General features: G+C 35.8%; 6 protein-coding genes across 8 annotated transcripts; 2 read left to right on the forward strand and 4 right to left on the reverse strand.

Moving 5' to 3' along the window:
* Positions 1-11,373: 11,373 nt before the first annotated feature.
* On the forward strand, positions 11,374-18,409 carry LOC136206188 (uncharacterized). 2 transcript variants are annotated; one of them, XM_065997149.1, is made up of 6 exons: positions 11,374-11,553; positions 11,653-11,736; positions 11,810-11,897; positions 14,019-14,107; positions 17,762-17,873; positions 18,061-18,409. In XM_065997149.1, the coding sequence occupies exons 1-6, from the start codon at positions 11,518-11,520 to the stop codon at positions 18,291-18,293; spliced, it is 642 nt and encodes a 213-aa protein (XP_065853221.1). In that variant the 5' UTR covers positions 11,374-11,517; the 3' UTR covers positions 18,294-18,409. The 2 variants fall into 2 exon arrangements, with proteins under 2 accessions (XP_065853221.1, XP_065853230.1); XM_065997158.1 differs by having other exon boundaries at positions 14,028-14,107.
* A 1,903-nt stretch (positions 18,410-20,312) lies between these two features.
* Positions 20,313-21,751, reverse strand: LOC136206172 (GDP-mannose 4,6 dehydratase 1). Its single transcript, XM_065997125.1, has one exon. The coding sequence runs from the start codon at positions 21,646-21,648 to the stop codon at positions 20,527-20,529; it is 1,122 nt and encodes a 373-aa protein (XP_065853197.1). The 5' UTR covers positions 21,649-21,751; the 3' UTR covers positions 20,313-20,526.
* Positions 21,752-28,170: 6,419 nt separating this feature from the next.
* LOC136206179 (GDP-mannose 4,6 dehydratase 1-like) lies at positions 28,171-29,490 on the reverse strand. Its single transcript, XM_065997137.1, has one exon. It carries the CDS (start codon positions 29,467-29,469, stop codon positions 28,366-28,368), a length of 1,104 nt encoding a protein of 367 aa, XP_065853209.1. The 5' UTR covers positions 29,470-29,490; the 3' UTR covers positions 28,171-28,365.
* Positions 29,491-34,210: 4,720 nt separating this feature from the next.
* Positions 34,211-36,851, reverse strand: LOC136206203 (peptidyl-prolyl cis-trans isomerase Pin1). The gene is made up of 2 exons (XM_065997169.1): positions 36,380-36,851; positions 34,211-34,631 (listed from the first exon to the last, which is right to left on the reverse strand). The coding sequence occupies exons 1-2, from the start codon at positions 36,612-36,614 to the stop codon at positions 34,507-34,509; spliced, it is 360 nt and encodes a 119-aa protein (XP_065853241.1). The 5' UTR covers positions 36,615-36,851; the 3' UTR covers positions 34,211-34,506.
* Positions 36,852-41,933: 5,082 nt separating this feature from the next.
* Positions 41,934-48,458, forward strand: LOC136206213 (peptide methionine sulfoxide reductase A5). Of its 2 annotated transcripts, none has more exons than XM_065997180.1 (5): positions 41,934-42,091; positions 42,525-42,929; positions 43,033-43,145; positions 43,233-43,377; positions 47,904-48,458. In XM_065997180.1, exons 2-5 carry the CDS (start codon positions 42,645-42,647, stop codon positions 48,099-48,101), a joined length of 741 nt encoding a protein of 246 aa, XP_065853252.1. In that variant the 5' UTR covers positions 41,934-42,091; positions 42,525-42,644; the 3' UTR covers positions 48,102-48,458. The 2 variants fall into 2 exon arrangements, with proteins under 2 accessions (XP_065853252.1, XP_065853260.1); XM_065997188.1 differs by having other exon boundaries at positions 42,595-42,929.
* A 1,636-nt stretch (positions 48,459-50,094) lies between these two features.
* On the reverse strand, positions 50,095-50,672 carry LOC136206227 (protein SMALL AUXIN UP-REGULATED RNA 9-like). Its single transcript, XM_065997199.1, has one exon. The coding sequence runs from the start codon at positions 50,469-50,471 to the stop codon at positions 50,187-50,189; it is 285 nt and encodes a 94-aa protein (XP_065853271.1). The 5' UTR covers positions 50,472-50,672; the 3' UTR covers positions 50,095-50,186.
* Positions 50,673-72,089: the final 21,417 nt, after the last annotated feature.

The raw sequence follows: 72,089 nt of genomic DNA on the forward strand, positions 1-72,089 counted from the left end.
CGTCGAGTTCAATCATGCTTCCCTTTTGTGTTTCTTCGAGAAACTCTTTCTCTAAGAAGGTTGCGTGCTTGGATACGATTACTTTCTGATCATCTGGATGATAGAAGTAATTGTTGAAACACCTTTCCACATAATTTTGATTTGACAAAATTGTTTAAGTATAAATTAGAATACATATTCTAAACACACTAAGTTTAAATGCTTTGATTTATTCTACTAATGTGTTTGTTCAATGTTGAGTATAAATGTTATAAGTCATAAGGATTGGAAGGCCCAAGCCCAATACGGAAGCCAAGGCCCAAGTCAAACAACTCAGTACACTCGGCCCGCGTATGTCAAGACGTTGTCGTTTTGGACAAAAACGCAACTCAGCAAACGGAAGGATCTAGAAGACCTTCGGGAACAACTTCACAATGAAGCTGCTGAGTAGTCTCGACAAAGCGTACAAGACAGCAGACTGGCAAAGGAAAACTTCCAGACAAAGTGTTTCCTCTTTTGGCAAAGTTCAGACGACACAGTATGCTGTCCAGTTGACTTTACCATAAAAGGAGAGACCATCTGCTGTGCTGACCGAGGACAGAAGATACACGATTGTGATTGGCCGAGAGCTCTGTGCAAGTCAGGATGACAACGACACATAGCCGTTTCCCTCCAACGGTTATTTCGAAATTCGAAATGACCGAATGACCAGACGTCTCTATAAATAGTGCCATCACAAGCTTCACAAAACACAGAACTTGATCAAGCCATTACGCTGTCCAAATCTCTACAAGTTCTGCAAGCAAGAAGCAAAGCAAAATTCTTACACTACATTTTCATATCTGTGTAAAAGTCTAGAGTGATTGTAAATCATCTAAAGTGTCTTAGCACATCTTTGTATTAGGACAAAAACACTTATCATTTCTAGAGATAGAAAGGAGAGGCTGAGTACTCGGTTTTAAGTACTCAGCGGAGAGATTAGGATTGAGTAGAAGTATAGAGGAAGGTACTCTTGTCATACTCAATTGCTGATATTGTAAAAGGTTTGAGGCTCTACCTTTAAAGAGCTCAGTAGAGGATTTGAAATCTCGGAAGTGTTCCGGGGACAGGACGTAGGCTTAGAAGAAGCCGAACCTGGATAAATCTGCTGAGTGAAGTATTTCTAAACCTTAACTCCTTATTTATATTGCTTGCTTAAAACAAACTAAAACTGACCAAGTAAAAGAGGTCAAGCTGAGTTGTGCGCTGCCGATGAATTAGTTCAAGAATAGACTTTAAGTGCTACTTCCTGACCTAAGCAACGAAACTGACCTAGTCACTAGTTGACTAAGCCAGTGTGTTGTCGATTGATCAGCGCCGCTGTCATATAATCTTTTCTTAAGAAAAGAGAAATTTGCCCTAATCGTTTTAAAAGGTAGAATAGTTCCTAACCCCCCCTTGGAACTATACTTGCAACCTTACAAGGGACTAATAGTAATATCCCATAGTTTCCTTAGGGTATCCAATGAAGAAACATTTATCAGATTTCGAATCTAGTTTGTCGGACGCAATGCGTTTGACAAACACTGAACAACCCCATATTCTCATGAATGAGAACACGGGTTTCCTACCAACGAACAATTCATATGGTGTGGAACCAGCGGATTTAGTTGGTACTCGATTTAGGGTGAAGAGGGCAGTTTCTAAGGCATAGCCCCAGAATGACTTTGGAAGTAAGGCCATGCTCATCATGGATCGTACCATATCTAGTAGGGTACGGTTTCTCCTCTCGGATACACCATTGTGTTGTGGTGTATAGGGAGGTGTCCATTGTGAGCATATCCCACATTCAGTTAGATAATTCAGGAAATCATCTGAAAGATATTCGCCACCTCGATCAGATCGAAGCGTCTTTATTTTCCTTTCTAATTGATTTTCCACTTCATTCTTGAAGCATTTGAATTTCTCAAAAGCTTCTGATTTGTGCTTCATCAAATAGACGTAACCATATCGGGTATGGTCATCTATGAAGCTTATGAAGTATCTGAATCCTCCTCTTGCTTGGACTGACATAGGACCGCATACATCTGAATGAATAAGTCCTAGAGTGTCTGATACACGCTCACCTTTATTGCTAAAGGGTGTCTTTGTCATTTTACCTTTTAAACATGATTCGCATGTTTCCAATGATTCATGATCGATTGGATCTATAAGCCCATCTGAATGTAGCTTTAGCATGCGTCTCTTGTTTATATGGCCTAAACGACAATGCCACAAGTAAGTTGAATTATCTATCTTATGTCTTTTGGTATCAATTGCAAAAACAAGAGTTTTATCATCTAACACATAAATCCCATTTTGTGATATTCCTGAAAAATAAAAGATCGAATCTTTATAAAAATTGCAACTATTGTTCTTTATTGAAATATGAAAACCGTCGTCAACAAGACGGCTAATAGAAATAATGTTACGAGACATCTCAGGAACGTCTAAACAATTCCTTAATTCTATTACAAGCCCAGAGGGCAAAGGTAAAACATAATCTCCAATTGCGAGGGCGGCAACTCTTGCTCCATTTCCAACTCGCAAGTTTATGTTTCCTTTCTTTAGTTCCTTAGTCTGATTTAGCTCCTGCATATTTGTACAAATATGAGATCCACATCCGGTATCAAGTACCCAAGATTCAGACAGCGAAACTGTATTTATTTCAATATAAAACATACCAGATGCTGAAGCACCATTATTTTCCTTCTCGTGGAAGGTTAGGTACTCCATGCAATCCCTCTTCCAATGCCCTAAGTCACCACAATAGTAGCACTTTCCTTTGGGCTTCTTTGGTTCCTTTCCCTTCATTTCGGTGAGCACAGCCCCCTTGCATTTATCAAGATGGTTTGAATTGGGAGCGACCCCTTTCCTTTTTCTCGATCCTTCAATAGCAAGGGCTAGTATCTCCTCGTTTTCTTTTATAATGGGCTCGACTGACTCAAGCATATGCGCAAGCTCTACAAGAGAGGTTTGCAAGCCACTCATTTGGTAGTTCATTATGAACTGTGAGTAACTCTCGGGGAGGGACTGAAGAAGTAAGTTTTCACTTAGTTCACGGTCCATCGCATCTCCAATACTAGAAAACTTGGTGATAAGGCTGATCATCTTTGCACAATGTGCCATTATAGATGTGCCCACCTGCATCTTGCTTTTATATAACTCCTTGGTTATTTCGAAGCGTTCGCACCGAGTTTCATTCACAAATAACTCTTTGAGGTGCTTGACCATGGAATAGGCATCCATATCTGAATGTAGTTGCCTTTTGACTTTCGGTGTCAGAGATGCAAGTATGATGTCCCCCGTTTGATCATCATCAAATTTATGCTTCAAGTAAGCATAAAATTCTTGGTAGGGAGCATCATCAGTTGGGTAAGGGGGTATCGGTGTATCAAGTACATACCCTTTCCTTTCAAACTTCAAAACAATTTTGAGGTTAGGAAACCAGTCGGTGAAGTTTGAACCATTCAATTTGTTATCGGTAATGATGTAACGCAGATCGGTGTTAGTCATGATTTTAAGAGTGTGTGTTTAAACAAAACCTGAGAGTGAGAAAGAGTAAACGTAAGTCATTCATTTGCCAAATTAATAGCCCTCCATATTAATTCGAAGAATTTCACAAATCCTTTAGTGAGCTAGGATCCTAACTCCTGAGATTTCGCCTTGAGTTTACTCAACAAGCTAGTCTCATTCATTAGGTAGATACATATGATCAATCACATCTCTAATGTGATTCCTAGGTTATTGGGTTACTAACCACATTAGTAACTAATATGCTATTCATATTAATCCCAACCATCTTGCCCATTAGTTTATGATAACATGAGTTTACTCATCCAATTATCATAATCTAATTTAAGTATTACCCCATATTCATGAAAGAACGATTTTCGATAATTCAGGTGTTACCATAAGACCCCGAGCTTGAGTTTACTCAACAACCCAAAGGCCCCCAGTACTGCCGGCTGAATTATAATATTAGGGAGGGGCAACCGATTTTAATAACTTGCTTATTTACTTAACTTTTTAACGAGGGATTTTATTTTAGGTCTCATAATCTAACTTAGTCTTGATTTGCTTTAGCATACATCAGACACATACATTGGCGTTATGGACATATCATCTAAATTATTCCGTCGAGCCAGAGACGGAATAAAAGGGCCAACCTAAGGAAGTACTAACTATTACATATTTCTCTTTAGGTCCTCCGTCTTCTCCATGGCGCCTTGAAATTACATATTAATTTCTATACTACTAAAGAAAACTTCAACTGAATTGAAGGGAATTAGATGAGAGGAGAAATTACAATAGATAGTAGATAGGCAGGACTCGCAGGCCCTATTTCAAAAATACCAAAAGACTAAAAGAGGGTCCAAATATGTCCATAACTCCAAACATGCATAGACTCAATTAAATAAATTTAATTGGTTGATTACATAACTATCTTATGTAATATTTATGTTAATCACATTAACTTAACAAATTAACTTTCATCCAATTTTACTTCTAATAGTTTCGTATCCTTTTATATTAAACTTTTAGGTTAATATAACTATACAAAACTTTAATTATGCATGTTCCAATTATTTAGATTTTAATTCATTTAACATTTTGATTTACAAATTGGTACAACAAACTTTTAAACAAATTTTCATTCGATAATCAAGAACAGAAAACTATCAATTTCTGAAATATATATATATATTCAAATATAAAACGATTTTAAACCATTTAAAATCAAGTGGGTATCGGGCCAGGCCCGAGAGTGGGCCGCTGCCGATTGGCAGCGGCCCTCAGGGCGTGCGGGACGCCGCTACCTTGCGGCAGTGGCGCCCCAGCGCCGCACGCAGCTGCTGCCGCGAGGCAGCAGCCGCGCGCGACAGTGGCCAGTCGCGCCGCGAGGCGCGACTTGGGCTGCTGTCGCGTTTTTTTTTATATAAATATATATATATATCAGGTTTTTAAAACGGTTTTAAAAACGATTTTCAGAAATAGGAAAAACTACAATAGGCTTCCGTTTTATCTTTAGTATTAATAAAACTGATTTTATTAACCTAACTATAAAACTAATAGATTTTGTTATAATGATTATCAACCGAAATAATTAGGAACATACGCATAATCAATTTTAATTAACAATTAATTAAAACTTATTTATCCTTAGGATTAATTAATCAAAACTATTTGTTAATTAATCCTAACCATAAATATTTATTCAATCTTATTGAAAAACTTCTAAATTTTCATATATGAAATAACGGATTTAACGATGGCTCTGATACCACTGAAGGAAATTAAGGCTAAGGTATAGCAGCGGAAATATAAAAATTTTAGCCTACTTCCTTTTAACCATAGGATCTGTTAATCGTTATTTCATATAAAGAGGGATAAGAAGGAATACCTTTTGAAGAACAATCTACCGTTGTTAAAGAAGCGCCCACAATTCTTCTCCGAGTTCCCAAGCACGAAGTATAACACGGTGAGGTTAAGTTAGAATTAACCCTTATGAGATGCAACCAAAATAGATTGCCTCTAATTAACCAACACAAGGTCAAAGAGAAAAGGAGATGAATGAAAATTAATCAATCGACGGAAGCCGTATGAATTCTTGTCCACGAACTAGGGGATCCGAATTCACTTTCTCTCTCTATTGTATGTTTCGAAAATCACAATAAGGGGAAGGGTTAGGCTTAGTCGAAATTCACTTATTAGGGGGGTATATATAATAACTTGTATCTAAACCCTAGTTAGATAGGAATAGGTTACTTAATAGGAATTCAATTCGGAATAGGATTCCCAATTATTATCTTATAATATATCTAATATATTTAGGATAATAATAAATAACCTAATTGGATAATAATAGGAGTATATTAATCTAATTAAAACTCCTAACTTAATTATCTCTTAATTAATTTAATTCACAAACCTAATCAAATTAGGATTAATGGAATTAAAATATTTCCTAACTTATTATATATAAATTTCGGCCTACCCTAATTAAATGGGCCTTACTGGGCTTATTTGGAGTTCCATCTATTAATGACATCCATCTCTCTTTTGGTTCCAAGTCTTATGTGTGATCCATTAGGTTCTTACTACTTCTGGCCGTATGCAACTATTAAATTAATTTCTTCAAGAATTATATTTAATCATTGCATAACGGAATGATGTACTGAGTATGTTATTGGCAAGTCTGTAATCATTCCCCCAGAGTCCGTTAAGAAGATAGGTTGATTCTGTCGTTAACCCTTCCGTATTAGTTACAGTATAATTCGATCCTTTATCAACTACATCCTTGAACTGAATCTTATGACTATGGGTGATGTCAAGTCACATATAGCGAGACGTTCGTTTTACTTGTATAGGCCGAGTCAACTCAAATAGATGGGTTAAGTGAAATCTGTATTTCTTACTCTTAAGCTATCACCTTGCAAGGATTTAGAGTCGAGTCTTCCACAAGCGATCCTTGGATGTATCTCCCATTAATCGGGAGTGATAAATGCTCAATCCAATGTATAACTACCCTGACATTACCTCCTGTGACACCCAACCTTTGCAGTTCACACCCCAGAGTCATCTCTGTTAAGGATCGTGGGACCGCAGGATCAAAGTCTCACATTCAGTAATTCAGGATGACCAATTAACATTCCTTTGAGTCTGAGGATTAGTTATACCTATTAATACCAATGAACAGGTGACAAGGATGAATCTACCCATCCTGTTATCTCAAATCGGATCCCCAATCCTAATGAACGACGTTTCATCGGATCTATGTAACTGTCCAGATATCTATATATATGAAGCTTGTGAGATCAGCTTTCTGTCGGACAGAAGACATTGTTACATACAAGTCTCAACAGTGATATATCAATCCTAAACATATCACTTGACTTGGGGTGGTTTTAAGTTTATTAGTTTATTATAAAGTTTTGTCTCACTTCATGCTTGTATGAACACTTTATAATCACTTTAAACAAACTTACGGATTTCCTTTTATTTAGACTTTATTTAGTGCTTAAAAGGGATTGCCTTTATATAGTTATAAAACATACATCTTATTAAAACAAATGATATAAATAACAATTCATTTACATTAAGTTTGTATCCTGCAACAATTGTCTATAGGACACTAAACCCCAACATGTTTGTTTACTCAATTTCCAACGATTGTTTGCCGTTTTATATTGAAACAAAAGAGAGTTTTAGGTGTTTGGTTAGAAGCTATTGTTTGTTTTTTCATATATAAAAAGTAACATTTTACAGAAGCATCAAACAGCATACCAAAACAGCAAACAACAAGTAAACCAAACAGACCCTTATAGTATATTTTTAAAAAGGATAAGGTATCAAAATATTTGTTTAAGAGTTTGGAGGTTAATGAATGTTAGAGTTAAATGAGGTAATGGAAATGAGAGAGAAATGATGGAAAGAAAAGTTAAAAAATTAAACTTATTTGAGAGTTATAAAATGTAATTGAGGTTAAAAGTTTAATTTCGTTCTAGAATTTAAATATGGAGGGGAATGAAAGTTAATTTTACTCTGCATAGGTAAACTTTTTTAATGAAGTTTACAGCTTCCATTAACCAACAATTTGGAGGTTAGAGTTTGAAAGTTAAAGGAAGTAAACATTTAACTTACATTAACCTTCGTTTACTCTCTAAAAACAACTCCCAAACAACACAACAAACAACAACGATAACAAAGCCTTAGTCCTGAAATGATTCGGGGTCGGCTAACATGAATCATCGTATAAAACCGTGAAATCAAGTCGTGTCAGCGACACAGATTCTCTCCCTCCACTATTTCCTATCCACTACCATATTTTCCGCAATCCCCAATAAACTCATATCACTCTCGATCACCCTCCTCCAAGTTTGCTTAGGTCTTCCCCCACCCCTCACCACTACATCCCTTTGCCACTCTTCAGTCCTCCTAACCGGCGCATCAAACGCTCTTCGTCTTACATGGCCAAACCACCTTAGTCGGGTTTCCCTCATTTTATTCTCAATTGATGTAACCCCTACTTGTGTCCTAATTATTTCATTACTCACCCGATCCTTTCTCGTATGACCACACATCCATCTCAACATACGCATCTCCGCCACCGACATCTTATGAGTGTGATAGTGTTTCACTGCCCAACACTCCGTACCATATAATAGTGCTGGTCTGATTGCCGTGCGGTAGAATTTTCCCTTCAATCTATTTGGCATGCCGGGGTCACAAAGGAAACCCGTAGCACTCTTCCACTTCGCCCAACCAGATTTAATCCTATAAGCAACATCTCCATCTACTTCTCCATCCGTTTGGATAATAGATCCTAAATACCGAAAGCAATTCGATGCTTGAACAACTCTCCCATCTAGTGTGATTGTCCCTGCCTCCCTACTCCTATCGCTGCTAACTTACACTCCAAATATTCTGTCTTACTTCGGCTCAGCTTAAAGCCTCTAGATTCTAAAGTTTGTCTCCATAGTTCCAACTTCCTCTCCATGCCTTCTTTCGTCTCATCGACCAACACAATATCATCTGCAAACAACATGCACCATGGTATGCCATCTTGAAGTGAACTCGTTAGTTCATCCATAACGATGGCAAAAAGAAAAGGGCTTAGTGCAGAACCTTGATGCACTCCAATCGTAATAGGGAACTCTTCAGTCTTCCCAACGCTGGTGCGTACACTCGTGCATGCTCCCTCATACATGTCCTTTATGATGTCAACATATTTCCGCGAAATGCCTTTCCTTATTAGGGCCCACCAAAGTACTTCCCTTGGTACCTTATCATATGCCTTCTCCAAGTCAATAAAAACCATATGCAAGTCTTTCTTCTTATTTCGATAGTGCTCCATTAATTGTTTCATTAGGTGGATGGCTTCCATAGTTGATCTTCCCGGCATAAAGCCAAACTGGTTTTCCGAGATCTTCACCGTCCTCCTTAGCCTTTGTTCGATCACTCGCTATTACAGTTTCATAGTGTGACTCATTAATTTGATTCCTCGATAGTTGGCACAATCTTGGACATCGCCTTTGTTCTTCTACAACGGGATTAGAATACTTTTCCTCCATTCGGATGTCATCTTATTGTTTCTCCAAATTTTGTTGAAGAACGTCATCAACCATTCGATTCCTCTATCTCCCAAACATCTCCAAATCTCAATAGGGATGCCATCAGGTCCTATTGCTTTCTTCAATCTCATCTTATTTAATGCCATTTTGACTTCACCCTTTTGAATTCTCCTTATGCATTCACGATTTATCATATCGTGAGGGATACTTATATCTCCAACCTCTTGTCCGCGATCTCCATTAAATAAGTTATCAAAATAGGACCTCCATCGTTCCTTGATATCCTTATCTCCGACTAGGACTTTTTGGTCCACATCCTTCACACATTTAACTTTTCCGAGATCTCGCGTCTTCCTATCTCTCATCCGAGCAATTCTATATATGTCTCTTTCTCCTTCTTTCGTGTCCAATCTTGTGTACAGATCCCGATTCACCTTTGCTCTAGCATCTCGTATGACCTTCTTTACTTCCCTTTTAGCCTCTTTGTACTTTTCTTAGTTCTCATCACTCCTGCACTTCCCTAATATTTTATAGGATTCTCGCTTACTCTTTACTGTTTGTCGTACTTCTTCTGTCCACCAAGATGTGTCCTTACCCGGTGGCATGCTACATTTAGATTCCCTTAGAACTTCCTTCGCTACTTCCCTTATACTATGTTCCATCTTAGTCCATATCGAATCTATATCTAAATCCATATTACAAGTCCAAATATATTTTTTGGCCATCTCATCCACAAATTTTTGTTGATTCTCCCCTTGCAGTTTCCACCACTTAATCTTAGTCTCCACTTGTGGTGTTCGTTTTCTCATACATCTCTTACTTCGAAAATCAAGCACCACTACTCTATGTTGGGTTGTCGTACTCTCACCAGGGATCACCTTACAATAAATATAACTCTTTCTCCAAGCACTCCTTACTATGAAGAAGTCAATTTGGCTCGCATTACCGCCACTCCGATAAGTCACTATGTGGGATGTTCTTTTTATAAACCATATGTTCATGATACTCAAGTCATAGGCTGATGCGAATTCCAAGATATCATTTCCTGCTTCATTTTTATCTCCAAAACCATACCCTCCATGAACACTCTCAAACCCATCTCGCCTAGAACCTACGTGTCCATTGAGATCACCACCTAGTACCATCTTTTCATCGCTAGGAATCTGTTGCACCACTTCCTCCAAGTCCTCCCAAAAAGCTTGTCTTATAGAGACATCTAATCCTATTTGTGGCGCATATGCACTTATGACATTCACAACCTCATCTCCTATCACAAGCTTAACACTCATAATTCTATTGCTCTTCCTAGACACCGCTACTACATCATCAATATACTCCCTATCAATAAGAATACCTACTCCATTTCTACCCTTATCCTTTCCTGAGTACCACAGTTTATAACCCCAAGGAGCTATCTCTCTAGCATTGGCTCCAACCCACTTGGTTTCTTGTAGGCATATTATATTTATTCTCCTCCTCTTCATAACATCTACAATTTCAGCTAATTTTCCTGTCAAAGAGCCTATACTCCATGTCCCAAAGCATAACATATTACCCCTACCCCTACCCTTACCATGGACTAGCTTATTTACCCGCAATCCTTGCATATTTGACACCACCCCCGGGTCCTGGGGTGGCGCGCCGCTTCGGGACGACGACCTAGCAACCCTTGCATATTTTTCACTACACTCGGGCCTAGGAAGTACAACGCGTCGCTGAGTAGGGAACGCCCCCACGATATTCATAGTATGGTTCATGTCATAAGATGTGGCTAAGTTTTACGGTAGCCGCCACAAACCTACCGCAACCCTCCTCCTTTGTCCGGGCTTGGGACCAGCTGTAAATGCCACCAAGTGACCCTCACAGGCGGAGTTAAAAACAACTCCCAAACAATGTTATGTGATATTTATCCTTCCATTACCCTCCTTTACTTCCATTAACCTCATCCCAAACTAAGGGTTAAGGTTTTTGTGAATACGAATTTAAGCTCTATGTATAAAGTATAATCAATATAGGATTATAGTTTATAAAAGAGTACAAATTTAAGCATCGATAACTTAATGTGACACATTATTTATATTACTTTGTTAACCTCTCCCAACTGTACGCGGGAGAGAAATCAAAACTTAACGAAATAATAGAATGACGTGTCCCGTTTTGTTATCGAGATCTAAATTAATACGGTTTTGTAAAGGTTAAGCCCTATTTAAAAGATTGATTAGTGTAAAAAAAAAAAAAATACTAGTTACCCAATAAATATTGGTAATAGATTTTATAGAAAAAGAATAAAAATAACAGAGATGTGCCTTCTGCGGGAGAATCCGTATCCGGTAGTTCAGTTTATTCAGTTCTCTGTTGCTTCTATCACTCAGAAGAATCCGAGTTCATATCGTTCTGTTCGAGTTCAACTTTACTTTGATAAGTAGTATCAGAAGGTAGCAATTTTATGGGCGCTTCAGAATCCGCTCTCTCTAATTCACAGGTTTTAATTTAATAATTGATTACAATTTTCGTAAATATTAATTACTTGTTCGTTAATCCTATTAACACTTCTCTTAATTTCTCTATCCCCGGCGTTAAGGGTGTGGCAGATGAGATCACCACCGTCTCCGAGCGGTCATATAGCACCGATCCCATTTTGGAGAGGCTCAAATCCCTTAGGATTGTATGTCCATTCCTTGTAACTCATGATTACCTTTTATGGAATTCTTCATTTTGACTGTTTTAACTGTCTGTAGTCAAGGCCAATTCTGACATCCGCTCCGCCGGAGGAGAGTAGCCTGACTGACATTTTGGTTAGGAAGCGAACATCTTCATCTGCAACGTGTAAGTCAAACGTCTATTTCGTTTCCTTTAGTTGGAATTTAGGGTTCTGAAATTAGAGGTCTGCTTCTCTTCTGATACGATGCTGGTTTTTAAAGGCAAATTGTTTTGTTGGGCTGAATACTGCTTCACATGATTATCATATTAATTTGGAATTCATCAATCCCTGGATTTTTTGTTTTGTTTTTGGCAACTTTGAAATGACGTCGCTTTTTCAACCAGCTGTTTCCTTGTTTATAGTCAAATGTAGAAACTTTTATAATCAAAGTAAAGTCGGCTGTTTTGAATATGCTTTATAGACATAGTTATTCGCCTCTATTTACTGGGAGATTCTCAAAATCCTTTTCAGGATTTCTACTGCTACAGTATTATACACTCTCCATCGGTATGATATGGTTATTTAAAACTTCCCAAGTAATCAATATTGAAAAAAGTTAGGAAGTACAAGCATATCTAGGAGCTAGATTAATGAGATTGTTTTCTTGCAAAAATTCTTGGGGTCAATGTAATTTTGTGCTTATATTTGAGCATGCTTTCATTGTTTTCTATTTGTTTCTGCACAAGTCACTCTAGTGGAGATGTGGTTAGCATAGCTGCCCTTGTACATTCATAGAGCAGTAAAATCTCTAAGGCAGAATTGAATAAGGCTAAATGCAAACTCAAGGGAAAAGCTCTCCTTCATCTCAATGAAGTTAGCTTTAAATGCTTTTTGTGTGAGTGTGTGTCATGTGGTAAGAGCTAGAAAATGAGGTAATTCATGTGTACCTAGATGCTGATTAAGGGCTCTCATGAGTTTTTATTTTTGGTATAATTGTGCGATTATCTTTTTGCACTCTTTCTACTACCTATGGAATTCTTCTATTTCCAGATATCAATTAGCTCATAGTAGGGAGTGCCTCTCTTGCAGTCTTGCTTGGTGTTATCTTGGAATAAATCTTAAGTTGACATATTTTTCATTATTTTTGAATCAATTATGAAAAAGAATTTTTCAGCAAGGGAGGGGATGAATCGAAATATAGCTGCTACACCAAAACTAGGAGAAAAAAACCAACCAGACTGCCCTAGTGGATAAATCAGGAATACAGAAACAAAAACAGCAATTAGACCAGAGAATGCAATTTCATTCAACCAGAGTAAAAAAAAAAAAAAAAGACTTAGCCACTATATGATGGAGTTCAAAAAATCCTTGGTATTCCATTATTCAGTATAGAACCAATAGTTCATTATCTAATGGATTTTTCCGCTCTAATACTCTATTCAATGTAATTGGAGTTTTCATACCTATAACAGTATCAGATGTTAGTGGCTTGTCATCTGTTACACTTCAATAGAAGACTTTCTCCCTCTCTATTGGTATTGGGATTTTCCTAAATATTTTAGTTTTTTGTAAATGGTTTTCTGGTTAATAATTCACTGTCCTTCAACATATCATTGATTGCATTTGTTATTTGTATGTTTGCATGGTATATTGCTATACCAGCAATATTCTAGATACAAGGAGCTTAACATATAAGATTTTCCATTATGCCCTTTTAGTACCCCCTTTCTTTTGTTACCAAAATTATACATGATGTCCAGTTTCTCCCTGAAAGGAAAATTCCTGTCCACAATGGCTTTGAAAATTGCACAACATCCTAAATGGCTCTTCTCCTCTAGCACAGGGAATCCAGCCGATTAGGAGGACATTGTGGGAGTACTAACTCATCTTTTTCAGGGATTTTAACCACTAACTCTGAAGGAGTTTTAGGTTTATCTACTTTCCTGAATTGGACATTATGATAGAGAGGAACTAAAAGCTAGGTGGCAGTTCATCTTGCTGGAACACATTTAATTTATCATCGATTCTGTGCTTGGGAAAGAAAAATAACCAAATATTATTGTTGTTTCATATGTTATCATCCATCAAGATGCATTTCCCAGCAAGTTGAAAATAGGTAACAGAAAATGGTTTTGATTCATTGTTGACCTAGTTCTGATATTATATTACTTTCTCTTCATTCAAGGCATATGTTGTGAACTTCTATCTCCTTTCAGAGACACATCGATTTTCTTACCTGATTTTCTCATTTGTTTTTCTCGTGTATTCTGAACTATCTATGTCCTTATTCTTAATCGTTAATGAAGCTACTGTAGATGCAAAGGTGTTATTGGAGCTCTTCACAACATATCGTGAGTGGCAGGAGGAGAAGGCTCAACAAATAGGCAATAAACAGGTAGGCCTTTCCTGTCATTAATGCGATGAACTCAATAACACAGCTTATTAAACATAATTATGCTTATCTACTGAAAAGTTGTTGGTTTATATTGAAATTGAATCACAATTATTTTCCAACAAGAGTATAATTTTGACATGGATTTAAGATTCAGGCTGGATTCTGATAATGGGAAATACCTGAATATTTTAACTTGAGCCTATCCTGATGACTGTATTAGAACTCTGATATGAACCGAGATATGCTCCAAACGCCTGTTGCGAGTGTTCTGTAACTATTCAACTCTGGCATTTATACTGTATGGATGAACAAGTGAAATAATCAGAGGTTATGATTGTATACAACAACAACAACAAAGCCTTAGTCCCGAAATGATTCGGGATCGGCTAACATGAACCATCATATAAAACCGTGAAATCAAGTCGTGTCAGCAACACAAATTCTCTCCCTCCACTCTTTCCTATCCACTACCATATTTTCCTCAATCCCCAATACACTCATATCACTCTCGATCACCCTCCTCCAAGTTTGCTTAGGTCTTCCCATACCCCTCACCACTACATCCCTTTGCCACTCTTCAGTCTTCCTAATCGGCGCATCAAGCGCTCTTCGTCTTACATGGCCAAACCACCTTAGTCGGTTTTCCCTCATTTTGTTCTCAATAGATGTAACCCTTACTTTTGTCCTAATTATTTCATTACTCACCCGATCCTTTCTCGTATGACCACACATCCATCTCAACATACGCATCTCCGCCACCGACATCTTATGAGTGTGACAGTGTTTCACTGCCCAACACTCCGTACCATATAACAGTGGCCTGATTGCCGTGCGGTAGAATTTTCCCTTCAATCTATTTGGCATGTCGGGGTCACAAAGGAAACCCGTAGCACTCTTCCACTTCGCCCAACCAGATTTAATCCTATGAGCAACATCTCCATCTACTTCTCCATCCGTTTGGATAATAGATCCTAAATACTGAAAGCAATCTGATGCCTGAACAACTCTCCCATCTAGGGTGATTGTCCCTGCCTCCCTACTCCTATCGCCGCTAAACTTACACTCCAAATATTCTGTCTTACTCCGACTCAGCTTAAAGCCTCTAGATTCTAAAGTTTGCCTCCATAGTTCCAACTTTCTCTCCACGCCTTCTTTCGTCTCATCAACCAACACAATATCATCTGCAAACAACATGCACCATGGTATACCATCTTGAAGTGAACTCGTTAGTTCATCCATAACGATGGCAAAAAGAAATGGGCTTAGTGCAGAACCTTGATGCACTCCAATCGTAATAGGGAACTCTTCAGTCTTCCCAACACTGGTGCGTACACTCGTGCATGCTCTCTCATACATGTCCTTTATGATGTCAACATATTTCCGCGAAATGCCTTTCCTTATTAGGGCCCACCAAAGTACTTCCCTTGGTACCTTATCATATGCCTTCTCCAAGTCAATGAAAACCATATGCAAGTCTTTCTTCTTATTTCGATAGTGCTCCATTAATTGTTTCATTAGGTGGATGGCTTCCATAGTTGATCTTCCCGACATAAAGCCAAACTGGTTTTCCGAGATCTTCACTGTCCTCCTTAGCCTTTGTTCGATCACTCGCTCCCACAGTTTCATAGTGTGACTCATTAATTTGATTCCTCGATAGTTGGCACAATCTTGGACATCGCCTTTGTTCTTATACAACGGGATTAGGATACTTTTCCTCCATTCGGATGGCATCTTATTGTTTCTCCAAATTTTGTTGAAGAACATCGTCAACCATTCGATTCCTCTCTCTCCCAAACATCTCCAAATCTCAATAGGGATGCCATCAGGTCCTACTGCTTTCTTCAATCTCATCTTATTTAATGCCATTTTGACTTCACCCTTTTGAATTCTCCGTATGCATTCACGATTTATTATATCGTGAGGGATACTTATATCTCCAATCTCTTGTCCGCGATCTCCATTAAATAAGTTATCAAAATAGGACCTCTATCGTTCCTTGATATCCTTATCTCCAACTAGGACTTTTTGGTCCACATCCTTCACACATTTAACTTTTCCGAGATCTCGCGTCTTCCTATCTCTCATCCGAGCAATTCTATATATGTCTCTTTCCCCTTCCTTCGTATCCAATCTTGTGTACAGATCCCGATTCACCTTTGCTCTAGCATCTCGTATGACCTTCTTTACTTCCCTTTTAGCCTCTTTGTACTTTTCGTAGTTCTCATCACTCCTGCACTTCCCTAATATTTTATAAGATTCTTGCTTACTCTTTACTGCTTGTCGTACTTCTTCTGTCCACCAAGATGTGTCCTTACCCGGTGGCATGCTACCTTTAGATTCCCCTAGAACTTCCTTCGCTACTTCCCTTATACTATGCTCCATCTTAGTCCATATCGAATCTATATCTAAATCCATATTACAAGTCCAAATATCTTTTTTGGCCATCTCATCTACAAATTTTTGTTGATTCTCCCCTTGCAGTTTCCACCACTTAATCTTAGTCTCCACTTGTGGTGTTCGTTTTCTCATACATCTCCTACTTCGAAAATCAAGCACCACTACTCTATGTTGGGTTGTCGTACTCTCACCAGGAATCACCTTACAATCAATATAACTCTTTCTCCAAGCACTCCTTACTAGGAAGAAGTTGATTTGGCTCGCATTACCGCCACTCCGATAAGTCACTAAGTGGGATGTTCTTTTCATAAACCATGTGTTCATGATACTCAAGTCATAGGCTGATGCGAATTCCAAGATATCATTTCCTGCTTCATTTTTATCTCCAAAACCATACCCTCCATGAACACTCTCAAACCCCTCTCGCCTAGAACCTATGTGTCCATTGAGATCACCACCTAGTACCATCTTTTCATTGCTAGGAACATGTTGCACCACTTCCTCCAAGTCCTCCCAAAAAGCTTGTCTTATAGAGACATCTAATCCTATTTGTGGCGCATATGCACTTATAACATTCACAACCCAGAGGTTATGATTGTATATTAGAATAAAATTGTACTCATTAAATAGGTATTGTTTTATATTCTAGTACAACTTGTTTTATCTTCCACTGCATTCACGCCTTTGTAGGCTGTCTGTATAACTGGTCAATATCTCTTTCTTAAAATTACCTGATTCTGTCAAACATGTATGAGAAGCTGACAAAACTCTTTAATTGATCCACGCTATCAATACCTCAATGGATTATAAATTTCTAATTTTGGTTTGAGCACATGAAGATTGGTAGTCTTTCTTTTAGTAGATTATAATAGGATGCATGTTTTGTCTTCCACTGCCTTCACACCTGAGTAGTCTGTTTGTATAACTGTTTAAGATTCCATGCGTAGAATCACCTGATCCTGTACCAAAGTATGAGAAGCTGATAAAACTCTCCAATTAATCCCTGAATGAATTGATTAATGGATTATAATTTTCTAATTTTCTTTGAGCACGTGAAAGTTAGTAGTCTAAGTTTTTTTTTTTTTTTTGGTTAAAGTTAGTAGTCTAAGTTTGCAATATCTTTTCAGTGGTTTGCTCTTGTTTGATATCAGTAATGATAATCAAACTAAGTACCTTCTGAGCCTGATTTATATACTGTAGGAGCTAGGAGATCTGAGGTGCTTGCATTATGAACATGGATTTTTTTTTTTTTTGCAGGAAGAGATTGAAAATAAGATTGAAGTTGCAGATGCTTTGGCGACAAAACTTCTTCAACGGTTTAATTACTCAGTCTCAGCAACGAAGACTACTTCACAACATTTATCAGGAGGTATTGCAATGGTGAAAATTCTTGAATGTTGCAGGTCCAATTGGACCTGGACAGTAGAATTTCTCTTGCAACCGATATACAAATTGCTTTAAAAAGTCATTGGCTTGCCGCACTTTTAAGCTGCTAAACAATCATTAGCTTGTTTATGAAGATTCTGATTGTGATTTCATGTTGGAAACACATACAGTTCATGCACTGCAGGTAGAGATCGGGGAGCTGAAAGGGCGGTTGACTGAGGTAATTAGCAACTGTGATGCAATATGCAAGAGAATTGTTGCGGAGGGGCCGGAATGTCTTGGCTCATCTATCAAGCCATTTACATTTTCCACTGCCGACTCAGATGTAAGCTGTAACTCATCTTCTCAGCTACATTTAACAACAAATCACTTGTCAAATGAAAAAAAGTCGGACTTGGACTGATGTTTTCTTTTCTTCTTGTATATATCATTCTTTATCCCAATTGACAAGCAAATCTGATAAACATAAGAGCCTTCATTTCTTCTAGCAGTATATCGTCATGTTGGATTGTATTTTAATTTTTTTTCTTTTTTTATTGTTTGTGCACATTGAATCAACTGCCATTGATTTTGCTGGACATAACTCTTTTCTGACCTTCCTTAAGTAGAGGTTATATCAGTTAGGTAATATCTTAGTTTGAGTTAAAAGGAGTTTGAGTGTGATATGACTTCAAAAGGCACCTCTGTTATGCACTTGGGTAATCTTTTTTGGCTTGTTATGCACTTTGGTAATCTTTGACTTGATCAGAAATGAGTTTGAGTGTCATATGGGTACCTCATATTATTGCACATATCATGCACATGAGCCCACTTAGAATTACCATGCAGTCTCGGAAAAAACAAAAGTATAGATGCAATCAAGAAATGTGGACACAAATAAACAAACCTACTGTTGCAACTTCAACCGACCAGGTCATGTGCTTAAGTTTCCTTCGTATATAAGCCTCACTAGCACTGTACTTAAGTTAATTTGTTTATTATTCCTTCTTTTATCTTTTCATATTGAAACATGAAAGTTTTAGCTGTTTGTTTAGTTAGGTAATACCTTTATATATGAAAAGTAGCATTTTCTAAAAGCAGTGAATCTCTACCTTTTCAAGGGCAAATAACAAAGTAAACAAATGAGGAGTGAGATGAAATTCTCCAATAGTTGAAACTAACAGCACCTCCAGCCGTCCACTAGCGGTTTAGCATTTAGTTCGATAAAAGCTCGGTAATATTCAATTCAATTTATAAACAAGTCGAGTTTAAGCTCTATTATAGATTCGTGAACAATATCATAAATAAGCTCTATTATAATGTTTATAAATAGTCTCGTGAGTAAATTCAGTTCCATTATTATTTTAATAATAGTATTTATATAAAGGGCAAAATTGAAAACTATAGGGAATGTGGGAAAATGTTTCTAATGTTGACAACTAGGAACAGTTTTAACCATAAAGATACAATTTTATCCTAAAAGTTGACAAGTTTAATCAATTTCAGATATCATTAAAAAAGAATACAATATTTTGTTCGTGTTTTCGGCATCAACTGCATATCATCGGTTATAAAAAAAATTTAATTTTTTTATATGTATTTTATAATTTTATAATAGAATTGAAAATTATCATATTTTTAAATTTCACGAGATATTTGAATTTTTAAATTTCCTAGTCCAATTCTTATAAGACATAATATAATTTTTTTTTTATTCTTTTTAAGTGTATAAAAATACATATGAGATATTTGAACAACGATGAGTAAAAAAATGACTTACATATGCAATGTCGATAATGAGATTTATGATTGAGAAGATATGAATTATTTTTGTATAGCATTTTAATTTTGTAGATTTCAAAACTATGTAGTTTGTGAAAATAATCAATAAATTATTCACGAGCAAAAATCTTAAACAGAATTAACAAGCTACTTGTCAACGAAATGAGCCGAGCTCGGCTCGGTAACAATCCTAACAGCATCTAAACCTGCCAACACAGATCAACCAAGCACCCTAGCCTAGAGCAGTAAGTAAGGGGGCGTTTGGTTTGGGGCCTTTAGGAATGGAAATGGGAATGGAAGGGTTTCATTCCCTTTGTTCTTGTTTGTTTATAAAAAAAAACTAATTCCCTTTACCCACTTTAAGTTAAGCCATTACCCCACTTTAGGTTAAGCCATTACCCCATGCCCTCTAGGGAATTGAATTCCCTTTATCTCATTCCATTTCTTAACCATATCCAAACACATAGGGGAATTAATGGTTATTCATTTCCTTTCCTTTAGTTTCCCTTTCTTGATTCCTTTTCCCTTACCCGTTGTGAACCAAACGCCCCCTAAAGGTCTGAAACATTAGTTTTAGTTAGGAGAAACAAACTGCAAGTAGATATCTTGATTTTGAGTGTACCACATTGTTAATGTTTAGCTAACAACGAACCCAAAAGGATGAGAAAGAGACTGAATTGATTCCATTCCAGATTTCATATCATAAACAACGAATGAACATTAACGAAATACAATTAAATTAAATGAACAACTTAAAATTTTAAATACTCTCCACTGCAACATAAAACCAAACTATTTTAATTAACTGTGATGTAATGTAATGAGATGATCCAATAAACTTAATTTGGTATTTGATTCAAACCAGAAAAACGAATTCAGGGCTGCTGTTGTGCATCCAAGTAACCAGCATCGACAAGGACTTTCTCCCTCTTGGCTAATTCAACATCTTCATCAACCATCATCTTCACCAACTGCTGAAATCCAACCTTAGGCTTCCATCCAAGAACTTTCCTAGCCTTGCTTGAATCCCCTTTCAAATTATCCACTTCTGACGGCCTAAAATACCTCTTATCAATCTCAACATGATTTTTCCAATTCAATCCCACATAACCAAATGCCACTTCCAAGAATTCCTCCACCGTATGTGACTCCTCCGTCGCCACCACATAATCATCCGCCTTCTCCTGTTGCAGCATCATCCACATTGCTTCAACATAATCCCCTGCAAATCCCCAATCTCTTGACGCCTGCAAATTCCCCAAAAACAGTTTACTCTGTAATCCGATCTTAATTCTCCCCACTGCTCTTGTAATCTTCCTTGTCACGAAATTTTCCCCACGCCGAGGGGATTCGTGGTTAAATAAGATTCCGTTACACGCATACAACCCATAAGCTTCACGGTAATTCACAGTGTACCAATGAGCTGCGCATTTCGATGCTGCGTATGGAGATCTGGGATGAAATGGAGTTGTTTCAGATTGGGGAGGCGGAGTGGCTCCAAACATCTCCGACGATCCGGCCTGATAATACCGCATATGACTTCTCCCGGTAGCAGCAATATGAGATCTGAGAGCTTCGAGGAGGCGGAGAGCACCGGTGGCCACCACATCAGCAGTGTAATCGGGAATTTCGAAGGAAACAGCAACGTGAGATTGAGCAGCAAGATTGTAGACCTCGTCGGGAAGAATGGTGTCGAGCCACCGGCGAAGGGAGGAAGCATCGGAGAGATCAGCATAGTGTAGCTTCATAAGGGCCTTATGGGCATTATGCGGATCGATGTAGATGTGATTAATACGCTGCGTATTAAAATTAGACGACCGACGGATCAGACCGTGAACTTCATACCCCTTATCGAGGAGAAACTCCGTGAGGTAGGAGCCGTCTTGTCCAGTTATTCCGGTGATCAATGCTATCTTGCGCTTCTGTGGAGCAGTGGAGTCACCATTGACGGTGGGATTGGTGGATCCGGATCCAGGAGCATCGTTCTCGGTTGCCATTGGATATGGATTCGTTTGATCAGGGGACCGGAAATTGAAGGTAAATTGATTGATGTTTGATTGGAGAAAATGGAGAAACTGGAAGCAGCTATACGGTATTTGTTAATGGAGTGAGGGGTTTAATAGAGGGATTGCCTTGGCAAAGAGAAGGTTAGTTTGGTCAATGTGGATACTAAAATGCCCACTCAATTGACAATTCTATCCTTGATTAGTGGAGATTTCCATGAATGTTTTTTTTTTTTTGAAAGCATGATTTTTTATTTTTTTTGGTAGAAAAGGAAAGAAAAAATAAGCAAACAAGACAGCTCAACCCGGGACCAGTCTAGGAAAACTGACCCCCATAGCATCTTCCAAGCTCAAGGAAGAAATGAAGACCGGTGGAGAAGAAAGGGTAGAAAGACCCAATAAGCCAGAGTGCCCTTCCAAAGCAAGACGGTCCGCGACGCGGTTCTGCTCCCTATAAATATGAGTGAACTTGATAGACTCAAAGGAGGATCCAATCCTTTTAATGCCTCTAATGATGTTTAAGCTATTCCGGCAAACAAACTTGCCCTCAGAAATCATCTTCACCGCTTCTTGGTTATCTGACTCAACCAGAAGCTTCTTCACCCTAAGATCCTTAGCCATCTTCAGGCCAGAGAAAATCCCCCACAGCTCCGCAGAAAAGGAAGAACCAATACCCAAATTCTGATAGAAGCCACAAATCCACCTGCCTCCATCGTCTCTTAGGACCCCTCCTGCGGCGATTCTCCCATCTCTCAGACAAGAACCATCAGTGTTAAGCTTAATTACACCATCGCTTGGTCTACACCAGCCTAACAGATTGACCTCCTTCCTCTGAACCATCCTAACTAAGAGATCTTCCCCAAAACTCTCCACCAAGGTACTAACCTTTTTAGAAAAGAAATCCAGGACATTTGGCACAGAAACAATTTTTCCTCCAAAGATCTCCTCATTCCGCCACCTCCAAATCTGATGGCACACCACCACAAAAAGAAGAACACCTTGATACAGGCAAAAGATTCCCGTTAATACCATCAATGAACCAGTCTTTCTCAGAATGGGATAAAAAGGAATGGAGCACATCCCTAGGGAGAATTCTTCTCCAAACCTCTAAACTCTTCTCACAATCCCTGAGAGCATGGCACACAGTCTCCTCAAATCCTCTGCATCTGCCACAGGCTCCAGAGTCCACCAGGTGCCTCATTTTCCTATCCGAGTTGGTAAGCAACCTATTCCTAGCCCCAAGCCAAAGGAAACTCCTAATGCGGTACGGCACTTTTAAGCCCCAAATCGTCTTCCACACACCTGGGGAAGAAGAATCCAAGCCCTGATAGAACGCCTGATAAGCCGATTTACACGAATAAGCCCCATTGTTTGTCAGCGCCCAACAATAACTATCCTTATCCTCACTATGATTACTAATGTGAATACCTCTAATAGACAGGAGTGAATCCAGACTGAGATAAGATTCAAACTTATCCCAAACCCACTCGCCCTCAGAGTTAACAACATCAGCAATCCTCCAGTCTTGAACGTCCAGCGGAGGTAAGGAAATACAAACTTCCAATAACGGCTTCTCACCAACCCAAATATCCTTCCAGAACCTGATGGACCTGCCATTACCCACATTCCACCCAATCCTAGAACAAAATTCTGCAAACACTACACTTATGCCTTTCCAAAGAAAGGAACAATTAACCACTCTTTCCTTAGGCCCCCCAAACACCTTATCCTTCTGGTACTTCCCGCAAAGGAGCTGGACCCACAGAGCAGAAGGGTTCTGCCACATACGCCACATGAGTTTCATTAATAAGACTTTATTATTGTCTTTAGCTTTCCTAATACCCAGACCTCCAGAATCTTTAGGCTGGCAAACCTCACTCTAGGGCACATGATGGATCTTTTTTCCCTCCTCAGTTTCCCCCCACAGGAACCTACGGTTGATTTTATCAAGATCTTTCAGCACAGGCTCCGGAAGCTTACAAGCTTGCATAATGTGATTGGGAGTCGCACAGTTAACTGATTGAATTAACGTAAGACGACCAGCGAGAGAGAGAGTATTGGCTTTCCACGTTGCACACTTCATATTAGCTTTATCCAAAGTATCTTTAAAAGACACTTTAGACACTCTCTCACTGTGGAAGGGAATCCCCAGATACTTCCCGAGGGAGCCAGTCAGAGGAATACCCGACAGATCACTTAACCTTTTACAAACTCTCTGCTTCATGTTTTTAGAGCACATCATCCTAGATTTCTGGACATTAAGCTTTTGTCCGGAGGCCGAACAGAAACAGTCAAGAATATCCATAATAATGCTCAACTGCTCCTCATTACCTTCCAAAAAGATTAGGACATCATCTGCAAAGAACAAGTGAGACACCTGGGGACAGAAACTATTGATAGCCACCGGATGGAAACTCCCATTATCAATAGCATCTTGAATCAGGTGAGACAACCTCTCCATAGCAATAACGAAGAGGAAAGGGCTCATGGGGTCACCCTGACGGATACCCCTGCTCGGCGAAAACTCCTCCGACATATCCCCATTAATCAAAACCTGAAAAACAGGAGAAGAGATACAAACCTTGATTAACCTTCTCCAACTGTTAGGGATCCTAGCTCTCTCCAGACTCTCCATCAGGAAACTCCAGTTGATGCGATCATAGGCCTTCTCCAAATCCAACTTAAGAGCAACAATGCCTTTCTTCCCCTTCCTGATCTTCATAGTGTGGACCATCTCTTGGGCAATCACCACATTATCCATCATTTGTCTACCAGGCACAAAACTACCCTGATTCTGACAAATGATCTCAGGAAGAATGCAACGGATTCTATTGGCCACAATCTTTGTAATAGTTTTATAAAGAACATTACAAAGACTGATAGGTCTCATATGCAAAAAGGAAGTAGGTTTTTCAATTTTGGGAATCAGAATTAGAAGGGTTCTATTAACCAGCTCTATATCCTGAGAACCATTAAAAACACCTATGATAAAATTATAGATACATTCCTTAACGACCTCCCAGTGCTTATGGTCAAAACCAGCAGGCAGACCATCAATCCCAGGAGCTTTAGTAGCCCCAATACTAAAAATGGCTTGGTCAATTTCCTTCAGGGAGATAGGGTGAAAGGCATCCTGAATGCTATCCTCCATGATCATAGGAAATGTAGCAACAGAGTGAGCCTTCTCCAGATGAACAGGCTCTTCTTTAAACAGATCTTTATAGAACTCCAGGGCCAAATTCCGAATCTCCTCATCTTCATACACCCACTCACCATTAGAGTCTTTGATGGCATCAATTCTGTTCCTCTGCCTTCTAATGATGGTAGAAAGATGGAAATACCTGGTATTGCGATCCCCATCTCTAATCCAGGACTTTCTAGACTTTTGAAACCAAAGAAGCTCCTCCTGCCTGAGAACAGCTTCCAGCTCCTTCTGAAGGGTTTTGAGGAGGCCATCCAAGCTGTGATCAAACCTCACCTCCAACCTACGCTGAATGCCCTCCATCCTATTTAATAACTTATTTTTCCTTCTAATAATGTGCCCAAAGACATTTCTATTCCACCCTAGCACATTATTCCTAAACCCTTCAGTCGCTTGAAGGACATTCGAGTGAGGTTTCCAATTATCATGAACAAAATCCTTAAACTTAGGATGAGACTCCCAAGCCAATTGATAACGGAACGGTCTCTCACCCCTAGGACGATTGCCTCTCAAAAGCCTAAATAAAATAGGACAGTGATACGAATGACGGAAAGGGAGATTTAACACAGAACACTCAGGAAAAGAAGTCTGAGCTAAAACATTAGCGTATACCTTATCCAAACGGACAAAGGTACTGTTACGCTTCCAAGTGAACTTATGCCCAGAAGCCCCCAGATCAGAAAGCCCACATAAATCCATACTATTTTTATGGTGAAGGCAACGATTAACATAATGATGCGATCCCCCTCTCTGATCACTCAGAAAAGCAATATCATTAAAGTCACCCGCCACAAACCAGGCCTCAGATATACTGACACTCATAGAATAAAGAACCTCCCAAAGCCGTTTCCGATTAGCTAAAATAGGGTCAGCATAAACCAGGGTAATTAAAAAAAGGATTACTACCGGAAACACTCACTTTCCGATTAGCTATTTTTAGAGATATGTCTTCGACAACGCTCGGACTGGGTTAAGAGTTTATTATGAACTGTTGTCCATAGGAAGAATTTTATTCTCTGCGGGATTTCCAAGCGCCAGATGAACTCCCATTTCCAGTTAGGAAGGTCCCAATGATCCTTTGCAATCATCCGATATGCTATATTGGTAGAAAACTTTCCATTACTTGTCTCCTTCCAAATCAATTCGTTTCTACACCGTCCAGTTGTGTCGATTTTAATAGCTGCTATGTGTAAACATAATTCCATGGGAACCCACTTCTCAATTTCCCTCCAGTTCCATTCCCCTTCATTGTTCGTATATTGTTTGATAGTGTAGCCGATTTGATTTTCCGGGATCAATTGTACGATATCACAGAGCTTGAAATTTCCTAGCCACTCCTCATTCCAGAAGCATATATTGTCCCCATCCCCGAGACTCCAAGTGATTCCCCATTTGAATTCTGAGATAACCGCATTTATGCTTCTCCACACATGGGAGCACTGTCGAGGTTATGAAACTAATAAGTTCTGCTATATTTGAATAACACTTTCTACTATATATATATATAAAGAAGAGATTCGGTGTGCCAGATTTATTTTGGTGTGACAAGGACCAATTTTGTAATTAACTAAAGGGTGGTGACAAAATTATAAATAAAATGAAAGAGAAAATTATTTTATTTCTTTTCTTTAAAATACATTTTCCCAACTTTCGTAATCTCGTTTTTCAAAAACTTTTATACTGTTGGAATCGTCTTAATTAGACGATCATTTTAAGATCCCAGAAACTCAAGTAAAAAAAATTCCAGTGAACAGAATTCGGCGATCTGTTTTTCTGTGAGAAAAAAATACCCAGAATTTTTTTAAAAAAATTCTAGAAAATGTAAAACATCATTCTGAAAAGCTTTAATTCTTGACTCAAAGTGAGATTCCTTACGGTTTAGTCTCGAATCAACGGAATCTGGCGATTAGGTGGACGTTTTCTGGCGAGAAAACAGAAAGTTTCCAGAAAATTCTCAAAACATTCCAGAAAATGTAAAACATTTTTTTGAGAAGCTTTAATTCTTGGATCGAAGTAGGATTTCTTACGGTTTAGTCCCAATAAAAAAATTCCTTAATTTTATCCATTTTACATGTTTCAACAATTTATTGGGTCAAAACCGTAAGGAATCTCATTTTGAGCCAAGAATTAAAGTTTCTTAAAATTTTGTTTTACATTTTTTGATAATTTTTTGGGCACTTTTTGATCCTAACTTTCGCACTATGTGTTCAAATATTCTGTTGGAACAATATAACAATTTTGTTAGAACAATATAAGTATTATGTTGGAACAATATAACAATTCTTTTGGAACAATATAAGTATTCTGTTGGAACAATGTAACAATTCTTTTGGAACAATATAAGTATTTTGTTGGAACAATATAACTATTCTGTTGGAAAATTGGTACACTGATTTGAAACAATTGGTACACAGATTTATTTTATTGGAAGAATATAAGAATTAGAATTATTTTCTAAATAATATAACTAACGTAAATTTGATCAGATCAGCTTTGGAGGTTTTATCCGATTGGAAGCAGATGCGGTTCAAACGCAGAAACGATGGTCAACAGACGCATCAACAAAATACAAACAGTATATGCAGACTTTGGTATGTTCTGCCCAGGGACTTCCTCAAGTGTAACGTGGATGCAGCGCTTTTCGAAAATGAAGGAAAAGGAGGTATCATCGCAGTAATTCGGGACGAAAGCGGAAGTTTTGTTGCTGCTCGAATTCGTGGTCTGGATGGAATCCCCCCTCCCCCCCCCCCCCACCGATCAGAGAAATAGAAGCACAGGCGGTACTGGATGCTTTACAGTGGGCGGAGGAACAAAATCACATAAAGGTTATATTTGAATCCGATGCCAAGGTAGTGGTGGATGCAATTAACTCCTCGAACGAGGACCTCACTTAGTTTGGAGATTTAGTTCAACAATGTCGGTTTATTCTTTCTAATGACTATTACTCAGTCACATTTGTTCGGCGACAGGCTAACGGAATAGCTCATGCTAGTTTTTGATCGTGTTTCAAGTTTTTTTTATTTTCTGTAATTAACATTCTTTGCCCGTTAGTGGGTCATTAATTCAATTCTCTTTCAAAAAAAAAACTACACACATATTTTCACCGAAAAAAGATTAATACTCTCGAAAGCATAATGATAATACCTTCTAGGTTTTTTTTAAATCAGTTTTTTTTTTTTTGAAAAATCAATTTTTAATTTATAATAAAGAGTTAATGTCTCATATCAATAGTATTTGTTCATCGATCCAAGAACTTAGTTCAATAATTAAAAATAAAAATACAAATCATAAAATATTCAGTCTCCCTCCAAAAAAAAAATATTTTTGGCTAAAAAAGGAATAAATAAAAATAAAAATTACATGAGAATAATACAAACAAACTAAATCATAGTTGTTCAAACTTACCTCCTGCCATGCATACTAATACATGAACAACGTAATTTTATTTGGAATGGAAAGATAAAACTGAACAGGAAATTGATTATAAAAAAGAAAAAATCAGAATCAAATCAATTCTGGGTGTTTATATAACCAGCATCAACAAGAACTTTCTCCCTCTTAGCTAATTCCATATCTTCATCAATCATCATCTTCACCAATTGCTGAAATCCAACCTTAGGCTTCCATCCAAGAACTTCCTTAGCCTTGCTTGAATCTCCTTTCAAATTATCCACTTCCGTCGGCCTAAAATACTTATTATCAATCTCAACATAATCTTTCCAATTCAATCCCACATACCCAAACGCCACCCCCAAAAATTCCTCCACCTTATGCGACTCCTCCGTCGCCACCACATAATCGTCCGGCTTCTCCTGTTGCAACATCATCCACATTGCTTCAACATAATCCCCTGCAAATCCCCAATCTCTAGACGCCTGTAAATTCCCCAAATACAGCTTACTCTGTAATCCCATCTTAATCCTCCCTACTGCTCTCGTTATCTTCCTCGTCACGAAATTCTCCCCTCGCCGCGGCGATTCATGGTTGAATAAAATTCCGTTACACGCATACAACCCGTACGCTTCACGGTAGTTCACAGTGTACCAATGTGCTGCGCATTTTGATACAGCGTATGGAGATCTCGGGTGAAACGGAGTCGTTTCAGATTGAGGAGGCGGTGTAGCTCCGTACATCTCCGATGATCCAGCTTGATAGTACCGGATTTGCTTTCTCCCTGTGGCGGCGACATGTGACCGGACAGCTTCGAGGAGGTGGAGAGCACCAGTGGCCACCACATCGGCGGTGTAATCGGGTGTTTCGAAGGAGACGGCAACGTGGGATTGAGCAGCAAGATTGTAGACTTCGTCGGGGGCAATGGTGTCGACCCAACGGCGGAGGGAAGAAGCGTCGGTGAGATCAGCGTAGTGCAGCTTCATTCGGGCCTTGTGAGTATTATGTGGATCGACGTAGATGTGGTTGATACGCTGCGTATTGAAATTAGAGGAGCGGCGGATCAGACCGTGAACTTCGTAGCCCTTATTGAGTAGAAACTCCGTGAGGTAGGAGCCGTCTTGTCCAGTTATTCCGGTGACTAATGCTATCTTGCGCTTTAGTGGAGTAGCAGAGTCGCCATTGACGGTGGGATTGGCAGATTCCGATAGAACAGCGGCCATGGAAATGTGTTTGCTGTGAAATTGAAATGGGAGAATTGGAAGCTGAAGTTGAAGCTGTGGTGATTAGATTAATGGAGGAGGGTTTTAATAGAGAGGATTTTGATGGCAGAGAGAAGGATTTCAACTTTATTCAAACTTACTTAAAGTGGATTAACAATAAGATATTCATTTATGTTCTTTATCTTTTTTTTAATCTCTTTTCATTCATGTTATTAAATTGAACAAATGGGAGTATACAGTATTAAATAACATGAATATTATAAAAACTTTTCTTGAGCAGTCATTTTGGAACCATCATATCTCACTTAATACGATTCCGCTATTCTTTCGTTTCATTTCGAGTAATAAATGTAAGATTCCACGTTTTTTTACAAGATTCGACGGTTGGTATCCCAAAAAATAGGTTTTTGAGAGATGACATGATACTGAAAAATTGAAGCGGAAATTAGCTTTTTATTTTATTTTATTTTCTTCTTATCACTAATTTTGTCTTTTATATTTATTTTCATTATTTTATTTTTATTTCTATAATAAACTTTTTATTAATAAAAATTGAAAGTTTATTTTTATCCCAACAAACAATTTATAATTGGCCTAATACACAAATAACTCCATGAACTTGTCCAAATGTTGCTATTGCCCCCTTCAACTTTCAATTGTAACAACTTACCCATCAAACTTGTCCAATTGTAACAACTTACCCCTTAAACTTGTCCGATTGTAAAACACAACCCCAAATTACTGACATGGACTGCAATTGAAGAAACACGTGAAATACAAATTCTGCAACGCTCGTGGAGTATGATAATCAGATCTTTGGCGTGATACGAATCCGGAGAAACTTTTTTACGGTTACTTCAAATACGGGGTAAAAAAAATTCTAATTTGGGGTTATGTTTTACAATTGAACAAGTTTAAGGGGTAAGTTGTTACAACTGAAAGTTGAGAGGTGCAGTTGCAACATTTGGACAAGTTCAAGTAGTTATTTATGTATTAAGCCTTTATAATTTGAAGCTCGACAGTCCTAGTTGATGTTAACGAAAGTTGTTTAAATTCAAGTTTGTCCTCTAAAAACCCACAAAAATAAAGAAGTTTTTCAAAATTAATATTATGATTAGTGCATGTGGCCTCATGCAATATTACTTTGCATGTACTCAACGAGAAACCTTTCTTCTTCTGACTTTGTACGCATTAATTTAAGAATGAATTAAATTGGTCATTGCATGAATATAAGTAGAAAGGAGCTTTTCTTGATTTTTAAGCTATTTACTTTGTATAAATAAATTTTACATTCAACGCTATTTAATTAATTCATATATTCTACCAAAAACAAAATAAAATAATTCATCCATTAATGTTATTGTATATATAAAAAACTGCTGCAATATATAGAGTTATTGATTTTTCTTTTTGTCTGATTCATGTATGTATATGAGATTATTTGTTGATTAAAAATGAACCAGTAAATTAGCGGTTTAAAATAATAATTAACATATTATTTTTGGGGTGCCTTACTTTATTGTAAGGCCACGAATCTCCCACCGTTATATGCAGACGACATTCCTCCTTAAGATGGGGACGACAGTTGTCACTATGAACGACGACAATGTCGTCTCTAAGAAGGGGACGATAGTCGTTTCTAGGAATGAGGACAACCCTTTCAATGGCGACAACATTTGTTCCTAAAGAATGAGGATGATAATTGTCCTTTATAGAGACGATATCATATTTTTCGTCCTCCATAGAATATTAGAATCAGGGATAGAGGAATCGAGAACGACAAATTTTTATAATTTTGAGGATGATTTTTCTCCGCTTTGAAAGTTTTTTGTTTTTTTTTGTTTTAAGTGTTAGGTGATTTACATCTCCTACATACCTCCTAGAACAGAACCCCAATTACAAAACACATTAGCTCTTTATATAATTAATGCTTCAAACAATTATTTAATGTATGAACACATCTAATGGACAACCATTTAATTAGGATCTCACATTACCAATACATAATCTTTACTTATCCCATAGATTATGGTATATTAAACAACAAACAGGGAATTATGAAACTTAATATTTGATTCCTTCTCTTTTCTTAAGAACTCTACTAACATCTCTACCAATTGGAAAAAAAAATCATTATTAGTCTCCAATTTTAAAATAAGTAAAAAAAAGCTATTTGATTGCAACTTCACAATTATAAATATAAGGCTAATGACTGTAAAAAAAAAAAATAAATAAAAAAGAAAGTTGAACACTAAATGAATGAGACATCGAACTGCAAATCGTAAAAGATCACATTTATTTTAGGATCTCGTTTTCCATAAACACTTTTGGGCTGCCTATATCCCACCTAGAATTCGACACTCTGTTCCGATTTGTTCTGAATAGTTACTCTTGTCTTTTTTGTAGCTTCCTAAGCATTTTTTTAACCGTATAGGCTTCATCTAGACCGCCTGACTCAATTTTTAATAGGGATTGATCCACAAAAATAATATGAACGATATTCACTTAAAAGCGGATAATAGATGCCTCTAGATTGAATGTGGGCTTCGACCTTGCTTTCCGGGAACAATGTCTTGCCTTCAGATTAAAAAAAACCTCTGACATTAAAGTGCGAGTCTATGAACTAGCTAAATTTATTATTTTTCTATAAAACAAATAAAAACTAGTTAGATTCGTTCTTAAATGTAAAAGCAATTGTATTATCACTATATGACATCAAATAAAATTTCCTATTTTTTTTTATCAATTGTCATTTATTTGTGCTTTTCTATCTTTAGAATAATTCTATAATTATATATAAAAAGTTGTTTTAATGATATTCGTGTCACGAAAGGATATCGATCGTTGAAACACGGTTACAAAACATGATAAACAATAAGGATAATATATATGTAATAATAATACTCATGCATAAACAAAAGAAGTTAATAAATGTATAAAATTGGAATGATTTTATATATATATCACGAATGAAAGTATTTAGTAAAAATAGGTGAATAGAAATGCTTTAGGATAATTGATGGATTTTATCAGTAATCTCTCGAGTATATGTAATAAACTCAGATCTATCAATTAATATTCAACAGATATATTATAATGCAAATCCGTTGGGAGGCAACCGAAGAAATGAATTGTGGCTCTATGTCACTGATCTAGAGGGCGGCAGCGGCAAGGGAGAGCAGGAGGACAAGGATTGTCTTTTGCAGTTATTCGCAATATCTCTATGTGTGTACTGTCTTGTGTATTAGGTTTAGCCTCCAGGGCCGGTCCTAGGAATAGGCCAAGAGTGTGAACCCAAGGTCAAAAGGGGCCCAATTTTTTTCTAATATAAATGTATTTATAATACCAATTCAGACCTAAAAATGGACCAAATAATATGAGATTAATATAGGTCTAAATTTCTATTTTAAACTTTTAAGTATAACTTTTATTATTATTAAGGGTCATTATCTCTTATTTCGCCTAGAACCTATAAATTTTTTTTTTTTGAAGTAAGAACCTATAAAATATTAGGGCCAGCCCTGTTAGCATCCTTAGCTATTTATTTATAGCAAGGCTAAACCCTAGAACCTTAACCCATAAGGTTATGAACAGACTTAATGGATCAATAAATGGGTCAATGCCTGTTTAATCTATTAATTCCCATAGCTCCCGCTCAAACTCAATAGAAACATACTCAATTACTCTGTCTCGCTCATACTCGCAAATAGTAGCGTTTTCAGGAATAACAAGCTTATCATTGGTAGAATAGAAGCAACATTCTTCATAGTAAGGTAGAACAACATCTTTTGCTTCCACCGTCGGAAAGGAGCCCCCTCGAATCGAAATGGTTTGTTGATATCAAACAGTCCATTGGTTTGTTCGGTAGCCATAGTAGTAGAGAAACGTCTCAAAATTATTGAAGCACGAACAGAAAAAATGCAAATTTACCGAACACAGTAATGAGATGAGTCGCGGATGAGGTTGCACTCTTTAAGATATTCGCGGAATTGCCTTCAAATATTGCAAGCAGTCATATAATCCGCTCGCCTCCAGGATAAAACAACTCACTTAAAGAAAATACGAGTGAATACGAGTTTGTATTACACAGTTGAAACTCAGTCAAAAATAGACTTAAGAATTTTGCTCAATTTCGTTTGTAAAGGAAAAAAGATTTTGAAAAAGGAAGTGTGAAAATTTCAATACTGAAGAATGTGAATCCCAAAGCTAGTTACTAGTCTAGTGCAAAATGAGAGAGAAAAAATGATAACGGTGAACAGTTTAGACTAAATCTGGTGGACTAAACCAATTTAATAAAATAGCTATAAAACATTTTCGAAATTTTTAATTAAATCAATAATAAAAAGAATTCCGCAAAATATATAGTGTCCACACCACACTAACCAAACCTCGCCGGATCGATTGGACAGCAACGTATATGGTGATCAAATATCATGTAGGTCCTCATCCTTTCTCAAAAGCATATATCCAAGAGTGTAAAAACTTTCTTTATATATTGCACTTCCAAGTGATATTTGGATAATACTAAAAGTAGTCCCTTTGAGGGCAAACTTTAAAGTTTTGACAAATTCAATTATGGACCTAGCCCAACGCAAACAAACATCAAGCACATAAGTTCACAATAGTCTGGCTGGGTAGGATGAGACCAGGTTTCTTTCCTACACATAACCAAAAAGCAAACCCAGATTATAACAAATGACAAGTTCACAAGTATTGGAAAACAGGATATATATAATATATCTGACAAATAATGCATAGAATATGAACTGAGATTAGAATAAAAACACTTATTATAGTCGGTCTAGTGATTATCCAAAACCACAACCAGAAATTTTCAATAAGCAACGTAATCCCCATAAGAGTTGGGAACAATTGATCAATCAGTCAAAAACATGACATAAGAATAAAAACATAAATTAAGTATCTGAATATGGTGATTTTACACTAACATAACATCAAAAGCAATCTTGTCATTCTCGAGTCCATTTGCCAGTACACTGCAAAATCATTCGTACAACTCCATACTCCACACTAGGATTATCCAGTCCTCAAGATAATGTGCACCCCACTGTCGGTATCGACAATTTCGCTTATCTCACCAACCGCAAGAGCAAATGTTGCGTCTTCAAAAGGTTTCTGCATCTGGCCCCGACCAAATGGACCTACATAAATGTTTAAAATAGCTGCTTAGCTCAGACCAAAGTATGTAAACACCAATACTTTATCATATAAACAAGACAGGGAATCACATGATTGTTCAAAATCTGTGCAACTAATTGGGAACAAATGTCAAAATTTAAGAATAACCACATAATCGATATGTACACACACAATCACCCTGCAGTTACAGCAGTGGTTTTCATTTTGGAGGTCTCAGGTTCACTAACTAACACTAGGGTGCGCCATTAATTTTAAGAAAACGGCGTCTCTCAGTAAAGTACCTTCATATTTTTTCCTGCATTTCATTGGACTTGCACAAGGTTATCAAAACATTGTGAAAAACACGCAACAAAAAAGGACATACAGAACTACAGACAGTTCCTAAACTATGAGGCTCCAAGTCTACTTTCTAATTCTGTATCCTTTCCCTCATTGAATCTATGCCATAGAATCCATCAAACTACAGATTAAAGAGCGAGTTAGTTCCTGTATCTGTGATTTACAAATATTTTGCCCAACAGTCTGATAAGTCTTCAACTTGCATACTTCTGCAATAATGCTCTATGAATTTGTGTCAATTTGATGAGTTACTGATTTATGCATCCTGTCTCTTGGAGCTTTGGGCAAAATTTTCTAGTCTGGGGGATCTGGTTTAGGTCTCAGCTCTAAAAACAAGGCAATTGTTGGAACACCTTAATCGAGTCTGCAACTTTAAGATCCTTTAGTATACAAACATATTGCCTCTGTTATAGAAGGCATTTCAATTGCATATTGTTAGGTAACACAAAAGTACAGCAATTTTTGTTCTCTAATTATGTTTATCTCTTCTACCATGATGTTTTATTTATTTGATATTCTTATTTCCAGCATAAGATCTTTTTTCACAACTTAGAAATACAAACCAGAAAGATATTGTAAAAAGTCAGCAGATATTCTATTTCAGTTCAACTTCGAACTTCATCTTTTATTCCCTTCTGAAATGCCCAACTGTTTCAAAACAATAATTATGTTGACAATAAGCTTAAATTGATAAGTATAGGCTCAACAAACTTTAACTTTATATACAAAATAAGTCAATGGAAGAGGTTTTAACGCAATTTCTGAGCCAGCACAAGCATTAAACACAACTTATGCGTTCATTGCCTATGACATGAACTAGTAAATTCCTCTTTCTTTCTTCACATTGATTAATTTTACAAGTTAATTTGAACTCATTATCCTCTATGGTATAGAATGCACCAATCCGAAATTAACAAGTTCACTACAAGTTAAATTCCACTGATGTATACAAATTACAAAATTTTTTGTTCTTACTCAATCAGACATCATCTGTAGAAGACCAAACTATTAACTTTAACTTTCTGTCTTAATAGTTGTAAAAAATTGAATAACATTCCCCACAATATTGGAGCAATACATCAACCAATTTGACAACCATACATATGCATCTCAGACAACCAACATCCTCTAGCTGTATAACCAAATAGAAAAGTGTCCTATGCATAATTTCCTCAATCGAGACATACTTTGTGCACAGATTGATTTGCAAATAATAATGTGGACATCAATAAATGATGAATCTAAGTAGCAAGTTTAGTAGGATAAAGTTGCAATGCGGATCGAAACATTAGGATAAAAGCCCAATTACAACATATTGAAGAATCATCATATCAATACTATATCGAAATCCAGAATTGCTCAAGAAGCAGAGTGTATTGGTAAATAGCTAAAGAAAAGAGAAGTAACTAACCGAGATCGCCGCCGCGTTTAGCGGAGCTACAATCGGAGGAGCGAGAAGCAATATCCTCAAACTTGGCCTTGCCGGCAATAATATCTTCACGGAAAACTTTGAGCTGAGAGACGGCGCTGTCTCTGGTGGTGTTCTTAATTACTCGACCTTCAGGATCTTTCCAGGAAGCCTTCCTTCGAGATCCCTCATGCTTTATGAGTATATGAGAAGCCCTAACCTGATTGGCGGAAGACATTTTGGTCCTTTTCTTGTTCTTTTCTCTCTCTTTTTCTTTTTCTCTTTCTTTCAGCTTTGATGTTCGATCTGCAGAGGAGATCGAGTCCTTCTTTCTCTTCCGATCGGAATCTATTTTTACTCTGAAGTTGTTCTTCTTCCTCCTCCACTGCTTCTATCTACGTCCAAAGAGTCCAATTTCAAGTGCTCTTTCTATGCCAAAATGGAGGAGAAAACCAAATATATGGGATGAGGTTGGTTGCTTGTGTTTGATTTTCGTTTTTTTGGGGGATAGTACAGTTTTACCATAATTATTTTTGGGAACTTAACCCCATTTAGGAAATAGTACAATTTTACCATAATTTTTTTTTATCACCTTTTCTATTAAGGTTAATTTTATTTCTAACATTACCGAATAAGATTAATTTTATTGCGTAAAGTAAAATTCAAAGCAACTTATTTAATTGTTATTCAACTGTAAAATTCAACCTTTTAAATGGTTTATTTTAAATGTATAACTTAATAATGCAAATGAACATTGGTTAATACAATGAAATATAACCTAATAATACAAATAGAATAAAATTAGAGGGAATAAAGATCTAATAATGGAAGAAAATTTGTTGTCTTCCCTTCTATATTTCTCTCACAAAAAGTTGTACCTTTTTATTGTGTGATCTTGCTTGGCTCACAAAATATATTATTTTAATTTAATGGAGACCACTTTTTGTGAAAGGTACGTAAAAAGTCACACTCAAATGGAAACATTAGATTTTCTTCCATAATATAAGCATTGGTTAAAAAATATTTAATGTTTCCTTTTCAAAATAGAGAAAATCCAGTCATTTTCAATGATTGAGTCTGGTCCTCTTACAAGTTTCGTTTGTCTTATATTATGACAAGTTCATTTTGATGCGTCTATTTTCTTGTTTCTTTGTGGTTTTCTTGATATCTTCTTCCGATATTGCCACCTTGGGTCTGTTTGGTTCAGCTGTTGGCTCACAGCTGTTGCAGTTAGCAATTGCTGTAAGTTGTTTGCAGCTAGCTAGTAGTTGTTTGATGTTAGCTAATTGGTAATTAGTGTTTGGTAAATTTACAAAATGTTGTTACTGTTAATATATGAAAAGATGAAAATATCCATTATTTAACAATATAATATAGAGAAAAGTACAAAAAAAAACCTTGTGGTTACACCTGTTTTCGATCGGAATTCTTGTGGTTTAAAAGTTTACAAAATGGTACATTGAGGTTCATTCCGTTAGCAAACACATATCAAATTGACTAATGATGTTAAAAGTCAAAGGAAAAAGAGTTAATTTGGTCATTATATTTATTAATTTTATAAATTAAACCCTCTTATTATCTAATTATCACAAACAAACCCTAAAATTAAAAATAAAACCCAATTATACCATCTTCTAATCTCTTTAATTTCTTATTTTTTTTATTTCTCTTTTCTCTCTCATATTTCTTAAATTTTCTCTCTCTAAAATCAATTTGGGGTATAATTAAAGAGAGATAAACTATCAACAAAATCATGTGGAAGTTCTTTTATAGAGAAATTAATTTGGGGTATTTTTCTCTCTCCGATATGATTAACCTTATTTTTCTTTTCCTCTACAAAGTTCTAAGTAATCTCCTCAAACAATAATATATCCGTTGGTCTTTGCCTAGTCTAAATGGATAAAGAATCATAAGCAAAAACGTAAATGCAGTACCTTAGAGCCAAAAAAAATGCACATCTATTCAAATGGTTCAAGAATGCCCCCGAGTCAAATGAATCCTTAGCCTTCTTCCTAGTGGGATCTTTCTGTTTTTTTAGGAGATTTTTTTTGTTGGAAATGTTTGTTCACATTTTTTACACTTGAACCGACCTCCCAACCTGCTTTCTCTCATGCGGCCTGTGTTTGCATTGTCTAGTCTTTCTTTGACAAATGAGCGGGATAACGTTCCAATGAGGAACTGCTATGAATTTTAGTAACCCTTTTTCTTTATCGATGTTGATTAACCACCAGCAGATGTGCATTTTCTTCTAAAACAATTTGGAATTGTTTTAAGCATATACTGATGCCATTAACATTATCCAAATCACGTTTAAAACAATCTGGCATTTTGCTTATACACTGCTCCTCCTCATATTTCCTTTGTGTCAAACTCATAGCATTGTGCGCCATGGCATTGACTGGAGAGATTTGCCCTATGTTAACATGTGCTTTTTTTTTTGCATCTTGAGACACATCAAAACTTGGATTCACCCTTGAATCTGTGTTTTTCTGATGGCATCGTTTCTTGTCCCACCGAGCGTGCTAATTTATGTTTCGCCTTTTTTGAATTGGATTGCGAGCGTGCCTGTAATTTGTAGAAAAATTACAAAATTATGAAATCTGAAGTCTGACTTCTAATCAAGGATTGTGAAAAGCTTAAAGGACGAAAAGGAGTAAAGGTTCGCAATTAAATCTACGGGATTAAGATTAATTGAAGAAAACGATACCAAATTAAGATTGAAGGAAATGCTTGAAAGCTTGAAATTGAATGATTACAAATATAGGAATTGAAAATGTGAAATTAGGCATTGAAAAAGAAAGATTGAAAATTGAAAGAAATTGATAAAAATTGAGTCTGATTGTAGTTGAGATTTTTTCTGGGATTGTTGAGTCCTTTTTTCTACTGCCAAAACATGTATTTATGCGGTAAAAAATAAGTAGGTAACTGCCTAGTAAGGAAGTTCTAATAAGTTTCGTAATTGCTCTCATTCACTAACTATTTTTTTTGCTGCTGAATTATATTTTTCTACTGTAACTTTCCAGAAATAAAGTTCCATGTTTCAGCAAGGAAGATACATGTTTCAGTAAGGAAGTTCTGTAATTGCGAACCAAGGTTGCTCCTAACTGCTCTCCCTACTAACACATGTTTCAGTTCCACTATTTCCACTACTTAACCTCCTCGATTTTGCTACTGAATTTATTTGTATATTTGATTTGGATAATTACACATTTTAGTCAGAATAATTGGTAAAATACCAAATCGGTCCAAAACTTCAAGTGTTACACAATTTTTGACGGAAAGAGTAATTAATAAAAATAATTACAAATTCAAGCGAGAATAATTAGTAAAATTATTCGGCCCGAATCTCATCAATAATTTAGACCGAATTGAATAATTAATTATGAAATTGCCCAAATTAAAATATGGGTGAACATCTAATTCATTACAAAATGCTTTATCCATTTTATATATATGAAATTATATTTCTTAAAGTTTAAAATAAGATTTTTACAATTTTTCTATACATATATCAAAATCCGCTTTTAAAAAAATGAAAAATATAAATTTCCACCACATATGAAATGAATAATATTCCGATAAACCAATTTTATTTTAAAGTGCAATGTTTTTGGTTATGAGGAGCTGAATGTGATAAAAAAAATAATCAAGGATCCACTATATTTAAAAAACCAAGAACTTGGAGCATCTCCAAGAGATTTTTTGTTCGGTTCTTAAGTTAAATTTTGAAAAGTTCGTGGCAAAATCCAACTCCATTAGTCTCTTGGTTCCTCATCAAATTAATAAGAGTATATATATTTTTATTATTATTATTGAGAAGTATCTATCCCCTTCTAGACCCCTCCTTATTTCATTTTATTAATTAATAATTCATACTTCAAGAGTCTCTATTTTCTAACTATTGATAAATATAACAATAAATGATAACTTTAATAATAAAAAAAATAAATAAGGAGTGAATACGCAAAGTATCGTTGAAGATGACATGTATTTTAATGTCTTAAATCACTGAGACCTCGTTTGGTACGTTGTAGTGAGTGTTATAATGGAATGTCAATTACAATGAAGACTCATTACCATTTTTGGTTAGTCACATCATTTTTTTTTTCATAATGTAATCATAAATACATCATTCAATTTTCCTTTATAAATTTATGTAATAACCATTACAAACAAAATAGGTATGAATCCTTATTATGATTGACTCTTGTATTTTTATTAGTAATGGCGAAATACGGAAAAAACATAAAAACCGACAAAATTCAAAAAGGAGAAAAACGTGAAAAACCGAAAACGAGAAAAAAATGCAAACAACAAAAAACGAGAAAAAATACAAAAAAAATGAAAAAACGCAAAAATCGGAAAACGTGAAAAAAAAAAAATGAAAACGAGAAAAACGTGAAAACACGAAAAAGAAAAAAGGAGAAAAAACATGAAAAATATGAAAATGAGAAAACGAGAAAAATGGAAACGACCAAAAATGAGAAAAAATAACGAAAAAAACGGGAAAAACCGAAAAAGTAAAAAAATTATGGGTAAAACATGAAAACACGAAGAAAAAGAAAACGGAAAATTGCAAAACGAAAAAAAATGAGAAAAACGTAAAAATGAAAACATGAAAAATGCATTTAACTAATCAATTTTGTTAAATTCTGCAAACCAAACATTTCCATTATATTACACATTTGATTACATTACAATTTTAATTACATTATAACGTACTAAACAGACTTTAAGAATCAATTATTTATATTAGGTTCAATAAATCATCTACCCCTGAACTTGTTTGAAAAACTGGATTGGCCCTTGAAGTTTCAAAGCAATGTTGTCATGCTCGGATTGGGAACCGGCTAGAAAACCTGTTCGAGCCACTCTAGTTTGTTGAATCCTCAACAATTCAGAGAGACCCAGGGTAAACCCGGGACCCAGCGGTCCGCCTGGGAACCGGATTGACCTTGGGTTTTCAAACTTTTTGTATTTTTTTAATTTAGATTTATTATTATTTTTTTTCTAAAAATGTAATTAAAAAAACAAAAAATGGTTATAAAACCCTAAAATTAAAGGCTTAAAGCACTATTTCGCTATTCATCTATCCAAAATTTTGTCATTTGGCCCCTGACCTATTAATCGATCACATTTGACCTTTGATCTATTCCAATTGATGAAATTTCATCCAATTTATATTAAAGCTTAACCGAATCATTATTTCATTGATAAGTAATGATATTTTGACACTTGAACTTAATAGATTTTAGTTTTTTTTTTTTTTTGAACCTAATAGATTTTAGTTTAGGATTTGTTTTTTTATTTTTTTTCTTTTGTTAATCTAATTAATTATTTCCACATAATGTGGCAAAAAAACTTTAATGAAGTTCAAGTGTCAAATATCGTTTTTTATCAATGAGATAACGATTCCGTTAAGTATTAATACAAATTGGGTAGAATTTCACCAATTGTGATAGATCGAGAGCTAAATGTGAATTGATCAGAACCAAATGATAAAATTTTGGATAAAACAGGGACAAAATAGTGTTTTAAGCGAAAATTAAATTGGTATTACTGTCTCTTTCTTTCTCCCCCAAAATCAATCGCATCCCGCCTCCTTCCTTCCCACCCATCCACCGCCAGGACCTCCGCCTCCTTCCCACCCACCCAGCGCCTCCGCCTCCGCCTCCCCTCCGCCACCCAGCGCCTCCGACTGCATCGACTTCACAGGTTTGTCGAAATTCATTCCTAATTAAATGATATGGTGATTTACTGCTTTGATTTGTGGTGATTTATGGCGATTTAGTGCTGATTTATGGTGATTTATCTGATACTTTTCTTTTAGATTTCTTCAATTCTTTGAAAGTTGAAAGCCATGCTTGTTGATTTACTTACTGCTTTGATACGGTGATTTATGCTTGTTGATTGATTTAATGCTTTGATATGGTGATGTTATTATTAACTGATACATAAATTTGATACTTCGATTAATCTACTGCCAAAATGTATTCCTTTCATTTACTGCCAAAATGCTCAACAGGTGCTGAAAAGTCAAGGATATAATCTATTAAATCTTTATATTATTTTTAGAGGACTGATTAAGCTTATAGATGAGCAGCTCATGATGTTTTTTTGCTTTGATATATGTTCTACATTTTATAAGAATCTGGCGAAGATTGGTCGAGTGGGCAAGCAAAGCAAGTACCTCATTCAAAATCTTATTTCTACTGCAGTGCCGTGGACGGCACTCGGGTTATTCGATTCGACCCGACGACTCCCTCTGATGGCTTCCTTTCTCCTTGCGCTCTCCATTTTCGCCTTATTCACGATTTCATTGACCACTCAATCTTTCGGCATTCGGGTCCCCTCAGATCACCTCTCTGTACTCTCCACGCTTCCCTCGGATTCGCCCCTCAAAACAGCGGTCTTTGCTCTCGGTAGCTTCTGGAGATCTGAAGCGGTTTTCGGATGCTTAAACGGCGTCGTGCGTACCACCGCAGGTTATGCCGGTGGTTCCAAATCCAACCCGGAATACAGAAGCCTTGGTAATCATGCCGAGTCTGTACAGGTCCTCATTTTCTTCTATCCTTGTAATTGATTTTTTTTTCTTCAATTGCTATTGTGATGATATGATCATGATTGAAATGAATTTTCCTATACATGAGGTGCAGGTTGAGTATGATCCAAGGCTTGTCAGTTTTAGGCATCTTTTAGAGGTTTTTTGGTCTAGTCATGATTCAAGGCAAATATTTGGCCAGGGTCCTGATGTGGGTGACCAGTACAGGTATTGATAAATTAAATTACAAAAGCTAGACAGTTTGTCTTGATTTCTTTGCTTCACACTTATTCATGAACAATGATGTATATGCAGGTCTATTATCTTTGTAAATGGAACTGAAGAGTCAAGATTAGCAGCTGTTAGTAAAGAAAAAGAGCAATTGAGATCAAGGAGCAGTGTTGTCACTACTCAAATACAAGAGCTCGGGTCATTTTATCCTGCAGAAGCTGAACATCAGGTGCTTTTATTCATTTATTTTCTTGTTTGTTTACAGTTTCTTGCTTACTGATCAAATGCTCGAAATAGTTTTGTTATGATTGCACTGTTAATTTGCTTAACTATATAAGTTTGCACTTGCTACTTAACTTTATTTTAGTTTGGTACATTGTGCTTTTTACTTCTTATACTCAAGTTCTCATTTGTTACTGAACTTTATTTTAGTTTGGTAGATTGCAATTTTTTTACTTCATTTCTCATATATAGGTGAATGGGAAGTTAACATGGTATCCATTCATTTTCACCTAGCTTCATATAATGTTTCTGTCCAATCTTGTTCATCGTACAAATATTCTGGCATGAGTTACTGCATTCTCTGTTAAATATGAACTAAGTTTAGTGTAAAAGGGTGTCAGAGTATGAGAAGAAAGTTGGGTAGCAAATAAAGCAATAAACTTAGAGGTTCTAAGTATAAATTACATGAATTGACAAAATTTGTGGTCACTATGCACATAGAACCTGAGCATGTTTAGTATTTCTGCAATCCAAAGAACCACAAATTTTTTGGTTTACTTCATTGTTTCATATGCGCGTATTGTTGGATGGACGATATTATGTTGAGTCAGCAATATTTTGTCGTAGTGGTAGTATGCTTTCTGTTTTATTGAAATCTTTAAATTTTAATCGAGGCATTACTTAATTAGTAATTTATGATAGTAAAGGACATGATTATCCTATTAGAAAAATTGTTTTTGCCGGTAAATCTGATTGACTATAAGAATTTCCTGTTCTATCATGAATATTTAAGCTATTATTATGTAGGATGTGGAAATCCTGAGTTTAATAGAAGGGGAAAGAGACATATATAGAATTGTTCGGATGAGAGATAGGAAGACGCGAGATCTCGGAAAAGTTAAATGTGTGAAGGATGTGGACCAAAAAGTCCTAGTTGGAGATAAGGATATCAAGAAACGATGGAGGTCTTATTTTGATAACTTATTTAATGGAGATCGCAGACAAGATGTTGGAGATATAAGTATCCATCACGATATGATAAATCGTGAATGCATACGGAAAATTCAAAAGGGTGAAGTCAAAATGGCATTAAATAAGATGAGATTGAAGAAAGCAGTAGGACCTGATGGCATCCCTATTGAGATTTGGAGATGTTTGGGAGAGAGAGGAATTGAATGGTTGACGACGTTCTTCAACAAAATTTGGAGAAACAATAAGATGCCATCAGAATGGATGAAAAGTATCCTAATCCCTTTGTATAAGAACAAAGGCGATGTCCAAGATTGTGCCAACTATCGAGGAATCAAATTAATGAGTCACACTATGAAACTTTGGGAGCGAGTGATCGAACAAAGACTAAGGAGGACGGTGAATATCTCAGAGAACCAGTTTGGCTTTATGCCAGGAAGATCAACTATGGAAGCCATCCATCTAATGAGACAATTAATGGAGCACTATCGAAATAAGAAAGACTTGCATATGGTTTTCATTGACTTGGAGAAGGCATATGATAAGGTACCAAGGGAAGTATTTTGGTGTGCCTTAATAAGGAAAGGCATTTCGCGGAAATATATTGACATCATAAAGGACATGTATGAGGGAGCATGCACGAGTGCACGTACCAGTGTTGGGAAGACTGAAGAGTTCCCTATTATGATTGGAGTGCATCAAGGTTCTGCACTAAGCTCATTTTTTTTTTTGCCGTCGTTATGGATGAACTAACAAGTTCACTTCAAGATGGTATACCATGGTGCATGTTGTTTGCAGATGATATTGTGTTGGTTGATGAGACGAAAGAAGGCGTGGAGAGGAAGTTGGAACTATGGAGACAAACTTTAGAATCTAGAGGCTTTAAGTTGAGCCGACGTAAGACGGAATATTTGGAGTGTAAGTTTAGCGGCGATAGGAGTAGGGAGGCAGGGACAATCACCCTAGATGGGAGAGTTGTTCAGGCATCAGATTGCTTCCGGTTTTTAGGATCTATTATCCAAACGGATGGAGAAGTAGATGGAGATGTTGCTCATAGGATTAAATCTGGGTGGGCGAAGTGGAAGAGTGCTACAAGTTTCCTTTGTGACCCCGACATGCCTAATAGATTGAAGGGAAAATTCTACCGCACGGCAATCAGATCAGCATTGTTATATGGTATAGAGTGTTGGGCAGGGAAACACTGATCGGCTGAGTAATGAAATAATTAGGACAAAAGTAGGGGTTACATCTATTGAGAATAAAATGAGGGAAAACCGACTAAGGTGGTTTGGCCATGTAAGACGAAGAACGTTTGATGCGCCGGTTAGGAGGATTGAAGAGTGGCAAGGGATGTAGTGGTGAGGGGTAGGGGAAGACCTAAGCAAACTTGGAGGAGGGTGATCGAGAGTAATATGAGTTTATTGGGGATTGAGGAAAATATGGTAGTGGATAGGATAGAGTGGAGGGAGAGAATTTTTGTCGCTGACACGACTTGATTTCACAGTTTTATATGATGGTTCATGTTAGCCGATCCCGAATCATTTCGGGACTAAGGCTTTGTTGTTGCTGTATGTTACAATGCATCTTTGCTTCTTCTTACAGAAAATCAGTTAGAGGCGACCATTTTTTCACTTTTCGATAAACTGCCTAACTTGTACAGTTCCAATTATGATTTGGACTCGTAATTGTATTGGTCTACTTGGATTTTTTTTTTCTTTTTGTATGTTGTGTGATAAAGATCTCTAGAAGTTCAATAGCTTTTCCCTTCTAACAAAGTTAAATATATTTACTTTTTCACCATAAAATAGCCACTTGAAACAAAAATTACGTGTAGTGGCAAACCAAGCTCTCCATTCCTAAAGAAAAATTTGCTGGAAAAGAAAACTAAAATTAGTAAGTTCTATTCATACAATACTGAAGTACATAAATCTCAGAATGAACCTAAGGGTCTGTCCAACAAAATAATTTGCGCTTTTATGGAGAGGGAGACAGAAATTTCCTTCCATGATCTGGGCTGTGGTAACATAGGAGACGTAATAGAAATTTCATAGCAGCCTTCAAGCATGTAATCTTAAGTCAATTTTCAGTGATCTTTGTCATGGAACCATTTGAACTAAAAGCTCGAGTTAATAGTTAAGGCCGAATCATAGATCTTATATTAATCTCCGACACACCCCACACACAAATGTCCCTTGGGCTTGCAGCACGTGCACAACACAGGCCCAACCCACCATGTATTTTAATTCCACAAATTAATGAGGTTGCCAGGACTTGAACCCTCGATCGTTTGGTCCTAGAGGCTCTGATACCTTGTCATGGCACCGTTTTAACCAACTGCTCAAGCTCATAGTTAAGTCCCAATCATAGATCTTATATTAATATCTGACATGTAATCCTCTAGTAAGTGCCTCACCTTTTTCGATTGATTGACAAATTAATTTATAAACTTGACATCCATGATTCGTTCTCCTCTTTTGTGAAGTTTTCCATACCAGTTAGCATCTGTTGGCTAGCCAAATGGATTCCAGATGGTGAACTAACCTAGATGGCTGATGACCTGTAGGTGCAAGAAATGAGTTCATGAGTTCATATCGTAGTGCAAGTTGTACTGAGTTTCGATCTTAAGATAATTAAACATGTTTTACCATCTAGTCAAATTAGTAATTTAACAGTTTTTCTGAACATAACAATAGCTATGGCTATATTACAACTAATGATCGGCTGTGGTTTAATTTAATGACTACAACGTAAACTGATGTAATACTAAATCCCTGAAGCCAAAATCTGATGTTTGCATATATACATGTATATAGTCAAAGGCGCTCACTTAGGTGCAAATCAGCTCCAATGTCTTTTGATTTTCAGGCGGGTTGGCTTTGAGGATGCGATGGCCTTTTGCGACTAGGTGTGGCCTTATAGATAAGGCGAGAGATTTTAAAGGCCATGAATAGTGTAGGTTGATTTAATTAAGATTGACTTGAATGGTTAAAAACCTCAAGCTGCTTAAGTTAGAGATCATGAGTTCCAGTCTTAGTGTACACAGTAGACTTTAATTGGAGTGGAACTACCTAAGGGAATCTGACTAGCCTTGAACTGATTAATCTGATTTACTAAGAAAAAAAGGCCATGAACATTGTAGTTTGTCACAACAAATTTTAGTTAATATTAGGGTGTCTAATTGATTTTAGTAAGATATATAAGGAAATTTAGAAGTACTAGTCTCTTGGGGTCTTAGAACTCTATAGATGTTAAAGTCATTAGCAAACCAATCGATTTATAGCACTCTTATCATTATGCTATTAAACAAATAATTTACAAAATTACTCCAGTAAAAAAAGTAAAGAAAGGATCAAAGTTCTCTTTCATTCATAACTCTTCATCAGTCTTCCCATCCCCAAACCATGAATCACAAAGACAATGGCAAGTTATTTTTACTACTCCAAATGCTTTTCCCCCCTTCAAATTAGCATTGAGTTGAACATCTCTAATAACATGATGTTTTTTTTTTGTTTTTTTCCCTTATAGAAAAGTATGTGATGATTTTGAATAACTTGGTAAGTGCAGAAATTTGAACTGAAGAGAAAGCCATTCCTTCTTCTGTTGATGGGAAACTTGGCTGAAGAGGAACTTGAGAGGTCGAGTTTGGCAGCAAAACTAAATGGTTATGCAGCAGAATTATGTCCCCAAAAGATTCAAAACCAAATTGAAGCAAAAATCAATGATATTGTTAGGAAAGGTTGGCCTGTTCTGAAATATGTGTAGCTCTGCTTGCTTTCTCCTACAAACTGCTTCAATTGCCAGAGGCCGTCTCTCAATTTTGATGTCATTGTTATTGCCATGCTGAAGAAGCAGACGGATTTTGGGAACCCTTACAATGAATTCAGGGGTTCTTGTATCACAAAGTTAATCTTAATCTCATTTTTCAATATGGGAATTGAAAGATACTAGGTGTTGAACTTATGACCTCACTCCACTTTGTGGAGATGTACCAGTTGAGTTGCAATCAATTTTAGTAATTCACAATTTGTACTGATTCGTTTGTTCATAACTACTAAACAAAAAGAGTTGTATATACAAGTGATATTTGATTATATTTATGGTATGTATTTGAGACTATCATATTACATTATTAGTATGACATTTGAAGCAGCTGGCATCTTACTGCGTCAAGTTCACTTGGTACAATTTTTACAATTGTGATTCCTTTCAGGCCTTGCCTTGATTATTAGGAGATGAACACGTGAGGAAAGAAGCTCAATTATCAGTGAAGGTTTCAATTTGCATTGTTGGAAAATAAATCTCCATTTGCATAACAATTTCCCATCCAAACAATGGATGATCGAAGAAGATGAAGGAAGAAATGAAGAGAAAAATGGGGCATCGAAGAAGATGAATGAAGAAATGAAGAGAGAAATGGGGAAGAGAGAAGAGGACAGTAGAGAGTTGTAGAAGAGAGGGGAGGGGGTGAGGAAGATGAAAATACTCTTACATTTCGAACGGGGTTACACAGTTGTTTTTCTATTTGCTAAATGGAATGTAACACGAAGTATTGATTTATAAACTTTTTTAAATTATATAGATTTATAAACTTTTAAATTACATGATTGATTTTGTAAATTGACTAGATGACAAAATATTTTTTCTAAGTTTAAAATAGATTCCTTTCAAATAAAATATTGTGTCCTCTGAAAAAATAATCACCCTCTGTTCTTCTCTTCCGATCTTTTTCTTCTCTAAACTTTCTTCTCCTGTGGTTCTACCTTGAGGAGGAGGAGGAAGTAAGTTTGTCTTATTTCTTCATTCTCACACCGGGTTAAGTATTTTTTTGTTATTATTTTTTAGTTGGTGTTTATACATTTTTTCGAATATTTTTATTTGTCTGAATTGTATCTTCTATCTATTATTCTTTTATTTGTATTTTTTTCGGATTTAGCAAGTGCGGAAATGATTTATTTTATCCATAGGTCAATATATCTATGTGGTTGCATCACGCCCTAATGTTTGGAAGGGCTTAACGGATGAAAATTGGATTGCAGATACTCTTTTGCGGATTTGGATTTCCAAGAAGTACATGTTTTATTATTTTTTAGTGTTATTTATACATTTTATGGTTTGTTTTGCTCATTGTAGTTGTTCTTGTCCCTTTGTGGATCTTGTGTGGTGTTATTCCTTACTATTTTCTTATTGTACTTGGTTCTTTTTTTCATCTAATGGAAATATAAGTATTATCATAAAAAAAAAGTTTAAAATAGATTCCAATAGAAGATAAATAAAACATTTCATTAAAAATTGTACCGGAATATATATATTATTACATTAACAAATGACAGTCTTACCTAATATGAGAAACATACTTCTTAATTTTTTTCTATTCAAATCAATCTTATGGTATCGTCTATCATCAAAAGTATTTATCTCATTAATAAATCCTTGTCTCTTATGGTTTCATCTACAATATAAGATACATGATTTTTTGCAAGAAGTAATTTCTTCTAATATTTTTTTTTTTGTAAGAACATTAATAATGTAAATTGTATATTGTATTAAGTTCTTATAATAAGGAATGTATAGAAAATGAGTATAAAACAATTAGCACAAGAGGTTAGGATAGAATTAGGGATGTAAACTGGACAATCCGTTCGTTGGTCTAACTTGTTACTCGTCTGAAAAAACTTGTAAATAGGAAAGATTCCACATAAAATTGTGTGCTCACTAACTTATATCTACTCATGAAGAGTTTGATCATTATATCAAAATGAAATGAAAAGAAAAAACCTTCAATAATAATAAAGGAAAAAAGAGAGTCTGATACATACATCTAAAATTACTAATTAAGTTACAGAATGCTCAGGAAGTGATGATAGCTGTAAGAGATTGAAATACAACTTCTTCACAAGGAATAGTAATACCCATTTCATGTTTAAATCCAAACTCTTCTTCAGCTCTATGAAGCAACCTCTTAAATTCTGGATGATCTAACCATGCTATTGGTACTATATATCTTCTTCTCTTCTCCCCAACATACACTGGGAAATGCCCTTTTGGTACATCTTCTTTCTTCCCAAAACTTGAACATCTTTTCACTATCTCTTTCAAACCTGCTGCCTTGTTTGATTTCCTTATTATCCCCATCAGATTATAATTCAAGGACTGTAAACAACTGAATATATATATATGGATTCAAGTTGAAACAAAAGCATGTGGGATGCTGAAATTGTTCAATTAGACCAATTAACCAGTTCCTAACCCTATTCACTCTTAGGCTTGTCCTATACCTTACCTTGTTGCCTTGTTGCCTTCTATTAAGACATTATGGGTCCATCTCATCAGCTAATTTTGTGCTTCCTATTATAGGTCTTTTAGTTCCCCTTTCTTTAGAGAAGTCTTTTTTTAATACAAAGTGTTCATTTTGATAAGATTGATAAGTCATTTCTATACTTTATTAATTGGATAAGGTACATCATATCATGCTAAATGATGTCATACGCATGGTCTCATCACCATCCTCGTTAAGACCCAAGTCCATACAACGTCTAAAACGGCCCATGACCCACTTCAGCAACCCGACTCTGTCTATTGTGGCCCAAGCCCACTGAATAGCAGTCCAACGTGACTAGCAGGATTCGGACCTCAAGGAATAAAGGACTGTTCCGGAATCCTATGCGACAAAGGATTCCTCCCACAATTCAGACTCCTTAACTAGCTCCATAAGGATTTCTAAGGAGGTGGTAACCGTAAATCTAATCAAACACTATAAATAGGCAGGTATAAGCACAAAGTTTGGTACGTTAACTACTATCTCAAACTAGTTCATACCTTTCAATTCGGTCCTAATCATAAACTAACTTAGGTATCAAAACGGGTTTTCCGGACTCCAGTCCGTCTGATCTGCATATTGTTTTGTAAGATTATTACGATGTCGGATCATCATCACGACTTAGACACGTAAACCAAATCAGTTAACAAGTTATCAGTACACAAACATGTATAACACATAGACATAATAAGATTCGTGATTGAAGAAAGGGTTTTATTAATGATGTCTGTAATACGTGATAAAATGTGTTTTGAGTAACTTCGAACTGATTAATCCGACCTTAGGAACAAAACAATAATAATAGGTATTGTTGTCCTTGTGATTTGCCTAACATTTCATCACTATGAAGCCATGGTGATACCCTCCACTCCACATATTGAACTTGACCCTAGTCTATTGGATTTGATAAGGGTGACAATAATGGCAGGGTATATTGAAGCCACCAGTTACAATATAAATATAAATAGGACCACCAGACATTAGAGTCCTGAATGGTACGAGAGGAGATTATTAATTGCAATCAAATTGTCCCCTTTTGTTTGCTTGTTTATATTTGTTTATCAAGGGACATGTTTTTGGTAATATGTGGACAACTCACCCAACTCCAGGAGAACCACAACCTAATAACTTTAGTTTCCTTATTTTTCGAATGCTAATCAGAGACAATTTTAATGTCGGGTTAATAAATTAATATCATATTAGATATTTATTAACAAAATATTAATCTTGTGGAATTAGGCAAAATTTACATCTTGTTAAATAAGGTATGGTAAGTGTACGGGAGTTGACTTGTTTGTTTTGAAGTATAACTGAAAAGTAAAATAATCGAAGAATTCCCTTGTGTTTGCTAAACCCCATTTGGAGGGTAAAGAAGGGTAAGTAAAAAAAAATTCAATAATACCCTCATTTTTAGTAATGGCCGGGACATTTTCTTTTTATTGCACGCAAAGTAAAGCTCACTTCTACAATTTGAAACCTAACAATGTATATGGGGTATATTATTATCTTTTCATATAATTGTTTACTTTATTCAAATATTTTTTAAAAGATTAAAAGATTAAAAGAAAAAGAAACACTCCTACCCAACACCTAGAATTTTATTTTGATTGTTAGCAAGTGCGGATTTAATTTTCCATATTTAGCAAAATTAGTATATAATAAGTTAATTAACTTTGATTAAAATTTAATTAGTTTAGAGAGAAATAGAAGTTATGATTAAAAATGATATAAAAGTAATTTTATATAGAACTTTGTCTTACTTTACATTCAAACCAAACACAATTATATTATTAAATCATCATTTACCATACATTCTATCCAAACACAACAAGTTATTCATAAATTTTACTTACTTTAGCTTGCCTAACCTTACTTTAAATAACCCTCATCCAAACAAGCCATTAGGAAAGATTTTCAGGAACATTATTTGAGGTAAGAATACTGTGCAATAAGACAGAAAAGGGTAAAAAAAGAATTAAGATCCGACGACATCACTTCGATATTTAAGTTAGCAGACTTTATAAGGAAGAAGATAGGAGAATAGTAAAATTCTAGGGTTATACTTTGGTTGCACAACTTCATTTTCTACTTACAAGGTTCTAGGGGCATTTTTAGAAAGTATTGATTTATGTGCCCCATCTAACGCTTGGGACATGTGTAATAAGATGATGTTGAAAGCATATTGCCTAGTGGGACCACCTCAATTCGGCTGGTGCTAACTGTAAGTCACACAACTTAGTGTGCTTACCCCATAGATCCACGTGTTCGAGGAAGTTTTCATTCCATCGTTGTTTTTGGTCGATATGTGTGATTGATTCATGTGATGCTTATAATCAAATCTCTCCCTCTGGTTTGCTAAAGCTCTTTAGGGCTTCAGTTGTGTCTTCTTCCTGTGGTGGTTTGGTGAGCCGAAGTTTCATTTCAAATGCAGTTATTTCCTAGAGGTCCATAGGGTCTATGCTTCAATTGAAGAGATGCAATACAATACATCACTCATTAGTGGACGTGAATCTTACTACCTAGAAAATGTGCATTAGGATCAATAAATGAAGAATGGGAAATGGAGAGGTTTGGTCTAGCTTGTGTTTTCTTGACACAAGCTTTCAAATAAACAGAGCTTTTCGTGAATGAACAACATGTGTGTCCTTAATTTTTGAATTTAATAGGCCTTTTAATTGGCGTTTGTTTGGCATCGAGTTTGATTAATGATATCCTTAGTTGTCAGTTCATATTTCTAGACCCATCGATATATAAAAAAGGCGAGAAACATCTTCAATGATTCATACCCACAACCATTCAATATACATGACATATCATCATTGTAAGACTTTTCTTTAAATAAACTTCATTTTATTAAACTATTAACTCCAATGGTTAAACTCTATAACCACTCAATCATAAAGGATCCACCAATTACAAGAGTTTCACCAATTAATTATCGGGTAAATTTTTAAAAAAAGCCCATGGTTTCACTTTTTTTTTTTTTTTTTTTTGCAGAAAAAGAACTGATTTTTTTTCTTTTCAAATACAGGACTATGGTTTATTCCTTACACTACTTACGGATTTGGTGAATATGTCATTTATTTTCTGACGTGCTGAAGGGCAAATATGAGTTTTTAAAAAATTGGGGTAAATTTAAAAAAAAAAAACCGTGGTTTCATTTTTTTTTTGAGAAAAAGGACTGTGGTTTTTTTCTTTTCAAATATAGGACTGTGGTTTATTCCATTACACTATTTACGAATTTGGTGAAGACGTCGTTTATCTGCTGACGTGGCTGAAGGGCAAATATGAGTTTTTAAAAAAATTGACTGTAAAAGGCCTTCAACAACCATGTGAAATTTGCGCTCATGTGAGATTTTATAATCAAAGCCACAACATAGTTATAAAAAATCCATTGGTCAATATTGTAGACCCAAAATAGTTATAAAAAATTCATTGGTCATTTTTTTTAAAAACTCATATTTGCCCTTCAGCCACGTCAGCAAATAAACGACATATTCACCAAATCCATAAATAGTGTAACAGAATAAACCGCAATCCTATATTTGAAAAGAAAAAAACCACAGTCATTTTTCTGCAAAAAAAAAAGTGAAACCACATTTTTTTTTAAATTTACCTCAATTTTTTTAAAAACTCATATTTGCCATTCAGCCACGCCAGCAAATAAACGATATCTACACCAAATTCGTAAATAGTGTAACGGAATAAACCATAGTCTTGTATTTGAAAAGGAAAAAATCACAGTCTTTTTTCTGCAAAAAGGTGAAACCACAAGGTTTTTTTTTTTTTGAAATTTACCCTTAATTAAACTCTATCATACTATTTTAAAAATTAAAAATATACTATAAAAATACTCAAAAGCTTAATAAACTATTGAAGTGCTCAATATAAAAAATTAAAGATTAAACGATATATTATATTATAAAAATTAAAGATTAAATAATATATTATTAAAATACGAGGACTAAACAATGTGTTAGGTAAAACAGTAGGGACTAATAAATCATTTATCCATAAAATAATTTTTTTGTAGTATAATAGTGTCGTGGAGAAAAAATAGAGATTGGTGGAGAAAAATAATGATTGGTGTTAAGGGTACAAGATGTTACATGTCTCCTACTCAAATTATGACATGTGACATACTTAGAGCAACTTTAGTGGTATATTGCAAAGTTCGTAACAAAGTAGATGCCACATGAGATTAGTAAGAAACTAAACTAACATATCATTAGGATTAGTTGTTATTTCAAAATTTTATACGGTAAATAAAGATATTATTTACTAAAGAAGGGTTGAAACAACATTTTACAAACAACTTTATCCGATTTTATTTCTACTTTATCTCAAGCTTCCACTTGCTGCCAAGTGGAGTGTTTTTCACCAGCTTTATTTCAACAGATGCGTGTCTCTCACTTTAGTGTCCAATGATAGAAATTAAATTGGATAAGGAGAGAGAAAGAGTTGTTACAAAATAAGTAACAAACTAAAATCAGTAATAACCCCCACAATGGTTGGTTACAACTAAATTTGTTAAGTAACATCAAAATATTATCCACTAGAGATGGTCCTACTTTAACCTATTAACTTTGTTTAAAGCAGTGTTGCGAGTTAGAGTTATAAGGCTACAGAAGCTAAATAAGCCATGTGTCATAAATTGAATGAGAAACATGTAAGAGGATATAGAATTGTGGACAATATATTTTCTTCCATTAATCTGACGTATGGATAACATGGTACGTTAGATTTATTGTATGATTTTTCTCATTATTTATACAAGTGTATCACATTTTATGCGTATCAAGTCAATTATTTAATGTCACTTCACACACTTTAATTAATAATATTTATTATTGTACTATGTTATCAAGTAATTAAATTTTTAGTTATTTATTTATTTAAATAGAATAGAATATAAAATCTAAACTTTAAAATATGAATTCTAAATTAAAAACTCTAGATAACGTGATATTAAGTTATTAATCTAAAAGTATTTCTTTTATCATATATAAATATATATATATAATATTCGTATGTTGAATTTCTTTTTCTTATATTAGGTAGTAATCAATTAATATTACGTTTCATTAGTTGACTTGTTTGTTTTGAAGTATAATTGAAAAGTAAAATAATCGAAGAATTCCCTTGTTTTTGCTAAACCCCATTTGGAGGGTAAAGAAGGATAAGTAAAAAAAAATTCAATAATACCCTCATTTTTAGTAATTGCTGGGACATTTTCTTTTTATTGCAAGCAAAGTAAGGCACACTTCTACAATTTGAAACCTAACAATGTATATCGGGTATATTATTATCTTTTCATATAATTGTTTACTTTATTCAAATATTTTTTAAAAGATTAAAAGATTAAAAGAAAAAGAAACACTCCTACTCAATATCTAGAATTTTATTTTGATTGTTAGCAAGTGCGGATTTAATTTTCCATATTTAGCAAAATTAATATATAATAATTTAATTAACTTTGATTAAAATTTAATTAGTTTAGAGAGAAATAGAAGTTATGATTAAGAATGATATAAAAGTAATTTTATATAGAACTTTGTCTTACTTTACATTCAAACCAAACACAATTACATTATTAAATCATCATTTATCATACATTCTATCCAAACACAACAAGTTATTCATAAATCTCACTTACTTTACCTTGCCTAACCTTACTTTAAATAACCCCCATCCAAACAAGCCATTAGGAAAGATTTTTAGGAACATTATTTGAGGTAAGAATACTGTGCAACAAGACAGAAAAGGGTAAAAAAAGAATTAAGATCCGACGACATCACTTCGATATTTAAGTTAGCAGACTTTATAAGGAAGAAGATAGGAGAATAGTAAAATTCTAGGGTTATACTTTGGTTGCACAACTTCATTTTCTACTTACAAGGTTCTAGGGGCATTTTTAGAAAGTATTGATTTATGTGCCCCAGCTAACGCTTGGGACGTGTAATAAGATGATGTTGAAAGCATATTGCCTAGTGGGACCACCTCAATTCGGCTGGTGCTAACTGTAAGTCACACAACTTAGTGTGCTTACCCCATAGATCCACGTGTTCGAGGAAGTTTTCATTCCATCGTTGTTTTTGGTCGATATGTGTGATTGATTCATGTGATGCTTATAATCAAATCTCTCCCTCTGGTTTGCTAAAGCTCTTTAGGGTTTCAGTTGTGTCTTCTTCCTGTGGTGGTTTGGTGAGCCGAAGTTTCATTTCAAATGCAGTTATTTCCTAGAGGTCCATAGGGTCTATGCTTCAATGGTGTAGAGGATGCTTCAATTGAAGAGATGCAATACAATACATCACTCATTAGTGGACGTGAATCTTACTACCTATAAAATGTGCATTAGGATCAATAAATAAAGAATGGGAAATGGAGAGGTTTGGTCTAGCTTGTGTTTTCTTGACACAAGCTTTCAAATAAACAGAGCTTTTCGTGAATGAACAACATGTGTGTCCTTAATTTTTGAATTTAATAGGCCTTTTAATTGGCGTTTCTTTGGCAGCGAGTTTGATTAATGATATCCTTAGTCCTCAGTTCATATTTCTAGACCCATCCATATATAAAAAAGGCGAGAAACATCTTCAATGATTCATACCCACAACCATTCAATATACATGACATATCATTATTGTAATACTTTTCTTTAAATAAACTTCATTTTATTAAACTATTAACTCTAATGGTTAAACTCATCCACCAATTACAAGAGTTTCACCAATTAATTAAAGGGTAAATTTAAAAAAAAAATTCCGTGGTTTCACTTTTTTTTTTTTTCAAAAAAATGATTGGTTTTTTTCTTTTCAAATACAGGACTATGGTTTATTTCGTTACACTACTTATGGATTTGGTGAAGATGTCGTTTATCTGCTGACGTGGCTGAAGGGCAAATATGAGTTTTTTAAAAAATTGACTATAAAAGGCCTTGAACAACCATATGAGATTTGCGCTCATGTGAGATTTTATAGTCAAAGCCACGACATAGTTATAAAAAATCCATTGGTCAATATTGTAGACCCAAAATAGTTATTGTAATAGACCATGTAATACACTAGAATACATGGGATACCATGTAGATTAAGAGTCTACATTGATATATTAAACTTAAGATGAATACACATATTTATACAAGGTTTTCCCTACAATAAAGAAAACATAGTGGTCCTACTAGCAGCCTAAGCATGCTATACATTTATTACATTGACTTTCTGTAACACTCCCCCTCAAGCTGAAACATGGATTTTAATCATGCCCAGCTTGCTACAAATACAAATAACATAGTCCTAAAAACAATACACTCAAGATACTTTAGAATATAAAATATAATCCGGGGCACGCGGCCTAGAAGAACAAATCAGCGGAAGAACATCAAGCTTTGTTCCGAAACAGAGAAGCAAAACTCAGTTGTAGCCACATGCAAGAGGCTGCCAGCAACATCAGTGCACAAAGGAGATTCACCGAAAAACTAACGGGACAGACAAATCGGAAACAGAGAGTCGACGACGGCGGAAGAAGAACCGAGAAATTCTGCTCACAAGGCAGACAACAATGCTGAAAGAAACAGCCCAGAAATGTAAACCCAGAAATGTAAACCCAGAAATTCTGCTCATAAAGCCGAAGACAAATTCTGGAATCTCAATCCAGAAACCCAAAACAGAGACCAAATAAGGCTCTAATCCCATGTAAGGAGGACTTTTCTTACAGCGACGACGATACAGGTTGGCCGGAATGTGAGGAAATGCCGATCAGAGGCGGAGAGGATGAACCAGAGGGGTGGTGAGATTAAGAGTCTACATTGATATATTAAACTTAAGATGAATACACATATTTATACAAGGTTTTCCCTACAATAAAGAAAACATAGTGGTCCTACTAGCAGCCTAAGCATGCTATACATTTATTACATTGACTTTCTGTAACAGTTATAAAAAATCCATTGGTCATTTTAAAAAAAAAACTCATATTTGCCCTTTAGCCACGTCAGCAAATAAACGACATCTTCACCAAATCCATAAATAGTGTAACGAAATAAACCACAGTCATATATTTGAAAAGAAAAAAGCTACAGTCATTTTTCTGCAAAAAAAAAAAGTGAAATCACATGTTTTTTTAAAACTCATATTTGCCCTTCAGCCAAGTCAGCAAATAAACGACATCTTCACCAAATCCGTAAATAGTGTAACGGAATAAATCATACTCTTGTATTTGAAAAAACCACAGTCTTTTTTCTTCAAAAAACTGAAACCACAAGGTTTTTTTTTTTTTTTTAAATTTACCCTTAATTAAACTCTATCATATTATTTTAAAAATTAAAAATATATTATAAAACTACTCAAAAGCTTAATAAACTATTGAAGTGCTCAATATAAAAACTAAAGATTAAACAATATATTACTTAAAATACAAAGACTAAACAATGTGTTAGGTAAAACAGTAGGGACTAATAAATTATTTATTCATAAAATAATTTTTTTAATATAATATAGTGCCGTGGAGAAAAAATAGAGATTGGTGGAGAAAAATTATGATTGGTATTAAGGGTACAAGATGTCATTACATGTCTCTTACTCAAATTATGACATGTGACATACTTAGAGCAACTTTAGTGGTATATTGCAAAGTTTCGTAAGAGCATCTCCAAAAGACTCTTAGTGCACTCTCTAAAAATAATATAAATAATTGACTTTTAGTGATTTAAGAGTGACTAAGACATATTATCTCCAATAATACTTTTTATATTCACTCCTTATTTATTATTTTATCATTAAAATTATTAATTGTTGTTATATTTACCAATAGTGTAAGGAGAGAGAGTCTTCAATAATAAATTATTAATAAAAAATGAAGTTAAGAGGCACTAAGAGGTGGAGAGAGGCTCTCTATTAATAGAGAGGATGAGGATGCTCTTAGTGATTTGAGGAGCCACTAAGAGGCTGTTGGAGCTGATTTTTCATTCTCCCTCCTCAAATTTTAACTTAAGAGCCAACTTAAAAGGCTGTTGAAGATGCTCTAAAAAAGTAGGTGCCACATGGGATTAGTAAGAAACTAAACTAACATATCACTAGGATTAGTTGTTATTTCAAAATTTTATGGGGTAAAAAAAGATATTATTTACTAAAGAAGGGCTGAAACAATATTTTACAAACAACTTTATCAGATTTTATTTCTACTTTATCTCAAGCTTCCACTTGATGCCAAGTGGAGTGTTTCCCACCAGCTTTATTTCAACTTATTTCAACAGATGTGTGTCTCTCACTTTAATGTCCAATGTCAGAAATTAAAATGGATAAGGAGAGAGAAAGAGTTGTTACAAAATAAAATAACAAACTAAAATCAGTAATAACTCCCACAATGGTTGGTTACAACTAAATTTGTTAAGTAACATCAAAATATTGCCCACTAGAGATGTTCCTACTTTAACCTATTAACTTTGTTTAAAGCAGTGTTGCGAGTTATAGGGGTGCACATGGTCGGTTAACCAGTCTATTAACAAAAACCATTAACCAGTCCATTTAATTCGGTTAATATAAACTTCGTTCGGTTAACCTATATTTCGGTCGGTTAACCATTAGTGACTTTTCGTAGCAAATACCGCTTTACATCTATAATTATTCACTTTAAAATAAATATATAATTATTTAAATATTAAATAAAAATATGTAACTTCAAATTTAATTAACAAAATTGTCAAAGCAAATAAGTTTTAAGTTATTTTGATATTTTTAACTTAAAAATTAAATACAAATATGTATATTTATAGATTGATAATTAAATTTCTACATATATTTATACTAGTTTTATGTGTATTAATACATAATCGGTTTCGGTTAACCATCGGTTTTTAAAATAAAAACTGTAAACTAGTCCATCGGTTACGGTTAACCTATTTTTCGGTTTGGTTTCGGTTTTAGAATCTAACTCGCCATCTTTTTATCCATATTCCTTATAAATTGTCTTATCTGTGCAGCTTGTTCTCAAATGTCGTCTCATTGTCCCCATTTAGGAATCAAGAACAGTCAAACCAGAGAGAGAAGGAGGTCACGGGAGGAAAACGCATGGGGAGCAGAAATCTTTTTTTTCAAGGTTGAATGTAATGAGTTAAAACAATGTGTTGTCACATATTGTCCATTTGTGGTACATGAAAAGTTAAACATTTGTATTTTGTGAGCATACTGTTTTGTTTGCTTGTGCTTTTGTCTACATGTGGACATACTATTTTGTTTTTATTAGATAGACTGTTCTCCAACTGCTGAGTTTTAGATAGTTGTTTTTATTATGCTTATTTTTTTATTTCTGCATATGCTATTTATAGCTCATTATTAAGATACTAAGTATCAATCGATTACCCAACTCTTGAATCTGAATTCCTTTGGATTCAAGAGGCTTTACCTATAAAAAATTATTATTTTCCAAGTGTTTTTCTCTATTTCTTAGCAAGTTCGAATATGAGGGCTGAAGTCAGCCTTAGGCTGGTGAATGTAAGTGTTCTTCCCTAATGTCAATGAACATATGGTTAGATGATTTCTATATGGTTCATAATTCATTATAGCCCTATCTAGCGTATATGTTAGTCGAATAATTGCGAGGATTAGTCGAATAATTGCGAGGAGACTCAGGTTAGGAGATGGAAATACCATTTAGCACATATTGATTAAGAATGGAGACATGATTAACAGTATGCCAAGGGTTTTTAGCTAATGCTAAAATGCTTTCTTAACCTTAATGCCTAGAATTCGTGTAAACCAAATGAGACTTTGTTTGCATCTTCTAGAGAATCATGGGGACATGGGAGATTTGACTCAAGTGAGAATAGTGAAAGATACCTTGGATCAATGCTCTTAATATCATGTATTTGGGAGAGCTTTGCTTGTTCATGATCCGTTTGGCTATGCTTCCAGCCTGTTCTTCATCATCTTGATTCGCCCTTAAATTACTTGCATGTTTATCATTAACTCTGATTTATATATTATCTTCCTCGCGGTTAATTTAGTTATCCAAATACCAACTTTAAGTTAATCAACTTTCTATTCCACGGATCTGACTATTCTATATCAATATCATAGACTTTTGCTTGTTGTATACTATCACTTTATTACTTGTGTCCATTGCACTTGCTAGTGTCACACCTTTTAGGGACAATAACTTCTATGATGGAGGAGCAGTGGAAGTAGTTGGACAAGAATGCACTCTCAACGTTGTTTATATGTCTCTGAAATGAGGTTATGAGTGATGCTGCTAATGAGAGCATCTCAGTTGGGTTTGGGCTATAACCATCTAAGGGCACACCATAACATCAGATTTTTACATCCTCCTAGTGGCAGCGTGTCCTCTAGTTTTAGGTGTTCAATGGCTGCAAACTCTTGGTCCCATTGAGATAGATTACAAAAGGTTGACTATGAGCTTCGAAGTTGGAGGGAATTCTCACATTTTTAGTGGGTTGAAGCAACGAGCCATGACCCATTTATCCAATGAAGAATGTTGTAATCTCTGCCATATACATGGTATGGGGTTCTTTTTTCAAATTGTTCCCTCTTTCGATGACCATATATCATAAGCACACCCACTTGAAATTGACCAAATTCTAACCAATTTTTCCCATGTTTTTGAACCTCCCAATTCCTTACCTCCAAAACGTTCACGTGATCACCATATACCACTATTACCCAAAATGGGGCCGGTAAGTGTGTGCCCTTACCATTACCCTTATTACCAAAAAACTAAAATTGAAAAATTGGTCAAAGAGTTTCTCGATTCTGGATTAATATGGCCTAGCTCAAGCCATTTCTCTTCCCAAGTTCTTCTTGTGAAAAAAACTGATGGGAGTTGGAGAATTTGTGTAGACTATCGGGCCTTAAACAATATTACTGTGAAAGACAAGTCTCAGATTCCAGTTACCGATGAGCTCCTTGATGAGCTACATGGAGCCAAATATTTTTCCAAATTGGGTTTAAGGACAGGCTATCACCAAATCAGGGTACATGATGAAGACATTCCAAAGACCAGTTTCAAAACACATGAAGGGCATTACGAGTTTATTATGATGCCATTTGGTTTTACAAACGCACCAACAACGTTCCAAAGTCTCCTGAATGATCTTTTTCGACCTTATCTCCAAAAATTTATATTGATTTTCTTCGATGATATTTTGACATATTCACAATCTTGGGATGAACATTTAGAACATTTGCAGGTTGTTTTAACTATATTTTCAACCAACAGCTTATATCCCAATGAGTCAAAATGCAAATTTGGGGTCTCACAAATTGATTACTTAGGTCATGTAATTTTAGAGCAGGGGATATGTGTTGATCCAACTAAAATCAAGTATGTTCTTGAATGGTCAACACCAACCATAATAAAAGCAGTTCACGAATTTCTTCTTGCCCCTTTGAACCAGCTCCTAACCAAAGACGGATTCCAATGGAATGAAAAAGCGGAAACAACCTTCAGATAACTTAAAGTTGCTCTAACTTTAGCACTTATCCTCCCCCTTCCTGATTTTACACAACGGTTTGTAGTAGAATGCGATGCGGACGGGATCAAAATTGGAGCAATTTTGATGCAAAATGACAGGTCAATAACATACTTCAGTGAAGCATTAAAGGGGCCAGCTCTAACCTTGTCCACGTATGAGAAAAAGATGATTGCAATTCTTAAAGCAATTAAAAAATGGCATCCCTATCTGCTGGGTCGGGCATTCACTATTCGCACATACCAAAAGAGCTTAAAGTTTCTATTGGAGCGGCACATCACTACTCCTGTTCAAACTAGGTGGCTTCCAAAAATTCTTGGATATAACTATGAGATTGAATACAAGAAAGGATATGAAAATCAAGGTGCAGACTCCTTTTCCCGTGTAGTCGAATTTCAATTTCTATCTACATCCATGCTAAATGCAGATTGGTGGTCTGAACTATAGAAATAGGTCAAAGACGTCATTTTTTTTATAAAAACTCAATGGAAAAGTCTACGAACCATTTCGCTTCCAAATTGGTTCAAAAGAACGAAGTATGGTTCAAAGATGGCAAGGTTTATCTTAGCACTTCATCTACTTTGATTGCAAAAATTATTGCTGATAGTCATTCTTCACCAGCGGGCGGCAATTTTGGCTTCCATAAGACTCTTGCTTGCATCCGACGCAGTTTCAAATATAAGGCAAGATATGAAGGAATTTTTGAAACAGTGTGACACATGTCAATACTGTAAATCAGATGTATGCGACTAGCGGGATTAATACAGCCCTTGCCAATCCCTAAACAAGTTTAAACATATGTTTCAATGGATTTTGTGGAAGGGCTATCGACATCGAAGAAATGGACCGCGATCATGGTAGTGGTTGACAGGCTAACCAAATATGCCCATTTTATGACCCTCAAACATCCCTTTACTATTGTTGATGTTGTTAAGGCCTTCATTGACAACATAGTCCAACTTTATGGCATACTCAGTTCAATTGTCAGTGACCATCACAAGGTATTTGTTAGTTCCTTTTAGAAGACACTCTTTCAACTCTAAGGAACACAACTTTGCATAAGTTCCAGCTGCCATCCACAACCTGACGGGCAAATTGAGGTAGTTAATCAAACATTTGGACAATATTTGTGATGATTTATAGGTGATCGGCCACAAAAATGGGTGGAATGGCTTGCTTAGGCTGAATATAGTTACAATACTTCTATTTGCTCTTCCACAAAGATGACCCCCTTTGAAGTGGTGTATGTCGTTGCACCTCCAAGTGTATTAAACTATGTTCCAGGGACAACATGTATCCAAGTTGTTGATGAGTACCTTCGACATCGCAATACCATTTTGAAAGAGCTGCAATATAGTTTGGCTCTAACTCATAATCAAAAGAAGATTCAAGCAGATCAGAAATGAAAGGAAGTCACATTTGAAGTTGGAGATTATGTTTACCTCAAACTACAACCGTATTGACAAACTTCAGTGGCATTCTGCAAATCTCTAAAGCTTGCCCCTTAGTTTTTTTGGATCGTACCAAGTAGTAAAAAAGGTGGGAGAGGTTGCATACAAGTTAAAGCTTCCTCCAGGCTCTAAAATTCACAATTTTTTCCATGTGAGCATGTTATGTAAGCATATTAGCACATTAGCTCTGATTTCCAGCCAATTTCCTTCTGTCACTGATGATTCTTCCATCTTTCCTCAACCTGCGACTATACTTGATCGTCGGGTCATTACTAAGGGAAAGTATCGGCATAAGTGGGAAATCTTAGTTCAATGGAAAAATTCCCCAAAAGAAGATGCAACTTGGAAAAATGAATGTTGATTCTCCAAATCTTATCTAGACTTCATCCTTGAGGACAAGGATCAATTAAAAAGGGGGGAGGAATGATACGTGCTAGTTGAGTGGGTCAATTGATGGTGCAGATTGTGTGAAGATTGTTTGAGATTCTTAGTGGTTAAATTATTCAAATAATTTGTTCCTATTTTCTAGTTGAATTTTATTTGTTACCGTTGTTTGGCCGCTATATAAAGCCTTTTGTTTTATCATAAAAGGATATAAATAAAAAAATCCAAAAAACACTTGCTTCTTCTGGAATTTCTTCTCACTTCTCTTATTTCTTATAATCTCAGCTTGTGCTATTAAATTCACTCTTATCGTCTACCAAGGCATTATGATTACCCAATTCATATGAAGGATATGATCCAATGTAACTTATTGCATAGAATGTCATAATCCATTTGTCTCATGATATCTTAAATTAAACATATGACATGGTTTTTGTCATCCTTATCTGATAACATCCGAAAATTACTCTTGGGGTCCGAACATAATAAAGAGAAAAGAAGGTGCTTATTGGTATAATAACCAGCCATATGGCGTGGTCCAAGACCCGCCAAACAGCATGGCGCCAGAATGAATACGGGCATAGATCTACCCATTTGGCACGGATCCGCCTCTAGCAGTCATCTAAAAGCATCTAAAGGAAAAACGAAGGGTTAACGCCGTTAAAGGCCATAATGGCATAAAACGGAAAAAACCAGAGAATAAGCCATTAATGCATTAAAAAAACATTTATCACAAGGCTGTTCATATCTCTTTCCATTAAATGAACATAAGTTGCAGAATTCTATATAAATACCTCAATCTCAAGGTATTGGAGATATGCATTCTCAGTATCGAAAGTGCTTTTGATTATCATTGTTATTTTTATTCTTCATTTACTGACTTTGGCATCAATTTGTTCCCCGCCGACCCCAACAACACCTCACAGGGACAACCTCCGGTGGAAATTAAATTTAGCAATTATTCAAATAAGTTGTTCCTATTTTCTAGTTAAATTTTATTTGTTACCGTTGTTTGGCTACTGGAGGGCGAGCCTTGGCACAACGGTAAACGTTGTTGTCGTGTGACCAAGAGGTCACGGGTTCGAGTCTTAGGAGCGGCCTCTTGCCAAATAAATTGGCAAGGGAAGGCTTGCCCCCAGTACACCCTTGTGGTGGGACCCCTCCCCGGACCCTCGCTCAGCGGGGACGCGTAGTGCGACCGGGCCGCCCCACTGTTGTTTGGCTACTATATAAAGCCTTTTGTTTTATCATAAGAGGATATGAATAAGAAATCAAAAAAACACTTGCTTCTTCTGCAATTTCTTCTCACTTTTCTTGTTTCTTATAATCTCAGCTTATGGTATTAAATTCAGTCTTATCATCTAGCAAGACATTGTGATTACCCAATTCATATAAAGGATATCATCCAATATAACCTATTGTATAAAAATATGTCATAATCTCTTTTATGATATCTTAAATTGAACATATGATATGGTTTTTGTCATCTTTATCATATTCAATCATATAGTTTCTCGATCTCCAAGTACATTGTAAAACCAATTAATTGATACCCTTATCAATTTATTTAAGCATGGTCATGCATTTCTCAGTCTCACTTATTGAGAGGTCTAGTTGATATCTTTCTTATAATGTGATGGATTAATTCCATATCTATAACTCATATTCATCTGCATGAATCATATTGTGTCGAATCACAACCTTCATAGTTGTTCAATTAAAGACAATGCTAGATTATATCAAAACACACTACTTTTCATGTAGGAATCCATAGTGACATCGGGTTTAAGGAATTAATGACACTGCTATAATTAAGATCACTTATGACACTAACTCATGTAATGATCTCATCGTGAGTCTGTCTACTACCATGTTCCCCGACATGTACCCGTGAGTTTGAATTGTATCTTCATATGCTATGTTCATCGCATGAACATCAATCAACCCTCATAATAATCTTAATTTAGTATTATTCCCACAATAATAATTGACCAGAGACATTTAGAATAATAAACTATTATTCAATAATATTATTATAAAGCTAACATGCAAAAACTTTAATAATAATGATAGTAATCTTTATTAGATTAAGATAACCGTAATAACATGATCCTTATTGGCCTAGGGCACAATTGCTAACAATTGCATATCATGGCGTAAATCCATTCTCATTGCTTTATGTATTAAGCAATGAACTAAGCTTGTGCTTAAATATGATCTGGCCCCATATCCAAATGAAAATTCACCTGAATATGAAAACTGGTTGTAGATCGACAATCTAGTTTTTCATGGCTTATAAACTCCATGTCCGATGAGTTAAAAGAGACTTTTCTATTTGCTCCAATAGCTAGAGCTTTGTGGAAAGAGCTAAAGTATAGGTATGCAGAAATAATTGGCCACTTGTATTTTTATTTGAGAAAAGAATTGAACATTATAATGCAATGGAGAATGATAGTGACAATGTTCTTTAACAAGCTAAAATGGTTGTGGGATGAAATCATAGTACTTAAACCTACTCATAATTGTAAGTGTGTTAAAGCATGATCTATAGTGAAAAATCTATATGATGAGGATAAGTTGATAAAATTTCTCTATGGCCTGAATGTTGAGTATGAACATGTGAGTAATCAAATTGTCTTAATGGATCATCTTCCCAATGTTATTAAGAATTTTAAAAAAAAAAAACAAAAGGAAGTACCCATTGTTGAAGTCACAAATGAATTTGCTAATCTTACTATTGGTGCAAAATCTTCAAATAATGCATCAAGTAACATGAATCCTAACAATGATAGATTCAACAAGAAAAAGAAGATAAAAATAGCAAGTATAGTTGACATCAGGCAAATATAACTCTATTACGTGGCTCCGCAGAAGCCCGAACCTACTCTTAAAAGAAAAAGAATACGTAACATCTCCTCAACTAAATACAGTAAAACGACTACGTACCAGAAGCTTGACTCTAGAAGTCTCACTAGACCTAGTCGGGGATCCAGTCGTTACCATAATCACACCTGATCATGAGAATCACTAATCAAGTGGCCTTAAGGAATATCAGGCCCCAATATATAGGCACACATCCTCTTATCATGGAAAACTGCAGGCAACTCATTACCGAACTGGAAAAATTGGTGACTCTAGGAAAGCTATACCATTTCTTGAAAAAGTGAGGCCAGGTTTGACATCAGAAGAAAGGTGGAGAAAATATAAAGCCCATGTGACGTTATCAAAGTCATCACTAGAGGTCCTGATCTGAAAGCATCACCAAAAAGAAGGCCCACTAAGAACAAAAAACCAGATACACTAGCATCAAACTTCTCGTTTGGTGGATCGAGGCGCACCCCTATGATAGCACACAATGACGCACTAGTGATTGAAACCCAAATCGAGAACTTCAATGTCCGTAGGGTGTTGGTAGACACTGGGAGCTCAGCCAATATTATCATGAGGAAAGCCTACGAGGCACTTAGCCACGAATCAACGGACACTCAATCGCTCTATTGGGCAGTGTTGTCATGAGAATTGAGGTCGGGCACTCCCAAACCATTTGGCAGCCAGAAGCAGAGTTCCTGGTGATGGACGTTTGGTTGTCGTACAACATGGTCTTTGGACGACCCGTGTTGTCAGATTCTGGAGATGCACTGTCCATTCGACACCTAGGATGACAAATCCCCACAGCTAGGGGAATGGACATAACCCAATGAGACCAATCAACATCCCAATAGATATATATGCATTCACTCAAAATGAAGTTAATCGAGGACGAGTTGGCGGAAGCAGGGGAAAAAGAGGTAAAGCTGATCGAAGCGCGAAAGTCTGTTTGGCTAACAGAGCACAAAACAGCATGGACTTCAACAAGGAGTCCTCCCTTCACGAAGGGGAAACAACGCATAAGCGTCGAACCAAAGGAATCCTACTCACTCCTCCGCATCGACAGTCTCATGAACCCCGTGATAGAATACACCATTTATTCATGACTTCATGGTAAATCAGACCACCAATACATCTACCTCTCCTTTTGAATACTATAGTCCTCATCTTACTTTTATCGCAAATATTTCTAGAATACAAGAACCAAAAACATTTACAGAAGCTAATACTAACCCTCTTGGCAAGCATCTATAGTTGCAAGCTCTTGAAAATAATGAAACATGGACCCTGGTCAAATTGCCATCAAACAAAAAGGCAATTATATCTAAATGGGGTTTTTCCAGATAAAATGCAAAGTCAATGGCACTGTAGAAAGACACAAGACTGGGTTGGTAGCCAAAGGCTACACATAACTATGGGGTTTACTATACTTAGTGTTTTTCATAAGTTAACAAAGTTACCACCGTTAGGATGTTCATTGCTATAGAAGCAGCCAAAAATTGGAATATACATCAAGCAGATATAAATAATGCTTATCTATAATGTCACATAGAAGATGAGTTGTATATGCTACGTCTTGACGAATATCAAAAAGAAAAAGAAAGGACAGTGTGCAAGTTAAACAAGTCTCTATATGGATTGAGGAAGGTTCGGAGAAAGTGGAACTTAGAATTTACAATAAGATACATTTGATGGGTTTTGTCAAATCCATACACAATTACTGCTTATTTATTATGAAAGCTGGATGAGGGTTCTTGGCATTAATTGTTTATGGACTATTTACTCATCACATGAACTTGAAATTCCTTATTCAATCATTTAATGAGGAACTCGACATAACAATTACTATTAAAGATCTTAGCATTGCAAAGTATTTCTTGGGTGCTGAACCCGCAAGATCACCAACATGTATATCTCTTCCACAATAGAAGTATATAAATGATTTGATTATTGATGCTGGTCTACAATCACAGCAAGGAGTCAATAGTCCATTTCCTACTGGTGTTAATTCCAACCCGGAGTATAATACTTATGAATCTCATAAGACATAAAAGATTAGTGGGGAGATTGCGTTATCTTGGTTTTACTAAACCATATATAAGCTACGTCACCGAACAACTTAGTCAACACATGAATTCCCCATCAAAGGGTCATATGCCAATAAATGTTCATGTTTTGCACTACTTGAAACCATAGGCCTATTTTGCTCTTCAAAGAATGATTTTAGTCTTTACCGCTATCGTGACTTTGATTAGGGACGTTGCAAGATCACTGGAAGATCTATTAATGGGTATTGTGTGCTTTTAGGCAATTCTTTGAAGTCTAAGAAGCAAGGCACAAGGCACAGTAACCAAATCATCTCCTAAAACAGAGTATAGATCCATGACAACAACATTATTTGAATTGAAGTGGCCAGTGTATTGCTTCAAGAGTTTGACATCAAACCATCCACACATATTCCATTGTATTATGATAACCAATCAGTTATATACATAGCTTCTAATCTCGTCTTTCATGAACAAACCAAGCACATAACAATTGACTGTCATATTGTGCAAGAGTGTCTCATTGATTGGTTTATTTCAACTCCTTATGTTGCTTCCAAATTTCAATTGGTAGATGTATTCACAAAGCCCTTAAGCTCAGTTCAAATATGGCTAAGCTTATGCAAGTTGGAATTGGTATCTATACCATCCACGCAGGGGGATGTGTAAAGAGTACATAATAGTATTATGGTTATGTATATTAGAGATTATATTGTTTATTTGTAGATTATATCTTATCTGTATATTCAACATAGTTAGTTCCCTATTTCTAGCCTAGAATATAGAATTAGACTTTCACTGCAACGTGAATTGTATTCTGTATATATATTGAATTATACATCCATATCAGAGACCAAACCTTAATCTATCTCCCTCTAACCGAAATATCTTTCTCTCTCCTCCCACGACCGCTGGCCTCCATCACCGCCGCCATGACCACCACCTCCACAACCTCCAACACCGAAACTCCTAATACCGAAAATTCCAACACCATGACAGCTAATAACGACATCACTTCTACCACCCATCCGTCCCTCACCGTATCAAACATCTCCACTTTTATCAAAATTACCCTAGACATCGAAAAAGGACACTACCCAACCTGGGCTGCCCTGTTTAAACTTCATGTCAAAGCCTTCCAGGTCCTCGATCACATTATTCCTCCTCAAACCACAAACACTTCCGCTAACTCCCTGCAGCACAAAAACCCTGAAGTCTGGTCCCGTATCGATGTTGTTGTCCTCCAATGGATATATAGCACTATCTCTCTTGACTTGCTTCATACCATCATTGAAGCAGATTTCACCGCCGCCAAAGCCTGGAGCCGTCTACAGGATATATTTTCAGACAACAAGCACTCTCGTGCTCTTTTTCTTCAACAAGAATTCTCAAAAATCAAGCTAGATGACTTTTCTGATATCTCTTCCTACTGTCAACATCTCAAATCTCTCTCCGATCAATTATCGAATGTGGACTGTCCTGTTACCAATGATCAAATGGTCTTACAACTTATATCTGGTTTAACTGATGCTTATGATACTGTTGGCACTTAGATCTGACATGGGAATCCTCTCCCTCCCTTTCACAAAGCCAGGTCCATGCTCATCCTCGAAGAGATAGGCTGGGAATGTAACTAACTACCACAACTGCTATATAAGCAACTCAACTGTATCTCTGTAATTTACATTGAATGAGTGTTAAGTGTTCTTTCTCTCAATTCACCTTATTTCACAGCAAGTACACATGTATTTCTTCTAAACCTGAGCACCACCAATATTTTCAACCTTCGCTGGGACGATATTATTTATTTCATGTTCTAAGGTTCATAAAGTAAACTTCAGTTTTACCTCTCTAGTCTAAGCTGTTAATCTTTTTCGTTTCTGAAATGGAATGCGAAAAATGAAATCTATGTTGTTCTATTCTGTTCAGTGTATCACAAGTGTCACATTTCAATGTAAATGGTAGACTCAGTTAATCTGCTAAAGTTACTCGGCTGACTAAGTTTTTCTTTATCACTGTGATAAAGTTCAGAGACGAATAAAAAAAACCCACATAGGAAGACATTCTAATGGCAAAAAGTCAGTAAGTCCCATCTTATTCGCAACAAAATAACAAGGCATGTGAGACAGAAAAAATGGGACCATGGCCTGTCTTAGAGGCCTAAACAGTTGTACAGATGAATCACAAGACAACTCCTTTTGATGG

This window comes from Euphorbia lathyris, chromosome 1, assembly GCF_963576675.1.
Source record: "Euphorbia lathyris chromosome 1, ddEupLath1.1, whole genome shotgun sequence".
NCBI lineage: Eukaryota > Viridiplantae > Streptophyta > Magnoliopsida > Malpighiales > Euphorbiaceae > Euphorbia > Euphorbia lathyris.

Excerpts from the sequence above, each read along its gene's own strand:
- LOC136206172 (XM_065997125.1), bottom strand. The coding sequence starts at position 21,648 with ATGGCAACCGAGAACGATGCTCCTGGATCCGGATCCACCAATCCCACC.
- LOC136206203 (XM_065997169.1), bottom strand. The coding sequence starts at position 36,614 with ATGTCTTCCGCCAATCAGGTTAGGGCTTCTCATATACTCATAAAGCAT. Across the intron at positions 34,632-36,379 it reads TAAACGCGGCGGCGATCTCG|GTCCATTTGGTCGGGGCCAG; the intron begins GTTAGTTACTTC and ends ACATTTATGTAG.
- LOC136206188 (XM_065997149.1), top strand. The coding sequence starts at position 11,518 with ATGGGCGCTTCAGAATCCGCTCTCTCTAATTCACAG. Across the intron at positions 11,737-11,809 it reads GGCTCAAATCCCTTAGGATT|TCAAGGCCAATTCTGACATC; the intron begins GTATGTCCATTC and ends AACTGTCTGTAG. Across the intron at positions 14,108-17,761 it reads AACAAATAGGCAATAAACAG|GAAGAGATTGAAAATAAGAT; the intron begins GTAGGCCTTTCC and ends TTTTTTTTGCAG.
- LOC136206227 (XM_065997199.1), bottom strand. The coding sequence starts at position 50,471 with ATGGGGATAATAAGGAAATCAAACAAGGCAGCAGGTTTGAAAGAGATA.
- LOC136206213 (XM_065997180.1), top strand. The coding sequence starts at position 42,645 with ATGGCTTCCTTTCTCCTTGCGCTCTCCATTTTCGCCTTATTCACGATT. Across the intron at positions 43,146-43,232 it reads GATGTGGGTGACCAGTACAG|GTCTATTATCTTTGTAAATG; the intron begins GTATTGATAAAT and ends ATGTATATGCAG. Across the intron at positions 43,378-47,903 it reads CTGCAGAAGCTGAACATCAG|AAATTTGAACTGAAGAGAAA; the intron begins GTGCTTTTATTC and ends TGGTAAGTGCAG.
- LOC136206179 (XM_065997137.1), bottom strand. The coding sequence starts at position 29,469 with ATGGCCGCTGTTCTATCGGAATCTGCCAATCCCACCGTCAATGGCGAC.